The sequence below is a fragment of the Quercus suber genome, unplaced genomic scaffold, assembly GCF_002906115.3.
Source record: "Quercus suber isolate HL8 unplaced genomic scaffold, Cork oak 2.0 scaffold_980, whole genome shotgun sequence".
Classification (NCBI taxonomy): domain Eukaryota; kingdom Viridiplantae; phylum Streptophyta; class Magnoliopsida; order Fagales; family Fagaceae; genus Quercus; species Quercus suber.
Genome location: NW_027070395.1, coordinates 105,618 through 177,706, shown reverse-complemented (window position 1 = coordinate 177,706; position 72,089 = coordinate 105,618). Strand labels below are relative to the sequence as shown.

General features: G+C 32.7%; 4 protein-coding genes and 2 long non-coding RNA genes across 16 annotated transcripts; 5 read left to right on the top strand and 1 right to left on the bottom strand.

Annotated features, from left to right (window-relative positions):
- Positions 1-13,858: 13,858 nt before the first annotated feature.
- Positions 13,859-21,533, top strand: LOC136065454 (uncharacterized). 8 transcript variants are annotated; one of them, XR_010627074.1, is made up of 6 exons: positions 13,860-14,446; positions 17,730-18,134; positions 18,217-19,228; positions 19,334-20,053; positions 20,869-20,907; positions 21,060-21,533. It is a non-coding gene; the product is annotated as an uncharacterized LOC136065454 (long non-coding RNA). The 8 variants fall into 8 exon arrangements; XR_010627075.1 differs by having other exon boundaries at positions 18,217-19,444; positions 19,588-20,053; XR_010627079.1 differs by having other exon boundaries at positions 13,861-14,446; positions 18,217-20,053; positions 21,060-21,147; positions 21,280-21,533.
- On the top strand, positions 14,854-17,418 carry LOC111990181 (receptor-like protein EIX2; the record flags this gene model as incomplete). Its single annotated transcript, XM_024021971.2, has 1 exon — positions 14,854-17,418. A coding segment is annotated over one exon (2,475 nt), but the record flags the coding sequence as incomplete, so codon positions are not given.
- A 956-nt stretch (positions 21,534-22,489) lies between the features above and the next one.
- LOC136065455 (uncharacterized) lies at positions 22,490-23,184 on the top strand. The gene is made up of 2 exons (XR_010627080.1): positions 22,490-22,723; positions 22,858-23,184. It is a non-coding gene; the product is annotated as an uncharacterized LOC136065455 (long non-coding RNA).
- Positions 23,185-32,822: 9,638 nt separating this feature from the next.
- LOC111990185 (receptor-like protein EIX1) lies at positions 32,823-34,618 on the top strand. The gene has a single exon (XM_024021974.2). The coding sequence runs from the start codon at positions 32,898-32,900 to the stop codon at positions 34,413-34,415; it is 1,518 nt and encodes a 505-aa protein (XP_023877742.2). The 5' UTR covers positions 32,823-32,897; the 3' UTR covers positions 34,416-34,618.
- Positions 34,619-38,366: 3,748 nt separating this feature from the next.
- Positions 38,367-46,582, top strand: LOC111990175 (receptor-like protein EIX1). Its single transcript, XM_065768640.1, has 8 exons — positions 38,367-41,628; positions 42,214-42,410; positions 42,533-42,649; positions 43,763-44,013; positions 44,304-44,414; positions 44,558-45,034; positions 45,823-45,861; positions 46,014-46,582. Exons 1-2 carry the CDS (start codon positions 38,367-38,369, stop codon positions 42,294-42,296), a joined length of 3,345 nt encoding a protein of 1,114 aa, XP_065624712.1. The 3' UTR covers positions 42,297-42,410; positions 42,533-42,649; positions 43,763-44,013; positions 44,304-44,414; positions 44,558-45,034; positions 45,823-45,861; positions 46,014-46,582.
- A 17,528-nt stretch (positions 46,583-64,110) lies between these two features.
- Positions 64,111-68,088, bottom strand: LOC111990213 (uncharacterized). 4 transcript variants are annotated; one of them, XM_065768645.1, is made up of 3 exons: positions 67,969-68,087; positions 66,839-66,926; positions 64,111-66,724 (listed from the first exon to the last, which is right to left on the bottom strand). In XM_065768645.1, the coding sequence occupies exon 3, from the start codon at positions 66,643-66,645 to the stop codon at positions 64,396-64,398; it is 2,250 nt and encodes a 749-aa protein (XP_065624717.1). In that variant the 5' UTR covers positions 66,646-66,724; positions 66,839-66,926; positions 67,969-68,087; the 3' UTR covers positions 64,111-64,395. The 4 variants fall into 4 exon arrangements, with proteins under 4 accessions (XP_065624717.1, XP_065624716.1, XP_065624718.1 ...); XM_065768647.1 differs by lacking the exon at positions 66,839-66,926 and having other exon boundaries at positions 64,543-64,656; positions 64,731-66,724; positions 67,969-68,088; XM_065768644.1 differs by lacking the exon at positions 66,839-66,926 and having other exon boundaries at positions 67,969-68,088.
- Positions 68,089-72,089: the final 4,001 nt, after the last annotated feature.

Below are 72,089 nucleotides of genomic sequence, written 5' to 3'. Positions count from 1 at the left end.
ACTTGCACATTCATGAACTTTTGGTTGCACACTAGTATTGATTGGGAAAGATTTTGTATTAGAGCATCACACATTTTCAATTAATTTGAATGACAATTTCCATAATATATTATCAAATGGAGAAAAAACTAGAGTATATTCAACCTTGGTGTGCTTGGAAAGAAATTTGTTCCTAGTGAGATCTTTTCTAAGAAAATTGTGCCAAGCACGAGGAAGAATTCCAAGATAGAAACACTAACAAGACTTTCTTTTTAACTTTTAATACATTCTACCCATGACGCTCTAGTTTGTTACCTTATTCTACCTATGTGCAATATTGATGAAATTTCCAATGCTACTTATTTTAAAGTTTCATTTGGATATAATAATATCGTATTCAACTAAATTCAATCAGTTGATTAGGGCAATGCTTCCTTTTTTTTGAGTAACCTTTCTAAAATTAGTAACAAGCATAACAATTTGGACAGTGGACATTGCTTCATTTGACCTTAAAATGAATTTGATTCATAATTAAAATGCAAAGCCTATTTCAAGGCATATTCTTTTTGGTAAGCACGCACTACTTGTATATTATAAATGCTATCACCATTGACAAAGTTTGATGCTTTATTCTGCAACCCTCTTTTTCTAATGGAAATTGGAGGACCTTGCTTGTTGCCACTGCCAATGAGGCTACCATTATTTGATTCTGTGGCTGTTTTAACTTTTGATTTTGCTACTACTTAGCTGATAATTTTTTTTTTTTTTTTTGGTAGGTAAGAATAAAATTATTTTTGTTTATAATTTTTTAAAGGGCAGGGTTGTTTATTTTTTATAAAATTGGTTAATTGAGATTTTTTTCTTTAGTTTTACTATTGGTAATTTTGTTGTTGAGCTATTTTTGGGGCTTGTATATTTTGTTTTAGATTGTAGATCAATAAATTTTTTTTTGGGTCACTAAAATGAGGAAAATGCTAGAGCTACAAGTTATATATATATATATATATATATATAAATTACTGATGTGATAAATGGTTACTGGCAAATAAAATAATGGTGAGTGATGGGCCCATATGCTAACCAATATGAATTTGCTACCAAAACAGTTAGTAAAAATGTTGTAAAAAAGTTTGTGAGTATAGCATTACTCTTAAAAAAATCAATGACATTGTTTAAGGGAAACAAAATATAATTTTATAAAACAAAATTGCTAAAATTAGTACACACACATATATATACAAAATTGCCAATGGTGGTTCTGTCCTGCTTATGAGTAGCACTCCTTTTGCAGCTTCAACTCTAGCCTTTGTTGCCTAGAATTACAGTACAAATAAAACCCAAAATATATGGAAATTTATCATCATGGAGCCAATACTAAAAACTAACATTTTAAATGAGTAGTCACAACTCACAAGGAAGTAAAATTGAAATCTCAAATTCTGAGTTTTTCGGTGGCGCCATATGGAACTAAACCATCTTGAGAAAGCAATTTCTTGATAAGTTTGTTCACATATTTTTTAATATTTTGGAAGGTCTTAAAATGCTATGATTTCATTCAACAAATCAACTAAGTTGTAACGTATAACTTATGTGTCTAGTAGCTTATTTTGATTAGTGGTTGATTGATTAATAATAATAGGGATCTGTTGTGTTAATTCATCAAGTAGTTTAATGTGTGGCGCTTTGAGATCCCTTCCCCGCCTATAAAGTATCTCATGATATCAACTCAAAAATGAACATTGGCTTGATTGTTTGTTTCATCTCATGTTTGAAATATCAGAGATAGTCATGAAGGGATTCAACTATAATTTTTGCATTTTTAGAGAAAACAATAAAAATAAAAGATAAAAGTTGTTTTATAATTCCAAGGGCATCCATTAACCAAACTTTTTTTTTTTTTGGTAATTCCAATAAACTGAATTTGCATAATAATCTCATTAAAAATTTTGTCCCTTTTTCCACAATATTTCAAAGTAAAATCCAACTAAACCCCATATTATTATTATTATTATTATTGTAGGGTCAGTTTTTGTAGCCCAAGCCCAAAAGGTATGGATTAGGGGCCCAATGAACCCAAGACAATGAATTTGTAGAGTGTGGGTGAAAGAACTAGGTCGAATGTGAATTAGACAAGAATTACTTATAGTATTTAAGGTGAACTAACATAAAAACACACTTCAAAATATCAACAAATTGATGTCCGAAGAGGCTTGTTATTGAATGGAAGATGATTACAACTCTTAGAGCTACAGTAAAGTTGTTTTCTACTTTTTCTTTCTTCTTTCTTCCCCCCCCCCCCCTTCTTATCAGAGGCCTCTTCTCCTTATTTAGCACCCTCTCCCCTCATCTTCATCGTCTACTTGATCTTCATCTAAACATCCACTTGAGTACATGTCCCATCATGTATCCTCTTTAACTCTCTGTGAGTGGGGGTAGCTGATATTATACTATTCAGGGGTCTTTTCCACATTAATGCGGCCAGAAAAGCAGTTGCAATGCATTTAATGTGGCGGTTGCAGCTTGTCTTCTAGATATTTTTCCGTTCCTATCATCTCTATACGTGCCTGAAGCCTACCCTTATCATCGAAATCATTAGAAAGGTTACTTGATCCTCCCAAGTATCTGCTTGACCAAGGCTCTTTGTATCCGAGGAGAATGACCTCTTCGGAGCACTGGTGATCTCTTCGGATTGCACTCCTCATTCATTTCCAGGTATACCTCTTCTACATGGACTTTTTCTCAAATACTTTCGTCTCTTCGGATTGACGGTAGTCTTCAAATAGGGCCTTAGGCCCAATATATTTGGTTGGGCTTTTCACCCCCCACAATTATTATTATTATTATTATTAATGTTCTATCCTTTGAAGTAGTATCACTTTAAAAAATAAAAAATCACTATAATAAATACAGTCACTTTTTTTTTAGTAAAAAAATACACGGCCACTTAAAAGTTAGAATCAAAGTGGGACATATTTTGTATTAATGATCCTTGAATATTTGAAATTTTTTTTTTATAAAGTAATGAATGATGATGACAAATCAAAGCTCCGTGTAAAATAAGTTGCGGTGCACTTTTCTCAAGTTAGAAAAGTGCTGGTAGCTGAATTGGCACCTCCCCATGCACAAAGTGCTTGGAGGTCTAGGGGGGAAAGGGTTTGAGTTGTGGGGTTAGCAGCATATTGTAATTATCTCTCAAAAAAAGAAAATTGATATATGTATCCAAAAATGAACCTATTAATGTCCCACAAAATTGTCACATATACAAGACTCATCGAGTCAATGCTTTACGCCAAATCCCTAATGCGTGGTACAAATTTAAAGCATTAAAAACCGATTAAGCTCAAGACAACAAACAAAAAGTGAAAATCAAAGTGGGACATATTCTATATTAATGATCCTTGAATATTTCAAATTTTTTTTTGATAAAGTAATGAATGATGATGACAAATCAAAGCTCCGTGTAAAATAAGTTGCAGTGCACTTTTCTCAAGTTAGAAAAGTGTTTGAAGCTGACTTGGCACCTCCCTATGCACAAAGTGCTTGGGAGTCTAGGGGAGAAAGGGTTGAGCTGCGGGGTTAGCAGCATATTGTAATTATCTCTCAAAAAAAGAAAATTGATATATGTATCCAAAAATGAACCTATTAATGTCCCACAAAATTGTCACATATACAAGACTCACTGAGTCAATGCTTTACGCCAAATCCCTAACGCGTGGTACAAATTTAAAGCATTAAAAACCGATTAAGCTCAAGAATTCCAAGGCACAAACACTGACTGACAAGAAAATCAATGTCTCCATTTTTTTTTTTTTGACACACTTAAAAGTTATAGCTTTCATAAATTTTGTTTTACTTGTAGTTTTAGTTGATAAAATTCATAATGTTGTGCCTCTCATTCCATGAGCTCAGTTCATTACGCTTCCCATGCACAATAAAATTTTGACACCGTGTAGAAATATCATAGAGGTGGGACATCTTTCAGTCCACCAAACAGAAGTGAGACAAAAGGATGATTTAGATTTAGTGATTTACCCTAATTTGAAGGGTTCTTTTTGTGTTTTGTCAAATAATTAATAAGCATAACAATTTTCATAAAATGAGGCGGAGATCAAATGTAAAAATTAGGATAAACCACCACTAATTATATATTTTGCAATGGATTCCGGAAAACATTGTGTTTGATGTCAAAATTTTGATTCACATTCATGACACTTACGTAAAAGTTATTCTTAATAATCTCAACTTTGGTTTATAATTATATAGTCACTTCACATTTTCATACATAAAGCACATGACTTTCTAGTAACCAACTAAAGCTATATCAGAACGTCAAGAAACAAACCCAATGTAATCGGTAAGAAATTCTAGAGTCTCCTATTTAATCAAATGAACGTTGAATTGAATCACCCAAATTTTGATTAGTAAAGATGCTCGGTAGGGTCTAGCACGTTTTGACTTGACATGGATTATGGATGGCACTTTCCACAACATATTATTATTTATGGAGAAAATAAAAGCTCTAGAGTGATTTAACGTTAGCGCATAGGGGAAGAAATTTCGTTCGAGTAAGAAAATATATTTTCTAAGAAAGTTGTGTCCAGCACAAGAAAGCAAACACTGAGAAGAGAAGCAATGTCCCCACCTTTTTATTTTACTTAGATTTTGTTACTCACACATTCATAAACTTTTGATTTTAGTCAGATGATGCCTGTTTGGTTTAAAAAAAGTGGTGTATTTACTTTTCATTTTATTTATTTTATATTCAAATTTAAAAAAATATCTTGAATTTGAATATAGAAAAAAGTTTAACTGAATCAACTTTTCTTCACTTGTTTCTTAGATTAATCTTCTTATTTTTAATGATACCACTTGTTATGTTTGAGTAACACACTTTTTGATACATTAAACTCAACTTAGATCTACCCTATTATAAGTAAAGTGCGTTTTGTTAAAGAATAAGAGCCCAAAATATGCAAATATGCAAAGTCCACATCTACAAGACTTACAGTCAATGCTTGTCGCCAAATGTGTGGTAACATCAACAAACAAACCCACATTGTCTATATTAGTAGAAAATCAAGGTTTCTTTTTTCTTTTCTTTTTTTTTCTTTTTTTTTTTTTCCTTTAGTTTTTGACATTGCTCTGCATTTCAAGAGTCCGTATTAGTAAAGGCAATTTTTTTTTTTCTTTTAATGTCTTTTGCTTTTTGTTTCAATTTTTTTCCAAATAGTCTAAATTTTTTTTTTCAAATAAACTAGTTTTTAATTTTTTAAACATATTTAACATAAAAATTACTAAAAATTATATATCTTTTGATAAACACTGTAAAAATAAGCACGGACACCAAAGCTCTACACAATATGCATGACTTATGTTAGGAAATATTGACACCTTTCCAAAGACACCAATATTTAAGACAGAATCAATCCAATGTAAGTATGTAACTAATTTTTTTTTTTTGCAACTCCACCAATAATAAATAAGTAAATTTGTCTTTGATCGAGAGCTCCAGAATTATTCCAATCCCGAACATTTTTTTTTAGAAATTTAAAAAAAGAAAATTAGAAAAGAAAAAAAAAAAACAACTGAAACTTTTTATATTTTTTCATAAAAGTAGTATAAAAACTTTTTAAAGATGATCTATTAATAAATGGCGTAAGAGTACCCGTTAACTAAACCTTTTTGTAATTCTAATAAGCAATATTTACCTAATGATCTCATTAATAAAGCTTTTGTCATTTTTTTCACACAATATTTCAAAGTAAATCTAGCTAAACCTCACTTTATAATAATAATAATATTCTATCCATCAAAATATTATCACCTTAAAAAAATCACTAGAATAAATACCAGCTAATTAAAAGTTAAAAGTTAAAATCAAATGGACATATTCCATTTTAATGATCCTTGATTTTTTTTTTTTTTTTAAAAAAAAGATTTTTTGATAAAGTAATGAATGACAATAACCATTTAAAACTCCGTGTAAAAGAAGTTGTACCGCACTTTTCTCAAGTTAGAAAATTGATATATGTATCCAAAAATAAACCTATTACAATGTCCCACAAAATGGCCGCATCTACAAGACTTACACAGTCAATGCTTGGCACCAAACCCTTAATGCGTGATAGAAATTTAAAGCATAAGAAAACCGATTAAGTTCAAACGAACTCTTGCCTCCTCAGCAGTCAGCACAATACAATAAGACATTCCGTTTCCTATATTATTATTATTATTATAATAATCTAATTTTAGCATACAAGAGTGGTATTATTATCACCTTAAACTTTTTTTTTTAAATGAGAGATTATCACCATAAACTTTGTTTTTATACAATCAGTATTATGATACCCAGAGACATAAAAGTCAAGGTGGGACATACTCTATTTTAAAGATTGTTGAATTTTGATACAAATAATGAATGAGTATTGTTAACCCAAAAAAAAAAAAAGAGTATTTATTACCGTCTAAAATGAGTTGCACTTTTCATAAGGGTAGAAATTTGATATGATGTTTCTAAAAGTAAAAAAAATAAAAAAAATAAAAAAGAAAAAAAGAAAAAAAAATTGATATGTATCCAAATAGAGGGTCCCATCTACAAGTCCGTCAATCCCTAGTGTGTGGTTGTAATTGAAATAGAAAGCATCAAATAGACTCCTCGAGCACAATACAACAAGATGGATGGGTCCGCTTCCTATAAATAAGTCCTATGCCATTGGTACCAAACATAACAAAATCATAAATCAGTTTTATTATTATTTTTATAAAAGCACCATGATGAGAATAATAACAATAGATTATAAAACATGTAAATTAATATCTTTTGGTATGGATCACAGGATAAGAAAATTTAATGACAAACTGCCATTGTGAGAGGACTTACTTGTAAGTGTTTGACATCCCAACCAAAATCTATTATATGATTAGAATCCCAATTGATCATTCTTGAATTAAATTTTCTTGCGGGATTTTAATTATTTTAGGTAAGGTAGTTTCCACTTTCCAATTAAGTCTAATTAAAACATTCATGCATAAGGATTTTTTTTGTATTTAATAATTCAATTGTTACAACATGGGGAGGGTGTCCTCAATCCTCATAATGCATAAAGAAGAGTCAAAAAATGCCATTAAAGTAAAAGACTCTTGATCATATTTCTGTACATGTCACCACTGGAATTTTATTTTCATTATTTTTTCCTAATTGACAAATTAAATCCTGTTAGTTAAGCTATTAATATCTGTAATAGGAACTTTAAAATTAGTGGAACTAGATGTTTCATCATACATTATGCACTTCCTGTAAAATCTCTCCTTTTTTTTGTTGAGAAAGATGGACTTTTTTTTAGGGAAAGTCGAAATTGGTTAAACCACCAATAGTGCTTTATTCTACAATGAATTCAGTACAGGAGGACAATACTTTTTGAAATTCTTGTGCTGTGAGTATAGTTTGTGTTTAATCTTAGTAATGTTTTTGCTCAAATGACAAATATTTTAATTTTTCCCTTGGAAATTAAAAAAAAAAAAAAAGAAGTATTAATGCCCAAAAATTTTAAGGTTTTTGAACTCAATTTCTTGAATACAGAAATGTTATTTAGAATTTGAATAAATGTTTCGGATTTGTAATTAGTGTATAAATGAACAATTGAGAGAATGTGATCGTAATTCTCATTAATGCAGTGAAATAATACGTCTCTGTTTTATATACAAGAATTAGCTAACTAATTACAACGGCTACAATTTTCTACTAAGCCTAAGCTTATTGCTGGCAAAACCAGCAAATTAGTGAAAAAACAAGTTTCTAATATCTATTGGTATGGATCCTAAGCAAATTTAAAAACAAACTGCCATTGTGATTTGTGAGAGGACATACTTGTTCTGTGTTTGGCATATTAATTAAAATCTATTTCACAATTAGAATTCTAGTTTATTATTTCTTGAATTAAAAATTTTTGGCGGGATATTAATTGTTTTAGGTAAGGCGGTTCCCATTTGCTCCAAAGTTTCTCTATCTAAAAGATTCATGCATAAGATTTAGAACCACGTTTCTACATAGAACACCATTGGTATTTTATTTTTATTATTTTTCTTCCTAATCAACATATTCAGTCCAGTTGATTAAGTATTAATATATTAGTGGAATATGAAGTCTCCTCTGTTCGTGGTACATATTAGTGGCTTGAATTTAACCAACATAAAATTGTATGTCAACTGTTTTGAACCTCTCTTTTTTTCCTTTTTCTTTTTCTTTTCTTTTAAATGTGAATAAAAATATAAGATCACAAAAAATAGCTAATAACCATCTCCATCCATTATTATTATTATTATCATTATGTATTTTTATAAATATGATAGAATTTTCTTGTCAAAAAAAAAAAAAAAAACGATAGAATTTTAACTTATGCCTTTATATCATCAAGTTCTGATATCAATTAGTTTTTTATGTCCCGGCAGTGGAAAATTATTTGATTCTCAAAAAAAAAAAAAGTTTTTTTATGTACGTGGGGTTTGAAATTCGAATTCCAAATTTCTTACTTGATAATAAGAGACTTTATTAGTTAAACAAACCGAAACCCACTATTTTTATATAATTTTCGCTATTATATATATGTTCTATGGTTCCAAGTAGAACCTTCAATTAAATAAAAAATAAAAAACTATAGTAATACCTGGTGACTTAAAGTCAGAGTCGGACCTATTCCATTTCAATGATCCTTGGAATTTTTTAATTTTTTTAATTTTGATACACGTAATGAACGATGAATGATGATGGTCAATCAAAGTTCAGTCTAGAATACAATGCACAATTGGTCAAATTAGAAAATAGAAAATTGAAATGCATCCAAATGAACTAGAGTATATTCAACATTAGTGTGCCTAGATGACTTCCCAAATACAAACACTAACAATAAAATCAATGTGTGTCAAAATAATTTAGATTTTGACACTTGCATATTCCTAAACTTTTGGTTGCACACTAGTATTGATTGGGAAAGATTTTGTGCCAGAGCATCACTCATTTTCAATTAATTTGAATGACAATTTCCACAATATATTATCAAATGGAGAAAAAACTAGAGTATATTCAACCTTGGTGTGCTTGGAAAGAAATTTGTTCCTAGTGAGATCTTTTCTAAGAAAATTGTGCCAAGCACGAGGAAGACTTCCAAGATAGAAACACTAACAAGACTTTCTTTTTAACTTTTAATACATTCTACCCATGACGTTCTAGTTTGTTACCTTATTCTACCTATGTGCAATATTGATGAAATTTCCAATGCTACTTATTTTAAAGTTTCATTTGGATATAAAAATATCGTATTCAACTAAATTCAATTAGTTGATTAGGGCAATGCTTCATTTTTTTGAGTAACCTTTCTAAAATTAGTAACAAGCATAACAACTTGGACAGTGGACACTACTTCCTCTGACCTTAAAATGAATTTGATTCATAATTAAAATGCAAAGCCTATTTCTAGGCATATTCTTTTTGGTAAGCACGCACTACCTGTATATTATAAATGATATCACCATTGACAAAGTTTGATGCTTTATTCTGCAACCCTCTTTTTCTAATGGAAATTGGAGGACCTTGCTTGTTGCCACTGCCAATGAGGCTACCATTTAGTTGATCCTGTGGCGGTTTTAATCTCTGACTTTGCTTCTACTTAGCTGCTAAGTTTTTTTTTTTTTTTTTTTGGTGGGTAAGAACAAAATTATTTTGTTTATAATTTTTTAAAGGGCAGGGTTGTTTATTTTTTATAAAATTGGTTAATTGAGTTTTTTTTTTTTTTTTTTTATATATATATATATACATATAAATTACTGATATGATAAATGGTTACTGCCAAATAAAATAATGGTGAGTGATGGGCCCATATGCTAACCAATATGAATTTGCTACCAAAACAATTAGTAAAAATGTTTTAAAAAAGTTTGTGAGTATAGCATTACTCTTAAAAAAATCAATGATATTATTTAAGGGAAACAAAATATAATTTTATAAAACAAAATTGCTAAAATTAGTACACATATATATACAAAATTGCCAATGGTGGTTCTGTCCTGCTTATGAGTGGCACTCCTTTTGCAGCTTCAACTCTAGCCTTTGTTGCCTAGAATTACAGTACAAATAAAACCCAAAATATATGGAAATTTATCATCATGGAGCCAATACTAAAAACTAACATTTTAAATTAGTAGTCACAACTCACAAGGAAGTAAAATTGAAATCTCAAATTCTGAGTTTTTCTGTGGTGCCATATGGAACTAAACCATCTTGAGAAAGCAATTTCTTGATAAGTTTGTTCACATATTTTTTAATATTTTGGAAAGTCTTAAAATGCTATGATTTCATTCAACAAATCAACTAAGTTGTAACGTATAACTTATGTGTCTAGTAGCTTATTTTGATTAGTGGTTGATTGATTAATAATAATAGGGATCTATTGTGTTAATTCATCAAGTAGTTTAATGTGTGGCACTTTGAGATCCCTTCCCCGCCTATAAAGTATCTCATGATATCAACTTAAAAATGAACATTGGCTTGATTGTTTGTTTCATCTCATGTTTGAAATATCAGAGATAGTCATGAAGGGATTCACCTATCATTTTTGCATTTTTAGAGAAAACAATAAAAATAAAAGATAAAAGTTTTTTTATAATTCCAAGGGCATCCATTAACCAAACTTTTTTTTTTTTTTTTTGTAATTCCAATAAACTGTATTTGCATAATGATCTCATTAAAACTTTTGTCCCTTTTTCCACAATATTTCAAAGTAAAATCCAGCTAAACCCCATATTATTATTATTATTATTATTAATGTTCTATCCATCGAAGTAGTATCACTTTAAAAAATAAAAAAATCACTATAACAAATACTGTCACTTTTTTTTTTTGAGTAAAAAAATACACGGCCACTTAAAGTTAAAATCAAAATGGGACATATTCTATATTAATGATCCTTGAACTTTTGAATTTTTTTTTGATAAAGTAATGAATGATGATGACAAATTAAAGCTCCGTGTAAAATAAGTTGCAGTGCACTTTTCTCAAGTTAAAAAAGTGCTTGTAGCTGAATTGGCACCTCCCCATGTACAAATTGCTTGGGGGTCTAAAGGAGAAAGGGTTCGAACTACGGAGTTAGCAGCATATTGTAATTATCTCTCAAAGATAGAAAATTGATATATGTATCCAAAAATGAACCTATTAATGTCCTAGAAAATTGTTGCATATTCAAGACTCACCGAGTCAATGCTTTACGCCAAATCTCTAATGCGTGGTACAAATTTAAAGCATTAAAAACCGATCAAGCTCAAGACAACAAACAAAAAGTTAAAATCAAAGTGGGACATATTCTATATTAATGATCCTAGAATATTTGAAATTTTTTTTGATAAAGTAATGAATGATGATGACAAATCAAAGCTTTCTATAAAATAAGTTGCAGCGCACTTTTCTCAAGTTAGAAAAGTGCTTGTAGCTGAATTGGCACTCCCCATGCACAAAGTGCTTGGGGGTTTAGGGGGAAAAGGGTTCGAGTTGCGGGGTTAGCAGCATATTGTAATAATCTCTCAAAAAAAGAAAATTGATATATGTATCCAAAAATGAACCTATTAATGTCCCACCAAATTGTCACATATACAAGACTCACCGAGTCAATGCTTTACGCCAAATCCCTAACGCATGGTACAAATTTAGAGCATTAAAAACCGATTAAGCACAAGTCAACAAACAAAAAGTTAAAATCAAAGTGGGACATATTCTATATTAGTGATTCTTGAATATTTCAAAAATATTTTGATAGAGTAATGAATGATGATGATCAAAGTTCCGTGTAAAATAAGTTGCAATGCACTTTTCTCAAGTTAGAAAAGTGCATGTAGCTGAATTGGAACCTCCCCATACACAAAGTGCTTGGGGTTTATGGGGGGGAAAGGGTTCAAGTTTTGGGGTTAGCAATATATTGTGATTATCTCTCAAAAAAAGAAAATTGATATATGTATCCAAAAATGAACTTATTAATGGCCCACAAAATTGTCGCATATACAAGACTCACCGAGTCAATGCTTTACCCAAATCCCTAACGTGTGGTACAAATTTAAATCATTAAAAACCGATTAAGCTCAAATTAACAAACAAAAAGTTAAAATCAAGGTGGGACATATTCTATATTAATGATCCTTGAATATTTGAAATTTTTTTTGATAAATTAATGAATGATGATGACAAATCAAAGCTCCGTGTAAAAAAAGTTGTAGTGCACTTTTCTCAAGTTAGAAAAGTGCTTGTAGCTGAATTGACATCTCCCCATGCACAAAGTGCTTGGGGGTCTAAGGGGAAAAGGGTTCGAACTGCGGGGTTAGCAGCATATTGTAATTATCTCTCAGAAAAAGAAAATTGATATAAGTATCCAAAAATGAACTTATTAATGTCCCACAAAATTGTCACATATACAAGACTCACCGAGTCAATGCTTTACGCCAAATCCCTAACGTGTGGTGCAAATTTAAGGCGTTAAAAACTGATTAAGCTCAAGACAACAAACAAAAAGTTAAAATCAAAGTGGGACATATTCTATATTAATGATCCTTGAATATTTGAAATTTATTTTGATAAAGGAATGAATGATGGTAACAAATCAAAGCTCTGTGCAAAATAAGTTGTAGTGCACTTTTCTCAAGTTAGAAAAGTGCTTGTAGCTGAATTGACACCTCCCCATGCATAAAGTGCTTGGGGGTCTAGGGGGGAAAGGGTTCGAGTTGTGAGATTAGCAGCATACTATAATTATCTCTCAAAAAAAGAAAATTGATATATGTATCCGAAAATGAACCTATTAATGTCCCACAAAATTGTTGCATATACAAGACTGACCGAGTCAATGCTTTATGCCAAATCCCTAACGCGTGGTACAAATTTAAAGCATTAAAAACCGATTAAGCTCAAGTCAACAAACAAAAATTCCCGCCATCTCTAACAGCCTATTACCAAACATGTGGTAATGTCTGCAACTAATAAATAGTCCAAACGTTGCTTAATTTAGTTTGCAGTGAAACAATGTACACGACAAGTAGCATAACAATAGCTTAGTTTTATTTTCATATGAGTTTATTTAGATTTATTTTCATATGAATTTAATTTTCTTTTCCAATGTTCTCTACAACTTATAATGAATATTTGAAATTCAAGATATCAATTTCTTTTCCAACTAGAAGTTTCATCATATATATTTTTGGCATGAATTTCAAATAAACAATGTTGTCAATTGTGAATAAGACCACTAAAATAGCTAATAAATAGAATAACTAGGACACCACTTCATTTCGCCTAACATCAAAAAATTATGCAATCCTTTAAAAAAAATTTATTTTTTATTTTTATTTTTTGGAGATATATAAACTTCATTTTCGAGGGAATGTTGAAATTAAGTAAACCACAAATAGTGCCTTAAATGAATTTAGGACAAGAGGCCATTACTACCTAATATCAAAAAATTGGCTCATATCCATGACATGTACTCTTGATAATCTCAATTTTGGTCCTAAAATAATCACAATTTTGGTTAATAATCATTTCAACTCTTTACTAGTAAAGCATATGACTTTTCAATGGCTAGATAAAGAAATTTCACAATATCAAACAAACCCACTGTATGTGATAGGAAATTCTATTGTCTTGTTGATTTCTGTTGGCTAGTTTTGATTAGGAAATATTTTGTGCCAGAGCATCATACATTTTCAATTAATTTGGATGACAATTTCCACAATATATTATCAGATGGAGAAAAAACTAGAGTATATTCAATGTTACTGTGTAAAATGCATTGCACCTTCATAAAGATAGAAAATTCAGATGAATATACTCTCAAAAAAAGATAGAAAATTGAGATGTATCCAAATGAACCTAAGGGCCTACAAATAGAGGGTCCCATTTATAAGACTTAGTCAGTCAATTCCTAATGTGTGGTTGAAATTGAAAGTATTAAACAAACTCTTCGAGCACAGTACAATAAAATGGATAGATGGATGGGTTCGCATCCTATAAATAAGTACTATGCCATTGGTACCAAACATAACAAAATCATAAATCAGTTTTATTATTATTATTTTTATAAAAGCACGATGATGAGAATAATAATAGCAGCTACTTTAACCCTTCTCCTTTGTTTGCTCACTATTCATCCTCCAAACTTCTGCACTGCCCACTCTAACTCTGAGGTTCGTTGCATTGAAAGCGAGCGACACGCCCTTCTCAACTTCAAGCAACACCTTACAGATCCTTCTAACCGCCTTGCCTCTTGGGCTGCTGCATCTGACGTGGATTGCTGTCACTGGGTCGGTGTTGTCTGCGACAACCGCACCGGTCATGTCCTCCGACTCCATCTCAGAACCCATTTTCCTGTGTATGACGAGATTTATGATGAAGACCAACGGGAAGCTCAATATGAAGCTTATTCGAGGTCCAGATTTGGTGGTAAGATAAATCCTTCTCTGCTTGATTTGAAGCATTTGATTTACTTGGACCTCAGTTACAATGATTTTGGTGGTATTCAAATTCCCAAATTCCTCGGTTCAATGGGGAGCTTAAGATATCTTAATCTCTCCGGTGCGGGATTTGAGGGATTGATTCCTCATCAACTTGGGAATCTCTCTAATTTGCACTATCTCAATCTTGGAGATAATGGTTATTATAATAATAATTATTATTATTATAATTTATATGTGAAGAACCTTCAATGGCTCTCTGGTCTTCCTTTACTACAACACCTTGATTTGAGTTCTGCAGACCTTAGCAAAGCCTCTGATTGGCTACAGGAGATAAACAAACTCCCTTCCTTGTTAGAGATAAACAAACTCCCTTCCTTTACTACAACACCTTGATTTAACTTCTCATCTCTCACCACCCTTCATCTTTCATACAACAGTTTTGAAAACACTTCGATTCCGTTTTGGGTCTTTGGTCTTCATAATCTGGTTTCTCTTGCTCTATCTGACAATCAGTTTCAAGGTCCAATCCCTGTTCATCTCCAGAACTTGACTTCACTTAGGCACCTCGATCTGTCTTGGAATCAGTTTCAAGGTCCAATCCTTGTTCATCTCCAGAACTTGACTTCACTTAGGCACCTCGATCTGTCTTGGAATCAGTTTCAAGGTCCAATCCCTGTTCATCTCCAGAACTTGACTTCACTTAGGCACCTCGATCTATCTGACAACGCTTTCAACTCTTCAATTCCCAATTGGCTGTACAGTTTTAGTCATCTTGAGTTCCTCAACCTCGGCTCCAATATTTTGCAGGGTACAATCTCTAGTGCCATTGGAAACCTAACATCTGCCATTAGCATAGACTTGTCATCCAATGAACTTGAAGGAAAGGTACCAAGATCTTTGGGTAATCTCTGCAACTTAAGGGAAATTACATTGTCAGGCATCAAATGGAGTCAAGAGATATCTGAAATCTTTGAAAGTCTATTAGGATGTGCTTCAAATGGACTAGAGATCTTATATTTGTCTAATGCTCAACTGTCTGGGCAGTTAACTGCTGAACTTGGGCAATTTAAAAATCTGGTCAGTCTTTCTTTGAGGTATAATTCAATTTCAGGTCCAATTCCATTGTCTATAGGAAATCTTTCGTCCTTGAGATCCTTGGACCTTGAGAGTAATCAAATTAATGGAACTTTCACTCAAATTTTGGGACAACTTTCAAAATTAGAGTCTCTGAATATTGGTTTAAATATGTTGGAAGGTGTGGTTTTAGAAGTTCATTTTGCCAATTCAATGAGATTGAAAACACTTGTTGCGCCTCAGAACCGACTGACTTTAGAAGTAAGTGACAATTGGACCCCTCCTTTTCAACTCAACCATTTAGATTTGGTATCATGGAATTTAGGGCCAAAATTTCCTTTGTGGCTTTGTTCACAAAGGCAACTTTCGACCTTGGACATATCCAACACAAGGATTTTAGATGCAGTTCCTCCTTCCTTTTGGAACTTGACTTCTCAGCTTACTTATCTAAATATCTCTCATAATCAAATCTATGGAGAGATTCCACATATCCCAATGATTATGTCCAGTTATTCAATTCTTGATGTGAGTTCAAATAACTTCACAGGTCCATTACCTTGTATATCCTCTAATGTGACCTTTCTTGATCTGTCTAACAATTCACTATTCGGATCTATTTCTCACTTTTTGTGTTACAAGATGAATGAGCCCAAATATATGGAGTTCCTCAATCTTGGAAAAAATCTTTTATCAGGGAAATTAAGTAATTGTTGGATGATGTGGAAAAGATTGTATGCCTTAAATTTGGGAAAAAACAATTTCACTGGTAGTATTCCAACCTCCATTGGATCTTTGGTTCATCTTTCGTATTTGCATCTAAACAACAACAGATTCTCTAGAAAATTACCATCATTTTTGATAAATTGTAAAGAGTTGGTGACCATTGATATTGCTAAGAATGATTTTGTTGGAAGCATACCTTCTTGGATAGGACATAGACTTTCAAGCTTGGTGATTCTTAACCTTCACTCAAATAATTTTCAAGGTTACATCCCGGAAGAACTTTGTTCTCTAACTTCACTCCAAATCTTGGACTTTTCACATAATAAGCTATCTGGACGCATACCTAGATGTGTCCACAATTTTAGTGCCATGGCCACAAGTGAAAATTCAGATTATCCCTTTTCTTTATATAACTATTTTACAAGATATAATTCTGTGCCTTTTGAAAGTCAATCGGTTGTGATTAAGGGAAAAGATCTTGAGTATTCCACCACTCTTCAACTAGTAAAAATTATAGACCTTTCCAACAACAATTTATCAGGTGAGATCCCTGAAGAAGTGACTTGTCTCAAAGGATTACAATCATTGAATTTGTCATTTAATGTCTTGACTGGAAGAATTCCTGAGAAAATAGGTGATTTGGGATCAGTGGAGTCTATTGATTTCTCAAGCAACCAACTTTCTGGTCAAATTCCTCAAAGTATGTCAAATTTGACATTTTTGAGCTGGTTGAACTTGTCAAATAACAATTTAATTGGGAAAATCCCTTCAAGCACTCAACTACAAAGTCTTGATGCATCCAGTTTTTTTGGAAACAAACTTTGTGGACCTCCACTTATTGATAACTGTACTATAAAGGATGTACAACCTAACATTGAAAAGAAAGAATGCAAGGCTTTTAGTGGAGTTGATGTGGATTGGTTTTATGTGAGCATGGCACTTGGATTTGTTGTTGGTTTTTGGGTTGTATTGGGTCCTTTATTGTTGAACAAGCAGTGGAGATTTTTGTACTTTCAATTCCTAGATCACCTAGGGTACAAGCTTAGGGGTTTAGTGGCACAATCTTGGTAGCATTGTAAGTAAATGTTGTAAGATTCTTAATATTTAGTGCAAACATCATGTAATCATATTAATCAATAGTTTGATTATTTCTTTATCATCTTCAAGCTGATTAATTCTTGTATTTCTTGCTAAATTCACTCCATTGAAATTTATGAATATGATGTTTCTTCTTGTGAACATCAACGAAAATCCAAGTTGTAGTTTTATTATTCCTATAGACTAATGGTGTAAAATTACATTTTAGTTCATAAAAGTAATTGATTTGTTAAGAGTAATATTCAATACCTTGCAATGATGCCCATTTTTTCTTTAGAGTCTCTTAGTGATCACTCTGTAAAGTCTCAATAAACAAGACAACATATTTCTGCATATCTGGGCAAACTAAAAATGCTCTTTGTTACAAATTGAAGGCTATTTGGTGGATTCCTTGCAACTAGTATCAAAGAAGGAAGCATAGGCTATAGAGGAGTGCATCTCGAAAGTTTGTCTCTAGTGAAAAATTCAACCTTTGTTGTTCATTGGGAAATAGGTGATATGACACACAGTGTGCTAGTATGCAATAGTTTTTTCCTTCATAAAATTTCTATGTAGTTCCATGTCTTGTGACTAAACCTCTTAGATCACACTCATGGAAGGCATAGAGTCCAATCAGAGAGAAATATTTGAAATTGAAGAAAATTTGAGAGAGAGGGATTGGATGAGGTGAGGTTCATGGTGGATGTGAATCTTATGGGGATTTCTAAAATGATCAAAGCAGCTTTTATCACCATGAAGAATTAGAGGGATTGTGGGTCATGTCCTTCCATGCTGGTCAGGTACGACATCCCAAAATCTAAAAAGTGAATTAATAAATACATGTTATTGTTTTGTAATTTTGAATTATGTGTCTCAACATAGGTTGGTATATACAGTTGCTTGGCTTATTCAGTGTGTATCTTTGGGCTTCGTGGTTTGATAGAGGCGTTGCACTAAGAGGCTTTCTTCCTTTGACATCCAAGTCTCTTATATTACCTCCAGACATTGATACTCTTGATTTAGTTGAAAGGTATGGAAATTGAGTTGTCTATTTCCTTAATTATGCTGCATTTTTCTTTTAAGTTTTAGTAACATATTGGTGACACATAGTGTTGCAACTTGCAAGTAAAAGGCTTGGTTAGGAGCTTGTGTTTAGCTGTGACAAATCTTTTTTTATGACTCCCAGCTCTTTACTGTGAGTTGCTTTAAATGTAACAGACAGCTTTTAACATACAAGATTTATCGATTGCAAAAGTTCATATTTTGGGATTCATTGAGATAAACGATTCTCAACTCTCTATACTTTTTTCTTTGAGATTTGTTTCCCTTTCATGAAGTTATTGCACATTAGAAGAATCTAAATTGTAATCTTGTATATGCGTGTTTGTATCTATTTGGGTGGGTACCTAGATGTATACATGTATGTTGATAAAATTAGGTTTGCTGCAGAGGGATTTGGGTCTAGGTGAAATAGGATTTTGTTGAATTGGTGATTTAACCAATTAGGTATTGTAGAATTTGTGGGGTAAATTTAATTTTCTGTGGTGTTTTGTTGGGATTCTAATGTTGTTTGCAATGATTTATTAAAGATTTTTGTTTCAAATCTGTTTGGCATGTTAAAAAATAGTCAACTAAAAAAATAAACATAAAAAAAATTGTAAAGGGTTGGTGACCATTGATATTGCTAAGAATGATTTTGTTGGAAGCATACCTTCTTGGATAGGACATAGACTTTCAAGCTTGGTGATTCTTAACCTTCGCTCAATTAATTTTCAGGGTTACATCCCAGAAGAACTCTATTCTCTAACATCGCTCCAAATCTTGGACCTTTCACATAATAAGCTATTTGGAAGCATGCCTAGATGTGTCCACAATTTTAGTGCCATGGCCACAAGTACCAATTCAGATTATCCCATTTATTTATATCAAACATCAACAGGATATAATTCATATAATATTTTGCATTAACAATTAATGACAATTTCTGTATTTCTTCCAGTAAGGAGTTTTCTCTTGAACTAATAAGTTTGATGGCAATGCATTCCAAATTCTCACTATTAAAAATGTGGCTTCAGTGTTCACGCCACCAGGTTTTTGGTTGAACATTCAGGTAAATAAAAGATCACAATTCCTTCTTAAATTTTTGATTGGATCTTCTTTCTTCTTATCATTGGTAAGATGTTTCTCTAAACATGTAGGATCTATTTGCACAGTTATCATTTGACCCACCCTGTTGTTCTAATACTTGTGCAGAATGATCAATTTTTCGCTCAACACAATTTGAGTATGAGAAGCTTTATACTTTCTGTATCTTTAAGTGTAATTGTTAATTATATTTCACCACCAGAGGTTGCTTTCCTAAGAAGAATTACTACATGATTTAATTCAAAATGGCAGAACTGGTCTTTCAGTTCCTAGGACAAGATGAGACTGAGCCTTCAACCAACCAGACTTATGGTCTCTCTTAAAGAATCTTAAATTTGTCAAGACATTTGCCTCTGTAAATCTTGTTCTCAAGGCTTACTTATGGCATGTAGATGAAACTGATTATTTACCAGGTCATGAAGAAGAGCTAGAAGATTTTGCAAATGATGTTCCACTTAGCGTCAGTTACAGTTATGATCCAGTAACTCAGTTCTTGAATTACATTGACAATGGCAACTTCTCTATTAATGGTGTGCTAGCCGACATCCCACTTATACTCCATCAGAGGCTATAGGTAAAATTTTGTCTTTTTTTCCCCTGTTAAGAAAAGTGTTCACCTAAAATTATTCATACCTAAAAACTTTATTGTATTGGTTCATTCTAAATTTCTAGCTGTTTTGATTTCTATATATTCTCTTACAAATTTAAATTGTTCTGCCTACCTGAATCCCTTGACAGATGTTTGGATTTCTAAATATCAAATCAATAAAGCTTCTAATTGCGATTTCCTGGGTTTGGCTAAAAGGCCTCCTTGATAGATTTCTCCTTTACCCATTTCTTGACCTTTTAGCACATTCAATGTGATATGATTTACTCTTTGTCAGTGGAATCATGTGGATATCAGTGTGCATTTCCAGATAACCTTAACAACTTTCCTACATTTTGTTCTTAACTAGTGCTATTTCTAACTTCGTATAGATGCGTTCATGATTCATCCAGCTCTTCATGAGAAGTTAAATGTTTAATAAATTTGAACCCAAAAAAAAAAAAAAATTACTAAAACTAGAACTCATTGTTTTTTGGAAACATTTCAATTTCATTCTCAATCCTGGGACTATCTTTAATGCAGAGCTCCTTGATCAGGTCACTACAGAACCGAAAATGGATTTTGTTCTATCAGTACTTGCATATGATTTTGTATATCACATGCCACAATTGCATTCTAGGAACTGAAGGATTAAAATATCATTTCTTATAGCTGCATTTTATTTAACATTAATGGCGTGATAATTCTGACATAATTAGTTAAGTTTTCTCTATGATAGATTATTGCCTGCTCATTTTAATAATATTTTCTTCAAGATGCTGATTGCTCTTCTCACATTGCAGATTTTTTTGCTCATCTAGACCAAAATGCTTCAGCACAAGGTATATCCTATTGCATATTGCTTCAAATAAAAGTTGATTCTTTTCTCCTCATAACTGATTGATAAGGTTGTCTAACTGTATGTTTTTATGTAAATTTTACTTTTTTAGAATATTATTATTTACCTTTTTCTTTCACCTTCCTCTATCTCCAGTGAATCCTTTGGTTATCTCTAAATATGGAACAAGTGAAGATTACCCTGGTTGTACAGATTTAACACATATGAAAGCTATTTGAATCATGTAGGATTACTTGACTGTCTTGTTCGATTGGCAAAGGATGGGACTCAGTTTGCTTTACTTAATTTTTTTACAAGAATTCCTGCGCAATATAATTAGGTGAAATGGTAATTATATTGGTCAAATTTGGTCTAGGGGGCTCTGGTGTGCAGAATCATCTTCAGCTCTTTTGCACAGGACATTGCAGAGATCAAGGAACTCTTGAAGCAGAAAGGAGGTGACGTTGACTGTTGAAGAGATTTTCTATGACGTTTTTGAAGAGCCAGAGTTATTTTAAGACAGTTTCAATATATATCAAAACTTAAGGTACGAATTGGATGATAAATTGTGTGGATTTGAGGAGATACAATTTGCTTACTGCTATCTAAAATTTTGATTCTTATCTGAAACTAAGGATGCAAGATTTTCTAGGGTTAGCTTATGATGTCCTTTAAATACTGGAAAAAACGGCTCGCGATTTGGGCTTCAAACGAATAAGTTATGGCCTTTTTACGTTTGCTGATTTTGCTGATCCGCGATTTTCGATCAATCGAAAATTAGATTGGATCGATCGAACCAACCAGCTTGTAACTCATTTGTTTTTATCCTGAACTTGAAGTTTTTGTCTTGGGCTTCAATGTAGACCATTCTAAACTAATGAGACTTAGTTTTTGTCATGTTTTGTCATGGTTTGCCAACATTACAAACTCAAAACCTAACAGCTTCTAATTGCGATTTCCTGGGTTTGGCTAAAAGGCCTCCTTGATAGATTTCTCCTTTACCCATTTCTTGACCTTTTAGCACATTCAATGTCAGTGGAATCATGTGGATATCAGTGTGCATTTCCAGATAACCTTAACAACTTTCCTGCATTTTGTTCTTAAATGGTGCAATTTCTAACTTCATATAGATGCGTTCATGATTCATCCAGCTCTTCATGAGAAGTTAAATGTTTAATAAATTTGAACCCAAAAAAAAAAAAAAAATACTAAAACTAGAACTCATTATTTTTTGGAGAGATTTCAATTTCATTCTCAATCCTGGGACTATCTTTAATGCAGAGCTCCTTGATCAGGTTACTACAGAACCGAAAATGGATTTTGTTCTATTAGTACTTGCATATGATTAAGTATATCACATGCCACAATTGCATTCTAGGAATTGAAGGATTAAAATATCATTTCTTATAGCTGCATTTTATTTAACATTAATGGCGTGATAATTCTGACATAATTAGTTAAGTTTTCTCTATGATAGATTATTGCCTGCTCATTTTAATAATATTTTCTTCAAGATGCTGATTGCTCTTCTCACATTGCAGATTTCTTTGCTCATCTAGACCAAAATGCTTCAGCACAAGGTATATCCTATTGCATATTGCTTCGAATAAAAGCTGATTCTTTTCTCCTCATAACTGATTGATAGGGTTGTCTAACTGTATGTTTTTATGTAAATTTTACGTTTTTAGAATATTATTGTTTACCCTTTTCTTTCACCTTCCTCTCTCTCCGGTGAATCCTTTGGTTATCTCTAAATATGGAGCAAGTAAAGATTACCCTGGTTGTACAGATTTAACACATATGAAAGCTATTTGAATCATGTAGGCATACTTGACTGTCTTGTTCGATTGGCAAAGGATGGGACTCAGTTTGCTTTACTTAATTTTTTTTTGTAAGAATTCCTGTGCAATATAATTAGGTGGAATGGTAATTATATTGGTCAAATTTGGTCTAGGGGGCTCTGGTGTGCAGAATCATCTTCAGCTCTTTTGCACAGGACATTGCAGAGATCAAGGAACTCTTGAAGCAGAAAGGAGGTGACGTTGACTGTCAAAGAGATTTTCTATGACGTTTTTGAAGAGCCAGAGTTATTTTAAGACAGTTTCAATATATATCAAAACTTAAGGTGCGAATTGGATGATAAATTGTGTGGATTTGAGGAGATACAAATTTGCTTATTGCTATCTAAAATTTTGATTCTTATCTGAAACTAAGGATGCAAGATTTGTTGGATGAAGATATGCAGTTCTTAATTAAAGAGAACCTTATGACTGATTTAATTGACGAATTATTTGGTAGAATAGAATGATGAACATATGTAATTGGTATTAGTTGCCAACCACCTCTATGGTCATCATCAAAGGAGCCACCTGTCTTCACTAGCAGTCAGCAGTAAAAGCAAAGAACAGATTTCAATCAGGCAACTAATACCAAGTACAGATGAAGCAAGTCTTTTTTATCCATCTTTGTTTTGAATGTGTGATAGAATGTCACTGTCACAAAGTTTATGAATTTTGACACTTACACCATCTGTTCCATTTCTGGTCAAGGTTTGCTTGTTAAGTTTTTGACTTGTCAACAATTTTTTTTTATTTTGTTTGTGAACGAGTTGTGTGTAAAGATCTGGAGTCTAAATTAGTTTGTAGCAATGATCAACTCGTTGGCATATTTGATAAAAGCCTCTCATTTCAATGTTTCATTGATTTCAACCACAAAGGCACAAACTCATGCTCATTGCTGTGCCCATTCATGCGCCCAGACAGTTGCAGAGTTAATTACCAATTTGTTGCAGTCCGTTGCTTTGAGTCAGTTACCAATATGTTGTTGTTGTGATGTTTGATTGAGCAGTAACAATAGTTGTTAATGTGTTCCCACGCATGACTTAGTGGCAAAAAGCATTACCTTCTCTGTGTAGATATCAGTGTACAATTTTGCATTTCTTCATTGTCTGCATCACAGGTCAATAATCTTTAAAACCGCTAGGGAATACCCCAAGAGAGTTGAGTGTATTGGGAAAGGCGGTGTACAATTAGTCCTAAGTTTCTCCAAGTAAAATATACATGCACAACCATTAGTATTTTATTTGATATTTTCTTCCTAATTGACCAATTGAATTTAGTTAATTACGCTATTGATATATCCAATTGGAACTTTAAAATAAGTGGCATTGGAAGTTTCATCAACACTACATATTGGTGGGATGAATTTTACCCAAAATAATAATAATAATAATAATAATAATAAGCGTAAACTGTTTTTAACCAATTTTTTGAATAACCTCACTATAATTAATATCAAGCACAACGACTTGGACACTGCTTCTTTGACCGAATACCTTCAATCAACTATGAGTCACTTTCAGGCAAACTTTGGTAGTTCCAATTTGATGTTGTTTTACTCAACTGGATTAATGAAATTTTCAATAAATAAAAAAAAACCTCTATAGAGCTCCATTTTGTTTGTGTGCATGGTTTGTGTTTAATTATAGGTATATGGGCTTGATAGTTTCTGTTCAAACGACACATTTTTTTTAATTTTTCTTCAGAAATTATCAAAAGAAAATATTATGCTCGCACAAGAATTTAAAAGTTTTTAGCTTTTCTTGAATTTAGAAATGTTATTTGGATTTCGAATAAAATTTTCAGATTTTTAATTTAGTGTACGCTCTGCTGTGGATCAAATTTTAAGTTTATATGTAGTAGTAATAATCAATGATGAAGATTTTTAGATTTATCGGGATATTAATTTATTCTTGTTGTCCAATCTTTTCTACAACTTATAATGAAGATTTAAGTTCAAAAAATCAATCTCTTTTACTTTTCTTTATTCCCTTGGCATCTTGACTGATCTAAATCGTTTTCATACAAATCTGTTTTGCTGTAGGAAAATTACCAGCAAGCCAAGAGTACAAATTGTTGGCTTGAGTTTACCAAAAAAATTGTTGGCTTAAACAAGAACAAAAAATATTGTCAAATGTTTTAACCATGTTTTATGTGAGTAAACTCACTTTCACACATACTCTGCTTGTTTCAATTTAATTTTTTAATCCATAGGACAAGTGAAGTTATCGTATTGATAATTTCTTCAGCTCAATGACTGGAAAAAAATAAGTAAAATGACTCGTGATCACTAAAAAAAAAAATAAGTATATGATATAGATATATATTTTTTTTCATCTTCTTCCTTTCTCTATCTTGTCTCCTTCTTCCCTCTCATGAAACACACAAAATAGTAAAAGGCATTCTTGATAATAATCACAATTTTGGTTAATAATTGCTTCACCTTTTCAAACATTAAGTACATGACTATCTAGTAACTAACTAGAGGGATTTCACAAGGTCAAAAAACAAATCCAGTGTAGACGGTAAGAATTTCCAATGTCTCTTTTCATCAAATGAATGTTGAAATCTTTGCACAAATTTTGATTAGCAAAGATCATGGCCACGGCCTAACACGTTTGTTTGTTTGTTTTTTTTTTTTTTTTTGGGGTCGGTAATCGGCCTAACATGTTTTGACTTGACATGGATTGCACTTTTCATGACATATTAATATATGGAGGAAAAAATTATATATTGAGTGAAAAATTTTGTTAGAGTAAAAAACAACTTTAGCAGTTTAGAGAACAAAACAATATAATCATATGCTATACTTGGGATAGTAAGTCACACTTAGGAAAATTGGACCTTTTTTCCTTTGTATAAATAGGGGTGGCTCCAATTGGATGAGAGGCTAGCAATTTTCTCTCCTAAACATTATGGGAACGTAAAAGTTTTTCCTTCTAGACTTTTCACCTTCTAGACTTTTCACGCTTAAAAAACATGACTTTCCAGCTAATCATACTAGAGTTTTTACATTTTAGTAACCTTTAGCGATTTCACAACATCAAGAACAAATCCTAGTGTATAAAGTGTCAAATTCCATTGTCTCCTATTACATCAAACTAGTGTACAAGATAAGTACAACCCAAACTTTGGCTTGAAAAACCCCTCTCACACACAGAAGAGTTGTTAGCAGTACTTATTGTTTCCTTACTTGCTATATTTTGACAGGATAATGCTCTTATATTAAAAGATTCATAATCCTCCCTACATGCATTCCTTTTCAAATCATACGCAGAATGTTTCTCACGGTTAGATAGCATGGAGAATGCATCCTCCACAAGTTTCAGAGCCAATTCAGTGCCAGGAAACTTTGTCTTAATAGGTTGTAACAATGTGTGGAGACTTTGGTAACAAGATTTAACAGCATGAAATGTAGACGAAGGTGTAAGCTGAAGAACCCAGTAGTAATCAATTCCATAACCAGGAAACTTGATATTGGACGCAGATAGAATGTCACAGACAGCCAACATTGCACCAATGTTATCAATTGCTAGAAAAAGCTTTTGTGCCATGAGTAAGTTATCCCTGGCACCAGTAAAGTCATTACTAAGAATTTTTTGTTAAGCATCTCGCTGTTCTAGAATAGCCTTCTTCTTATTTTGATTAATGTCTGGCATCCTCTATATTTTGTCAAATTCAGTATTCAACTCCAAATGATCCCAAATTTAGTGATTCCAAATGAGCGGAGTATCAAAACTGCAATCAAAGTGATAGGCGGGATTGGCATCAACAATGAGGAAAATGTGTAACTTAAATTGTGGAAAATTGTCACTCACTAGAATTGGAAGAGGTTCTTAAGGAAATATTTACCAACATAAAGCAAACAAATTTAAACATCATTGTTTTTGGGCAGCCTATGGGAAACATCATCATTGTTTCCATGTGTATGATAAGAATCATCTTTGCAAAACCTCTATATCATGACTGATAATTTTTAAAATGATTACTCAAATCTTAATTTGGGTCCAGCAATACAGTTAGGTGCTTGTGGAGAAACACCCTAACAGAGGCATTACCAAAAAAAATGTTTTTTCATCTTCTTCCTTTCTCTATCTTGTCTCCTTCTTCCCTCTAATGAAACACACAAAATAGTAAAAGGCATTCTTGATAATAATCACAATTTTGGTTAATAATTGCTTCACCTCTTCACACATTAAGTACATGACTTTCTAGTAACCAACTAGAGGGATTTCACAAGGTCAAAAAACAAATCCAGTGTAGACGGTAAGAATTTCCAATGTCTCTCTTCATCAAATGAATGTTGAAATCTTTGCACAAATTTTGATTAGCAAAGATTGTGGCCAGGGCCTAACACTTTTTTTTTTTTTTTTTGGGTAATCGGCCTAACTTGTTTTGACTTGACATGGATTGCACTTTTCATGACATATTAATATATGGAAAAGTTATATATGGAGTGAATTTAACTTCAGTGCGCAAGGGAAGAAATTTTGTTAGAGTAAAAAATAACTTTAGCAGTTTAGAGAACAAAACAATATAATCATATGTTCTGTGTATACTTGGGAGAGTAAGTCACAGTTAGGAAAATTGGACCTTTTTTCCTTTGTATAATTATAAATTTGTTTTTTTGTGGGGAGGGGGGGGGGGTGTTTCCAATAGGATGAGAGGCTAACAATTTTCTATCCTAAACATTATAGGAACATAAAAGTTTTCCCTTCTAGACTTTTCATGCTTAAAGAATATGACTTTCCAGCTAATCATACTAGAGTTTTTACGTTTTAGTACCTACAGTGATTTCACAATATCAAGAACAAACTCTAGTGTATACAGCATCAAATTCCATGGTCTCCTATTACCTCAAACTAGTGTATAAGATAAGTATAACCCGTGCATATGTATGGTACAATTAAAAAAAAAAATTACAATTACACACATATATGAGTTCAAATTATACTCTCTCTCTCTCTCTCTCTCTCTCTCTCTCTCTCTCTCTCTCTTATTTTTTATTTTAATTTCTTTTGGATATATACATGAGTTTACTCTTTCTTTCTTTTTCTTTTTGTGTTTATTGAGTTTTTGATGATTTATTTATATTAGACCCTTCGTCTTATGCACCTCATTAACTCACCTAGAACAAAAATTAAAAAAACTTAAATAGGACATGTGTCGCAAAATTAGACAACAATTGGAATCCAATTTCTTTTGGATATACACATGAGTTTACCCTTTCTTTTTGTTTGTTTATTAAGTTTTTGATGATTTATTTTGTTAAGACATATGTGAATCATGTTAGGAACATATGTCAATATAGAATTGACTAATCCTTTGAAAAAACGCACTTTACTTATAATTAGGTAGATCTAAGATGTGTTTAATACTTCAAAGAACAAGGTTTCAAGTTCAAGTGTTAAAGCTATGTAAGTGATCTAGGGCTGTAAACGAGCCGAGCTTTGTCGAGTAGTGCATGTTCAAGCTTGGCTCGTTAAGAAAAATCAAAAGCTCGAGCTTGGCTTGAGCTTGTAACAAGACTAAAAATAGTGTTTGAGCTTGAACTCGTAGGAAAGTCAAAAAGCTTAAGCTTGGCTTGATTAATTAGTCAAGCCAAACTCAAGCTTAATATCAAGCTTAAACTCGAGCTCATGTCAAGTTTTTGAGCTTGAGATCTAAAAAAATTAAATTATTAAATGCTTAAATCTTCAAAATTAAGAAAAAAGAAAAAGAAAATAGTATACTCATTTTATCATGCATCTAGGCTTACTTATGATTAGAGCTATTATTCAAATTAATAATTTACATAATTAAATTCATTCATTCATTATTCCTTATCTACAGCTTCAGCAATTGTTCAAAATACAATTTTTACATTCATGTTAGAAGGTGAAGGACTAGAAAAATGCATATTTGTAACTGTTATGAATGAGAAAATACTAACATGTTTCATAACTTTACTTTAGATGATTGATAGGGAAGGATCATATGTGGCCTACTTAATTATTTATTTATTTTTAAATGTATCTATAGTTTAAAGTGGTTCTTGATCATTTTAAAGGGATGGAAAAAATTAAGGTAATATAAGTAGTGGTCTCATGTTGGCCATGTCATTATTAAGATATGTGCAATAAGTATATTTAGCTAACACATATAAACTTATAAATGAGTCTATGCTTGAATTGTTGTGTATCAAGTCTAATAGCTCACGAGCTTGTTCGTGAACAAATTTTTTTGCTTGGACTCGGCTTGTTTATTAAATGAGCCTAAAACTAAGACTCAAACTTGGCTTATTTATAAACAAACAAATATGAACAAGTTTTTTTATCGAGCCAAGCCCGAGTTGTTCATGATTGGCTTGGTTCATTTACAAATTTACAATAAGTTTGTCCAAGAATCAAGTGAAGAAGTGCTAGATTTTAAAACTCGACAACTAGCTCAACAGATAGCATCTATTGAGGTTTAAAAGACAGCTTTTGCCCGATGCTCGACAGTTGCTCAATAGATAAGAAAATCAGATTTTCAGATTTGATTTCACTCTAATCCGTGGATACATGTTTAGGCTTTCTTTTTTCACAACCCTAAACATATATAAGGATTATTTTAAGGTCCGTCACAGTTGATGCAAGTGAGTGCAACTTGATGCAAAGGTTTTTCACAAACATATTGTGACCGGAGACATATATCCTAGCTCATCTTTATCTTCAAGAAACTGTTGCATTTGTACGTCGTAGAGTTTTGTAACCAAGGAGTTTCATGATTTTCATTGTGTTGATAAACTGAAGAACTTTGCAGCCAACATTCTTCTCAAGTTGATGGTTAGTCACGTACTTGGATCTGTGCATTGATTGGTTAGTCACATACTAGGAACCGTGCATTAAAAGAAGAGATTGTCACTACAAAACAAGTCCAATTGGGTATTGGGGTAAGGATTCAACTATAAGTTGGTATAAAGTACTGGGAATCCTTTACTTGTAACTGCTTGTTGTGATAATAGTGGATTCTCGGGAGTGATGACCTTAAAATCACCCGATGAGGTTTTTGCCTTAGAGGTTTTCCCCATTTATAAACAAATCATCGTGTCAACTTTATTTTCCGCTGCATATTAACTTAGTTGGTGATTTGTTTGTGCTACCACGCTTATTACATGTTAATCGGATTAATTAATTAACTTGGCTAATTAATTGGTTAATTCATCACAATGGGTCAATACATTCTTGGCCTATCAAGTGGTATCAAAGTAAGCACACTCTTATTAGGTTTTAATCTCTGCTATGTGATCCATTGACCCCTATTTGTCATGGATAGAGGATGGTCTCTTATTATACCTCCTTTATTTGATGGCACTAACTATGCATACTGGAAAGTATGCATGAGAACTTTTTTGTAGTCATTAGATGAAAAAGTGTGGCAAGATATGGAGATAGGTTGGACCAAGCCAAAGAAAGCGCCGGCTTAAGATCAAGGCGGCTAATTTTAACAACAGAGCATTGAATGTTTTATTCAGTGCGGTCACGAATGAGGAGTTCAAGAAGATATCTTCTACTGAAACTGCAAAGGAAACATGGGCCATCCTCCAGACAACTTATGAAGGAACTAAGGCTGTCAAGGATTCAAAGCTTTAGGGGCTGACCACGAGCTTTGAAGAGATTAAGATGGAGGAGGATGAGTCATTCGATGAGTTCTATGCCAAGCTCAAGGACATAGTGAACTCAGCCTTTAATCTTAGGGAAACCATTCCTGAACCCAAGATTGTTAGAAAGGTGCTCAGATCTCTACCTGAGAGACTTCATGCCAAGATCACTGTGATTGAGGAATCAAAGGATATTGACAAAATTCCTTTGACATAGCTGATTGGCAATCTGTAGACCTATGAGTTGGGTTTAACAAGGATTGGGAAATCTAGTAAGGGCAAGAGCATGGCATTGAAGGCTAAGAGCAGTGACACTGATGAATCTTCAGACGATGAAGATTCAAAAATGAAATTTTATATCACCAAGCAATTCAAAAAGAGTATGAAGAATGCCAATGCAAAATGATTTGACAAAGACCGCAAGCAGTCCAATTCGTCTCAATTCAAGACCAAGACAAAGGAAAGAAGGATGCTAGGGAAGGCGGTCAGGACACTGTTCCCTTAGGACCAAAGTGCTCTGGGTGTCAAGGTTTCGGTCACATGAAACAAGAGTGCCCTATGTATCTCAAGACAATTGGGAAGAGCAAGGCACTTGTTGTCAACTGTTTTCGACCTTTTTTTATTTTTTATTTTTTTTTAAGTGAATTAGATCACAAAATATAGCTAATAAATCTCTCCATCCATCCATCCATCATTATCATTATCATTATAATTATTATGATAGAATTTTAACTTATGTTATTATATCATCAAATTAAGATATTAATTGGTTTTTTATATAGGCTGGGATTTGAATCCTAAATTTCTTACTTGACAACAAAAGATTTTACTAATTGAACTAACTGAAACTCACTATTTTTGTATAATTTTAACATATTATATATATGTTCTATCGTTTAGAACCTTCAATTAAAAACTATAGTAATAGCCGGCAACTTAAAGTTAGAGTCGAACCTATTCTACTTCAATGATTCTGTGAATTCTCCTTTTTAATTTTGATAGACGTAATGAACGATGAATGATGATGACCAATCAAAATTTAGACTAAAATACAATGCACTCTTGGTCAAGTTAGAAAATAGAAAATAGAAATGCATCCATGATTTACTACCATGCAATTTGGTAGTATTTACGTAACAATATCACAATCAATTTTTTTAAAGTATGATCAAGGACTGTTTCTTGAGATTAAAAAACATTGGTCCTTTTCCTTTGTGTTGCTTACTATACCAACTATTGATCCTAAGTTCTATATTGGAGAAACTGAAGTTTTCTTTGCTTCGAAAGCGAGCGACAAACACTTCTTAAGTTCAAGCAAGCATCCAGTGACTTAAAAACAAAATCAGAGTTGGATCTATTCCATTTTAAAGATTCTTCATTTTTTTTTATAATTGATACACGTAATGAATGACAATGACTAACGAAAGTTCGGTCTAAAATATATTGCACTTTTAGTCAAGTTTATCCAAAAAAAAGAATTTGTCTTTCAGTTAAAAAGTTCAAAATTTATATGTGTCCAAATGATACTAACAACCCACAAAATGCAAGTCCAGTCTACTAGACTCACCACCATTTACATGGAAAAATCACAATCATTTTTTAAAGAATGTGTTAGAATTAAAGGCATATACAAGGTAGATACTAGAACATAAATAATCAATAAATCTATAAGGTTTAAAGCATTCACAGCAAGATTGCTAAATTTTTTTTTTTTTTTTTACCACCTAAAAGGTAATTTTAACTATTTTACAATATCAATTTAAATTCGTCAGCATTCCAATTCTTATTTTTCACATATTCAACGGTTGGATTTTCAAAATATTAATTCAATAACAAGTTATTGAATATTATAACATTACTTAGAGTTAAATCAGGTGTAACTTGAACCCAACCCTATATATATATATATATATATATACAGAGTCATGCTAACGAGTGCCTTTAGGGTAATGGTTAATAATCCATTTTAGAAAAGTTTTGAAATCACTTTTATGAGAAATGAAAAAAAAACTGTCAAAACATTAATTACTTTTTTTTTTTTCTCATAAGCAATATTACACCATTAAATAACTTATTATTGAATTAATATTTTGAAAATCCAACCGTTGAATTATATGTTCTATATGTTCTTAACATGTATGCCAATTTTCATATCAATCGGATGTTATTTATCATTTGATACAAATAATGAATGAGTATTGTTAACCAAAAAAAAAGAAAAAGAAAAAAAAAAAGAGGATTTATTACCGTCTAAAATGGGTTGCACTTTTCATAAGGATGGAAATTTGATATGATGTTTCTAAAAAATAAAAAATAAAAAAATAAAAAGAAAAAAGAAAAAAGAAAATTGATATGTATCCATTGGTACCAAACATCCCTAATGTGCGGTTGAAATTGAAGGCATCAGACAAAATCCTTGAGCACAATACAACAAGATGGATGGGTCCGCTTCCTATAAATAAGTCCTATGCCATTGGTACCAAACATAACAAAATCATAAATCAGTTTTATTATTATTATTTTTATAAAAGCACGATGATGAGAATAATAATAGCAGCTACTTTAACCCTTCTCCTTTGTTTGCTCACTATTCATCCTCCAAACTTCTGCACTGCCCACTCTAACTCTGAGCTTCGTTGCATTGAAAGCGACCGACACGCCCTTCTCAACTTCAAGCAACACCTTACAGATCCTTCTAACCGCCTTGCCTCTTGGGCTGCTGCATCTGACGTGGATTGCTGTCACTGGGTCGGTGTTGTCTGCGACAACCGCACCGGTCATGTCCTCCGACTCCATCTCAGAACCCATTTTCCTGTGTATGACGAGATTACAAGGCTTTATGATGAAGACCAACGGGAAGCTCAATATGAAGCTTATTCGAGGTCCAGATTTGGTGGTAAGATAAATCCTTCTCTGCTTGATTTGAAGCATTTGATTTACTTGGACCTCAGTTACAATGATTTTGGTGGTATTCAAATTCCCAAATTCCTCGGTTCAATGGGGAGCTTAAGATATCTTAATCTCTCCCATGCGGGATTTGTGGGATTGATTCCTCATCAACTTGGGAATCTCTCTAATTTGCAATATCTCAATCTTGGAGATAATTTTCATGAAAATAATAATAATAATAATTATTATTATTATTTATTATATGTGAAGAACCTTCAATGGCTCTCTGGTCTTCCTTTACTACAACACCTTGATTTGAGTTCTGCAGACCTTAGCAAAGCCTCTGATTTGCTACAGGAGATAAACAAACTCCCTTCCTTGTTAGAGTTGCGATTGTCAGGTTGCCTCCTTTCTGTTTTCATCCCACCACCGATACCCAGTAGTATTAACTTCTCATCTCTCACCACCCTTGATCTTTCATACAACAGTTTTGAAAACACTTCGATTCCGTTTTGGGTCTTTGGTCTTCATAATCTGGTTTCTCTTGATCTATCTTGGATTCAGTTTCAAGGTCCAATCCTTGTTCATCTCCAGAACTTGACTTCACTTAGGCACCTCGATCTATCTTACAACGCTTTCAACTCTTCAATTCCCAATTGGCTATACAGTTTTAGTCATCTTGAGTACCTCAACCTCGGCATCAATAATTTGCAGGGTACAATCTCTAGTGCCATTGGAAACCTAACATCTGCCATTAGCATAGACTTGTCATCCAATGAACTTGAAGGAAAGGTACCAAGATCTTTGGGTAATCTCTGTAACTTAAGGAAAATTAATTTGGCAGGCAACAAATTGAGTCAAGAGATATCTGAAATCTTTGAAAGTCTATTAGGATGTGCTTCAAATGGACTAGAGAGCTTAGATTTGTCTAATGCTCAACTGTCTGGGCAGTTAACTGCTGAACTTGGGCAATTTAAAAATCTGGTCAGTCTTTCTTTGAGGTATAATTCAATTTCAGGTCCAATTCCATGGTCTATAGGAAATCTTTCCTCTTTAAGATTCTTGGACCTTGTGAATAATCAAATTAATGGTACTCTCCCTCAAAGTTTTGGACTGCTCTCCAAATTAGAGTCTTTGGATATCGATTCAAATATGTTCAAATGAACTAGAGTATATTCAACATTAGTGTGCCTAGATGACTTCCCAGATACAAACACTAACAATAAAATCAATGTGTGTCAAAATAATTTAGATTTTGACACTTGCACATTCATGAACTTTTGGTTGCACACTAGTATTGATTGGGAGAGATTTTGTATCAGAGCATCACACATTTTCAATTAATTTGAATGACAATTTCCATAATATATTATCAAATGGAGGAAAAACTAGAGTATATTCAACCTTGGTGTGCTTGGAAAGAAATTTGTTCCTAGTGAGATCTTTTCTAAGAAAATTGTGCCAAGCACGAGGAAGAATTCCAAGATAGAAACACTAACAAGACTTTCTTTTTAACTTTTAATACATTCTACCCATGACGCTCTAGTTTGTTACCTTATTCTACCTATGTGCAATATTGATGAAATTTCCAATGCTACTTATTTTAAAGTTTCATTTGGATATAATAATATCGTATTCAACTAAATTCAATCAGTTGATTAGGGCAATGCTTCCTTTTTTTTTTTTTTTTTTTTTTTTTTGTAATTCCAATAAACTGTATTTGCATAATGATCTCATTAAAACTTTTGTCCCTTTTTCCACAATATTTCAAAGTAAAATCCAGCTAAACCCCATATTATTATTATTATTATTATTAATGTTCTATCCATCGAAGTAGTATCACTTTAAAAAATAAAAAAATCACTATAACAAATACTGTCACTTTTTTTTTTTGAGTAAAAAAATACACGGCCACTTAAAGTTAAAATCAAAATGGGACATATTCTATATTAATGATCCTTGAACTTTTGAAATTTTTTTTGATAAAGTAATGAATGATGATGACAAATTAAAGCTCCGTGTAAAATAAGTTGCAGTGCACTTTTCTCAAGTTAAAAAAGTGCTTGTAGCTGAATTGGCACCTCCCCATGTACAAATTGCTTGGGGGTCTAAAGGAGAAAGGGTTCGAACTACGGAGTTAGCAGCATATTGTAATTATCTCTCAAAGATAGAAAATTGATATATGTATCCAAAAATGAACCTATTAATGTCCTAGAAAATTGTTGCATATTCAAGACTCACCGAGTCAATGCTTTACGCCAAATCTCTAATGCGTGGTACAAATTTAAAGCATTAAAAACCGATCAAGCTCAAGACAACAAACAAAAAGTTAAAATCAAAGTGGGACATATTCTATATTAATGATCCTAGAATATTTGAAATTTTTTTTGATAAAGTAATGAATGATGATGACAAATCAAAGCTTTCTATAAAATAAGTTGCAGCGCACTTTTCTCAAGTTAGAAAAGTGCTTGTAGCTGAATTGGCACTCCCCATGCACAAAGTGCTTGGGGGTTTAGGGGGAAAAGGGTTCGAGTTGCGGGGTTAGCAGCATATTGTAATAATCTCTCAAAAAAAGAAAATTGATATATGTATCCAAAAATGAACCTATTAATGTCCCACCAAATTGTCACATATACAAGACTCACCGAGTCAATGCTTTACGCCAAATCCCTAACGCATGGTACAAATTTAGAGCATTAAAAACCGATTAAGCACAAGTCAACAAACAAAAAGTTAAAATCAAAGTGGGACATATTCTATATTAGTGATTCTTGAATATTTCAAAAATATTTTGATAGAGTAATGAATGATGATGATCAAAGTTCCGTGTAAAATAAGTTGCAATGCACTTTTCTCAAGTTAGAAAAGTGCATGTAGCTGAATTGGAACCTCCCCATACACAAAGTGCTTGGGGTTTATGGGGGGGAAAGGGTTCAAGTTTTGGGGTTAGCAATATATTGTGATTATCTCTCAAAAAAAGAAAATTGATATATGTATCCAAAAATGAACTTATTAATGGCCCACAAAATTGTCGCATATACAAGACTCACCGAGTCAATGCTTTACCCAAATCCCTAACGTGTGGTACAAATTTAAATCATTAAAAACCGATTAAGCTCAAATTAACAAACAAAAAGTTAAAATCAAGGTGGGACATATTCTATATTAATGATCCTTGAATATTTGAAATTTTTTTTGATAAATTAATGAATGATGATGACAAATCAAAGCTCCGTGTAAAAAAAGTTGTAGTGCACTTTTCTCAAGTTAGAAAAGTGCTTGTAGCTGAATTGACATCTCCCCATGCACAAAGTGCTTGGGGGTCTAAGGGGAAAAGGGTTCGAACTGCGGGGTTAGCAGCATATTGTAATTATCTCTCAGAAAAAGAAAATTGATATAAGTATCCAAAAATGAACTTATTAATGTCCCACAAAATTGTCACATATACAAGACTCACCGAGTCAATGCTTTACGCCAAATCCCTAACGTGTGGTGCAAATTTAAGGCGTTAAAAACTGATTAAGCTCAAGACAACAAACAAAAAGTTAAAATCAAAGTGGGACATATTCTATATTAATGATCCTTGAATATTTGAAATTTATTTTGATAAAGGAATGAATGATGGTAACAAATCAAAGCTCTGTGCAAAATAAGTTGTAGTGCACTTTTCTCAAGTTAGAAAAGTGCTTGTAGCTGAATTGACACCTCCCCATGCATAAAGTGCTTGGGGGTCTAGGGGGGAAAGGGTTCGAGTTGTGAGATTAGCAGCATACTATAATTATCTCTCAAAAAAAGAAAATTGATATATGTATCCGAAAATGAACCTATTAATGTCCCACAAAATTGTTGCATATACAAGACTGACCGAGTCAATGCTTTATGCCAAATCCCTAACGCGTGGTACAAATTTAAAGCATTAAAAACCGATTAAGCTCAAGTCAACAAACAAAAATTCCCGCCATCTCTAACAGCCTATTACCAAACATGTGGTAATGTCTGCAACTAATAAATAGTCCAAACGTTGCTTAATTTAGTTTGCAGTGAAACAATGTACACGACAAGTAGCATAACAATAGCTTAGTTTTATTTTCATATGAGTTTATTTAGATTTATTTTCATATGAATTTAATTTTCTTTTCCAATGTTCTCTACAACTTATAATGAATATTTGAAATTCAAGATATCAATTTCTTTTCCAACTAGAAGTTTCATCATATATATTTTTGGCATGAATTTCAAATAAACAATGTTGTCAATTGTGAATAAGACCACTAAAATAGCTAATAAATAGAATAACTAGGACACCACTTCATTTCGCCTAACATCAAAAAATTATGCAATCCTTTAAAAAAAATTTATTTTTTATTTTTATTTTTTGGAGATATATAAACTTCATTTTCGAGGGAATGTTGAAATTAAGTAAACCACAAATAGTGCCTTAAATGAATTTAGGACAAGAGGCCATTACTACCTAATATCAAAAAATTGGCTCATATCCATGACATGTACTCTTGATAATCTCAATTTTGGTCCTAAAATAATCACAATTTTGGTTAATAATCATTTCAACTCTTTACTAGTAAAGCATATGACTTTTCAATGGCTAGATAAAGAAATTTCACAATATCAAACAAACCCACTGTATGTGATAGGAAATTCTATTGTCTTGTTGATTTCTGTTGGCTAGTTTTGATTAGGAAATATTTTGTGCCAGAGCATCATACATTTTCAATTAATTTGGATGACAATTTCCACAATATATTATCAGATGGAGAAAAAACTAGAGTATATTCAATGTTACTGTGTAAAATGCATTGCACCTTCATAAAGATAGAAAATTCAGATGAATATACTCTCAAAAAAAGATAGAAAATTGAGATGTATCCAAATGAACCTAAGGGCCTACAAATAGAGGGTCCCATTTATAAGACTTAGTCAGTCAATTCCTAATGTGTGGTTGAAATTGAAAGTATTAAACAAACTCTTCGAGCACAGTACAATAAAATGGATAGATGGATGGGTTCGCATCCTATAAATAAGTACTATGCCATTGGTACCAAACATAACAAAATCATAAATCAGTTTTATTATTATTATTTTTATAAAAGCACGATGATGAGAATAATAATAGCAGCTACTTTAACCCTTCTCCTTTGTTTGCTCACTATTCATCCTCCAAACTTCTGCACTGCCCACTCTAACTCTGAGGTTCGTTGCATTGAAAGCGACCGACACGCCCTTCTCAACTTCAAGCAACACCTTACAGATCCTTCTAACCGCCTTGCCTCTTGGGCATCCGCATCTGACGTGGATTGCTGTCACTGGGTCGGTGTTCTCTGCGACAACCGCACCGGTCATGTCCTCCAACTCCATCTCAGAAGCTATTATCCTTTGGGTGAAGAGCTTTTAATATCTTATGCTTATGTTGATTTCCAACAGGAAGCTCATGAGAGGTCCAGATTTGGTGGTAAGATAAATCCTTCTCTGCTTGATTTGAAGCATTTGATATACTTGGACCTCAGTTACAATGATTTTGGTGGTATTCAAATTCCCAAATTCCTCGGTTCAATGGGGAGCTTAAGATATCTTAATCTCTCCCATGCGGGATTCGTGGGATTGATTCCTCATCAACTTGGGAATCTCTCTAATTTGCAATATCTCAATCTTGGAGATAATTATAATAATAATTATTATTATTATTATTCTTTATATGTCAAGAACCTTCAATGGCTCTCTGGTCTTCCTCTACTACAACACCTTGATTTGAGTTCTGCAAACCTTAGCAAAGCCTCTGATTGGCTACAGGAGATAAACAAACTCCCTTCCTTGTTAGAGTTGCGATTGTCAGATTGTGCACTTTCTGGTTTCATCCCATCACCGATACCCAGTAGTATTAACTTCTCATCTCTCACCACCCTTGATCTTTCAGACAACAGTTTTGAAAACACTTCGATTCCGTTTTGGGTCTTTGGTCTTCATAATCTGGTTTCTCTTGATCTTTCTGACAATCAGTTTCAAGGTCCAATCCCTGTTCATCTCCAGAACTTGACTTCACTTAGGCACCTCGATCTATCTTACAATCAGTTTCAAGGTCCAATCCCTGTTCATGTCCAGAACTTGACTTCACTTAGCCACCTCGATCTATCTCACAATCAGTTTCAAGGTCCAATCCCTGTTCATCTCCAGAACTTGACTTCACTAAGGCACCTGGATCTATCTGACAACACTTTCAACTCTTCAATTCCTGATTGGCTGTACACTTTTAGTCATCTTGAGTTCCTCAACCTCGGGTCCAATTATTTGCAGGGTACAATCTCTAGTTCCATTGGAAACCTAACATCTGCCATTAGCATAGACTTGTCATACAATGAACTTGAAGGAAAGGTACCAAGATCTTTGGGTAATCTCTGCAACTTAAGGGCAATTATATTGTCTGGCAACAAATGGAGTCAAGAGATATCTGAAATCTTTGAAAGTCTATTAGGATGTGCTTCAAATGGACTAGAGATCTTAGATTTGTCTAATGCTCAACTGTCTGGGCAGTTAACTGCTGAACTTGGGCAATTTAAAAATCTGGTCAGTCTTTCTTTGGCGTATAATTCAATTTCAGGTCCAATTCCATTCTCTATAGGAAATCTTTCCTCTTTGAGATCCTTGTACCTTGAGAGTAATCAAATTAATGGTACTTTCACTCAAATTTTGGGACAACTTTCAAAATTAGAGTCTCTGAATATTGGTTTAAATATGTTGGAGGGTGTGGTTTTAGAAGTTCATTTTGTCAATTCAATGAGATTGAAAACACTTGTTGCGTCTCAAAACCGACTGACTTTAGAAGTAAGTGACAATTGGACCCCTCCTTTTCAACTCAACCATTTAGATTTGGGATCATGGAATTTAGGGCCGAAATTTCCTTTGTGGCTTTGTTCACAGAGGCAACTTTTGACCTTGGGCATATCCAACACAAGGATTTTAGATGCAGTTCCTCCTTCCTTTTGGAACTTGACTTCTCAGCTTACTTATCTAAATATCTCTCATAATCAGATCTATGGAGAGATTCCACATATCCCATTGATTTTGTCCTCTTCTGAAATAATAATTGATATGAGTTCAAATCGCTTCAAAGGTCTGTTACCTTGTATATCCCCTAATGTGACCTTTCTTGATCTTTCTAACAATTCACTATCAGGATCTATTTCTCACTTTTTGTGTTACAAGATGAATGAGCCCAAAAATATGCAGTTCCTCAATCTTGGAAAAAATCTTTTATCAGGGAAATTAAGTAATTGTTGGATGATGTGGAAAAACTTGTATGCCTTAAATTTGGGAAAAAACAATTTCACTGGTAGTATTCCAACCTCCATTGGATCTTTGGTTCGTCTTTCATATTTGCACCTAGACAACAACAAATTCTCAAGAAAATTACCATCCTCTTTGAAAAATTGTAAACAGTTGGTGACCATTAATGTTGCTAAGAATGATTTTGTTGGAAGCATACCTTCTTGGATGGGACATAGACTTTCAAGCTTGGTGATTCTTAAACTTCACTCAAATAATTTTCACGGTTACATCCCAGAAGAACTATGTTCTCTAACTTCACTCCAAATCTTGGACCTTTCACATAATAAGCTATTTGGAAGCATACCTAAGTGTGTCCACAATTTTAGTGCCATGGCCACAAGTAACAGTTCAGATCATCCCTTTTTTTTATTGTCCTGGTCAACAGAATATTTTTCTGCGCCTTTTGAAAGTCAATTGGTTGTGATTAAGGGAAAACATCTTGAGTATTCCACCACTCTTCAACTGGTAAAAATTATAGACCTTTCCAACAACAATTTATCAAGAGAAATCCCTGAAGAAGTGATGCATCTCAAAGGATTACAGTCATTAAATTTGTCATTTAATATCTTGACGGGAAGGATTCCTAAGAATATAGGTGATATGGGATCAGTGGAGTCTATTGATTTCTCAAGTAACCAACTTTCTGGTCAAATTCCTCAAAGTATGTCAAGTTTGACATTTTTGAGTCGGTTGAACTTGTCAAACAACAATTTGATTGGGAGAATCCCGTCAAGCACTCAGCTACAAAGTCTCAATGCATTCAATTTTTTTGGAAACAAACTTTGTGGACCTCCACTTACTGATAACTGTACTATAAAGGACGTACAACCAAACATTGAAAATAAAGAACGCAAAGTTTTTAGTGGACTTGTGGTAGATTGGTTTTATGTGTTCATGGCACTTGGGTTTGTTGTTGGATTTTGGGTTGTATTGGGTCCTTTACTGTTGAACAGGCAATGGAGGGTTCTGTACTTTCAATTCCTGGATCACCAAGGGTACAAGCTTAGGGGTGTAGTGACACAAACTTGGCAGTGTTGTAAGTAATTGTTGTAAGATTCTTAATATTTAGTGCAAATGTCACGTAATCATATTAATCAATAGTTTGATGATTTCTTTATGATCTTGAAGCTCATAACTTCTTGTATTACTTGCTATATTCACTCCATTAACATTTATGAATATGAAGTTTCTTCTTATGCACGTCAATGTCAGTCCAATTTGTAGTTTTATTATTCCTATAAAAGCAATTGATATGTTAAAAGTAAATATTCAATACCTTGCAACGATGCCCATTTTCTCTTTAGAATCTCTTAGTGATCACTTTGTAAAGTGTCAATGAAAAAGACAACATGTTTCTGCATATCTAGGCAAACTATTTGGTGGGTTCCTTGCAACTAGTGTCTAAGAAGGAAGTGTAGGCTCCACTATAGAGGAGTGCGTCTCAAAAGTCTACTTTGTCCTTGGTAAAAAATTCAACGTTCAATGTTTATTGGGAAATAGGCGATGGTCCACATGGTGTGCTAGTATGCTATAGGTTTTTTGCTTCAGAATTTTTTTTTTTTTGTTTTTGAGAATCAGAAATTTTTTGTTTTGTTCCATGTCTTGTAACTACACCTTGAAGATCATGGTCAAGGAAGGAAAAGAGTCCAATCAGAGAGAACTATTTGCAATAAAAAAAATTGGAGAAAGAGAGGGGTTGGATGAGGTGAGGTTCATGGTGGATGTGAATCTTATGGGGATTTCTAATATGCTCAAAGAAGCTTTTCCCACTATGAAGAATTGGAGGGATTGTGGGTCATGTCCTCCCAGGCCAGTCAGGTAGGACATCCCAAAATCTAACTCAATTCTAAAAAGTGAATTAATAAATACATGTTATTGTTTTGTAATTTTGAATTTATGTCTCTACATAGGTTGGTAAATACAGTTACATGACTTTTCAGTGTGTATCTTTGGGCTTTGTGGTTTGATAGAGGCGTTGCAATAGGAGGTTTCTTTCCTTTGACGTTCAAGTCTCTTATATTCCCTCCAGACATTGATACCCCTGATTTAGTAGAAAGGTATGGAAATTGAGTTGTCTATGTCCTTAATTACACTGCATTTTTTTAAATTTATTCTTAGCAACATATTGGTGACACATTGTATTGCAACTTGCAAGTGACAGGCTTGATTAGGAGCTTGTGTTTAGTCGTGACAAATATATTTTTATGACTCCCAACTCTTTACTGTGAGTTTGCTTTAAATGTAACAGACGGCTTTTAACATACTGGATTCATTGATTGCAAAAGTTCATATTTTGTGGTACATTGAAATAAGCGTTCCCAACTCTTTACACTTTTTGCTTTGAGATTTGTTTCCCTTTCATGATGTCCCTTCATTGCACATTAGAAAAATCTGAATCCTAATCTCGAATATTTGGGTTGGTACCTAGATGTGTTTGTGTATGTTTATAAAATTAGGTTTGCTGACGAGGGATTTGTGTCTAGTTAAAATGAGATTTTGTTGAATTGGTGATTAACCTAATTGGGGTATGAAGAAGTTATGGGGTAAAGTTAATTCTCTGTGGTGTTTTGTGTATGTTCTAACATTGTTTGCAATGATTTATCAATTGCAATTACAGGTAGCACTCTCTCTCTCGTGTAAGCAATGTTTTGTGTATGTGTATGTTCAGGAACTACTAGAGGGGTTTTTGTTGTTTTGAGATTTTCATCAATTTAATGTGCTCATTTTTATTAATGATCTCATCATGTAAGCTATGATTTTGTTTGGGTTGCTCTTGATACCTTTTAAGTGTGATTTTATTATTATCTGAAGATATGTATATTATGGCAATATATTTGTACGATCGTTTTATTTTAGAAACAGAAACAATGAAAATGATGCTGAGATTGTATTTGCATTTGGTAGGGTGATTTTTGAAAGCCTCTCCTTCAACTTTTCTTGAATCAAAATTTTAGACCCCTTTCATTGAACTTTTAGTAGGTCTTGTTTTTTGCAACACATTACTTAACCCAAAAGCTAAAGGAAATTGGTTTAGGCAATTGGACCAATAATGTTGTATCAATTTTTTCTTTGTTTCTTGTCCATGTGGGACTTCCACTCACATTTGTATAGGCAACAATTTTTGTTGCTTCATCCTCTGTGAGCTAACTAATATATGATTTCCCTTATAGGCTTATCGCTAATCCATGGAACTGATCATATATTTTGGCATTGCTGGTTTGAGTACCCAATGTGGTCTTACGGTGGGACATGCAATTAACAAAGGATGGAATTGGGATTTGTGCGCCAGGTGTCCGGCTGAACAACTCTACTGATATTGCAGGTATATCGAAAACAGGAAAAAGGTTACCTAATTAATGGCGTCCCTACCAAAGAATGAATTTTTGTGGATATAACCTTCAAGGAGCAAGAACTGTTGCCTGTAAGTAAAAGTTGTTTCAAACATTGTTTCTTTGTATTTGCTATTGGCAACTTGGATGTCTTGTGAACCAGATATGATGATTTGATAGCACATTTTCATTACTTATGGTTAAAGATTATAATTATCCAACGCTATTCTTAAGGAAGCATGGAAATTTGAGACTGAATGTGCCTTTTCAACATTAAAATATTATTTCCAATGACTCCCACAGTGGCTATCATGCTGTGTGCTGCATATTTCATATAATATTTTGCATTAACAATTAATGATAATTTCTGTATTTCTTCCAGTAAAAAGTTTTCTCTCGAACTAATAAGTTTGATGGCAATGCGTTCCAAATTCTCACTATTAAAAATGTGGCTTCAGTGTTCACGCCACCAGGTTTCTGGTTGAACATTCAGGTAAATAAAAGATCACAATTTCTTCTTAAATTTTTGATTGGATCTTCTTTCTTCTTATCTTTGGTAAGACGTTTCTCTAAACATGTAGGATCTATTTGCACAGTTATCATTTGACCCACCCTGTTGTTCTAGTACTTGTGCAGAATGATCAATTCTTCGCTCAACACAATTTGAGTATGAAAAGCTTTATACTTTCTGTATCTAAAAGTGTAATTGTTAATTATATTTCACCACCAGAGGTTGCTTTCCTAAGAAGAATTACTGCATGATTTAATTCAAATGGCAAAACTGGTCTTTCGGTTCCTAGGACAAGATGAGGTTGAGCCCTTAACCAACCAGACTTATGGTCTCTATTAAAGAATCTTAAATTTGTCAAGATATTTGCCTCTGTAAATCTTGTTCTCAAGGCTTACTTATGGCATGTAGATGAAACTGATTATTTACTAGGTCATGAAGAAGAACTAGAAGATTTTGCATCAGATTTTGCAAATGATGTTCCACTTAGCGTCAATTATAGTTATGATCCAGTAACTCAGTTCTTGAATTATATTGACAATGGCAACTTCTCTGTTAATGGTGTGCTAGCCGACGTCCCACTTATACTCCATTAGAGGCTATAGGTAAAAATTTGTCTTTTTTTCCCCTGTTAAGAAAAGTGTTCACCTAAAATTTTTTATACCTAAAAACCTTATTGAATCGGTTCATTCAAAATTTCTAGCTGTTTTGATTTCTGTACATTCTCTTACAAACTTAAATTGTTCTGCCTACCTGAATCCCCTGACAGATGTATTGGATTTCTAACTATCAAATCAATAAAGCTTCTAATTGCGATTTTCTGAATTTGGCTAAAAGGTCTCCTTGATAGATTTCTCCTTTACCCATTTCTTGACCTTTTAGCACATTCAATGTCAGTGGAATCATGTGGCTATCAGTGTGCATTTCCAGATAACCTTAACAACTTTCCTGCATTTTGTCCTTAACTGGTGCTATTTCTAACTTCGTATAGATGCATTCATGATTCATCCTACTCTTCATGAGAAGTTAAATGTTTAATAAATTTGAACAAAAAATATATACTAATACTCGAACTCATATTTTTTGGAGACATTTCAATTTCATTCTCAATCCTAGGACTATCTTTAATGCAGAGCTCCTTGATCAGGTTACTACAGAACCGAAAATGGATTTTGTTCTATTAGTACTTGCATATGACTTTGTATATCACATGCCACAATTGAATTCTAGGAACTGAAGGATTAAAATATCATTTCTTATAGCTGCATTTTATTTAACATTAATGGCGTGATAATTCTGACATAATTAGTTAAGTTTTCTCTATGATAGATTATTGCCTGCTCATTTTAATAATATTTTCTTCAAGATGCTAATCGCTCTTCTCATTTTGCAGATTTCTTTGCTCATCTAGACCAAAATGCTTCAGCACAAGGTATATCCTATTGCATATTGCTTTGAATAAAAGCTGATTCTTTTCTCCTCATAACTGATTTATAAGGTTGTCTAACTGTATGTTTTTATGTAAATTTTACTTTTTTAGAATATTATTGTTTACCTTTTTCTTTCACCTTCCTCTATCTCTAGTGAATCCTTTGGTTATCTCTAAATATGGAGCAAGTGAAGATTACCCTGGTTGGACAGATTTAATACATACAAAAGCTATTTGAATCATGTAGGCATGCTTGACTGTCTTGTTCGATTGGCAAAGGATGGGACTCAGTTTGCTTTACTTAACTTTTTTGTCAGAATTCCTGTGCAATATAATTAGGTGGAATGGTAATTATATTGGTCAAATTTGGTCCAGGGGGCTCTGGTGTGCAGAATCATCTTCAGCTCTTTTGCACAGGACATTGCAGAGATCAAGGAACTCTTGAAGCAGAAAGGAGGTGACGTTGACTGTTGAAGAGATTTTCTATGACGTTTTTGAAGAGCCAGAGTTATTTTAAGACAGTTTCAATATATATCAAAACTTAAGGTACGAATTGGATGATAAATTGTGTGGATTTGAGGAGATACAATTTGCTTACTGCTATCTAAAATTTTGATTCTTATCTGAAACTAAGGATGCAAGATTTGTTGGATGAAGATATGTAGAAAGGAATATAACTTGGATATGCAGTTCTTAATTAAAGAGAACCTTATGACTGATTTAATTGACTTGAATTATTTGGTAGAGTAGAATGATGAACATATGTAATTGGTATTAGTTGCCAACCACCTCTATGGTCATCATCAAAGGAGCCGCCTATGTTCACTAGCAGTCAGCAGTAAAAGCACAGATTTCAATCAGGCAACCTCGATGGTTCATCTTATTTGTTTTTTTCTTCTACAAGATACCTAGGGTACATCTTATCCTAATGCCTTGCTTTCAAAACCAAAAATGAAAAATACATGAAGACCAACACAAAATAAGTTGTAAATGAAAATAAGGGGGGGAAAAAAAGAGAGACTACCTGTCAACAATAACTAAACAATTATTTTAGGTTTTTTTTTTTTTAATAAGTAAGACTTGTTAATTTCATCTTTCTCGAATTCCTATATGCATGCTAGCATAGAACCAACATAGAAGCAAGTCTTTTTGATCCATCTTTATTTTGAATGTGTGATAGAATTTCACTGTCACAAAAGTTTATGAATTTTGACACTTATACCATCTATTCCATTTCTGGTCAAGGTTTGCTTGTTAAGTTTTTGACTTGTCAACAATTTTTTTCATTTTGTTTGTGAACGAGTTGTGTGTAAAGATCTAGACTCTAAATTAGTTTGTAGCAATGATCAACTCGTTGGCATATTTGATAAAGGCCTCTCATTTCAATGTTTCATTGATTTCAACCACAAAGGCACAAACTCATGTTCACTGCTGTGCCCATTCGTGTGTCAAGACAGTTGCAGAGTTAAGTACCAATTTTTTGCAGTCCGTTGCTTTGAGTCAGTTACCAATATGTGGTTGTTGTGATGTTTGATTGAGCAGTAACAATAGTTGTTAATGTGTTTCCACGCATGACTTAGTGGCAAAAAGCATTACCTTCTCTGTGTAGATATCAGTGTATGTCAGCATGTGAATGTACTGAATCAGAGGTGCTTCAACTCATAGAGCTCCAATTCATTTAAAAAAAAAAAAAAAAAATCCTCTATAGAGCTCCATTTTGTTTTTATTTTTATAAGTTTTATAATTTTTTGGGTATAATTTTGCTTTTCTTCATTGTCTGCATCACAGGTCAATAATCTTTAAAATCGCTAGGGAATACCCCAAGAGAGTTGAGTGTATTGGGAAAGGCGGTGTACAATTAGTCCTAAGTTTCTCCAAGTATAAAATGCATGCAAAACCATTAGTATTTTATTTGATATTTTCTTCCTAATTGACCAATTGAATTTAGTTAATTACGCTATTGATATATCCAATTGGAACTTTAAAATAAGTGGCATTGGAAGTTTCATCAACACTACATATTGGTGGGATGAATTTTACCCAAAATAATAATAATAATAATAATAATAATAATAATTAGCGTAAACTGTTTTTAACCATTTTTTTGAATAACCTCACTAAAATTAATAACAAGCACAACGACTTGGACACTACTTCTTTGACCGAATACCTTCTCTCAACTATGGGTCACTTTCAGGAAAACTTTGGTAGTTCCAATTTGATGTTATTTAACTCAACTGGATTAATGAAATTTTCAACCGAAAAAAAAAAAAAAAAACCTCTATAGAGCTCCATTTTGTTTGTGTGCATGGTTTGTGTTTAATTATAGGTATATGGGCCTGATAGTTCCTGTTCAAAAGACACATATTTTAATTTTTCTTCAGAAATTATCAAAAGAAAATATTATGCTCGCACAAGAATTTAAAAGTTTTTAGCTTTTCTTGAATTTAGAAATGTTATTTGGATTTTGAATAAAATTTTCAGATTTTTAATTTAGTGTATGCTTTGTTGTGGATCAAATTTTAAGTTTACTAGCCGCGAACTCACGCGTTGCGCATGATAATTATTTTTATGATGGTTTTATTAAAAAAAATTACAATTTAAACTAATCTAATAATGAGTAATGTATTTCATAATTATATTTTTATTTATTATAGGAACAATCATAAATGTAATATAGGAACAATCCAAAACACCAAAAAAACGTAAACTAAAAAAATTAATAAAACTTAACAATGATTAGTTGAACCAATATTAGGGTAAAATTTTGTTTTTGATAATCTATTAAGGTTATTTTCTTTGTAGAAATTATAATTTTGTCCACCCAAAACATATTATCAAATAAACAATTATTAGCAAAATCTAAGAATTAAATTTCTATACATGCATTGTTATAAAATAATAATAATTAAAATAAAATTGCAAAAGTTAAAATTTGTCACCCATCTGATTATTTTCGTTTGGCTAACCTTTGCTTTTCTTTAAATAAATGACATTATAAAGTACTTCTAATACAACTATTAAGAGTACTTTGTCCATCACAAAGGATTAGAAAATAAACAAAAATTAGTAAAGTCTCATAGTTTAACATCTAAATTGAGCACTATAAAAAATCATACTATGTAACAAAATAAATACCAAATTATCCAAATCATGTTATGTAATAGAATAATATTATATTTTGATATGCTATGTTTAATTCTTTAGAACGCAATAAGATAACATTTAACAATCAAAGAGAATAAAATAAAATAAAATAAAAAAAACAACAACAACAATTTAAAAAACAAAACTAAATTGCATTAACCCAAAATAAAGTTTTAAAGAATATAAAAAATTATCAACCTAAAGTAGAGATGCAAGAAAAAAAAAATAAAAAAAAAAATCCACCAAAAAATTTAGAGAGAGAGAGAGAGAGGGAACCCTTTTTTTTTTTTTTTTTTTTTTTTTAAGGGAAAACTATGCATAGAATAGAAGAAATAGTGACGAATTTATAGTAATAGGATGATAATAAAAAGAGACAAAAATAAAGGAAAATGAAGAAAAAAAGGAAGAATGATATTAATGTAGAGGGTAGTGGAGAGATGAAAATGTAAGGGAGGGAGAAAGATTGAAGAATTAGTGGGGAAATGAAATAGTAATGGAGAGAGAAGGTTGGAGAAGTGTAAATATTAAAAACAATTATAGGAAAATTGAAAAAAAAAAAAAACCCTAAAGCTTGAAATGCTTCAATGTTGTTGGTTTTTTTTTTTTTTTTTTTTTTAAAGCTGAAAAGGCTCACACAAAATTCTAAAGCTAAACTGAAAAAGCTTTGGGCTTGATAATGGAACTAAATAAATAAGAGGTGGGCTAGATTAATTATACAGATTTATTATAGGGTGATAATGAAAGTAAATAAATAAGTAGTAGGTTGGATTTATTATAGGGTGATAGTGGAAGTAAATAAATAAGTAGTGGGCTGCATTTATAGGGCTGAAAATTGTAAAAACCATTTTAAAATTGTAGGAAAATTATATTTTAAAAAAGAAAAGAAAAAAAGAATGACGTGGTAGTTGATGTGGCGCAACGTGAGAGCAACAACATTAAACGCTACGCTTCAACTTTAGGGTTATTTTTTTTATTTTTTTTTTATTTTTTCCTTTAAGCTGAAAAGGCTCACACAAAATCCTAAAACTAAACTGAAAAGTTTTGAGTTGGGCTTGATAGTAGAACTAAATAAATAAGAGGTGAGCTGGATTAATTATACATATTTATTATAGGGTGATAATGGAAGTAAATAAATAAGTAGTGAACTAGATTTATTATAAGGTGATAGTGGAAGTAAATAAATAAGTAGTAGGCTACATTTATAGGGTTGAAAATTGTAAAAACCATTTTAAAATTGTATGAAAATTATATTTTAAAAAAGAAAAGAAAAAAAAGAATGATGTGGCAGCTGATGTGGCGCAATGTGAGAGCAGCAGCATTAAACGCTACGCTTCAGCTTTTAGTAATATATAGATATAGATAGATATAGATATGTAGTAGTAATAATCAATGATGAAGATTTTTAGATTTATCGGTATATTAATTTATTTTTCTTTTCCAATCTTTTCTACAACTTATAATGAAGATTTAAGTTCAAAAAGTCAATCTCTTTTACTTTTCTTTACTCCCTTGGCATCTTGACTGATCTAAATCGTTTTCATACAAATCTGTTTCGCTGTAGGAAAATTACCAGCAAGCCAATAGTACAAATTGTTGGCTTAAAAAAGAACAAAAATTATTGTCAAATGTTTTAACCATGTCTTATGTAAGTAAACTATGACAAAATGCAAAAGACCCTCCAACTTAGGGTCACTTTCACACATACTCCGGTTGTTTCAATTTAATTTTTTAATCCATAGGACAAGTGAAGTTATCATATTGATAATTTCTTCAGCTCAATGACTGAAAAAATATGAGTAAAATGACTTGTGATAACTAAAAAATAATTAAGTAAAATATAATATAGATATTTTTTTTTCATCTTCTTCCTTTCTCTGTCTTGTCTCCTTCTTCCCTCTCATGAAACACACAAAATAGTAAAAGGCATTCTTGATAATAATCACAATTTTGGTTTATAATTGCTTCACCTCTTCACACATTAAGTTCATGACTTTCTAGTAACCAACTAGAGGGATTTCACAAGGTCAAAAAACAAATCCAGTGTAGACGGTAAGAATTTCCAATGTCTCTTTTCATCAAATGAATGTTGAAATCTTTGCACAAATTTTGATTAGCAAAGATCGTGGCCAGGGCCTAACACTTTTTTTTTTTTTTTTGGGTGGGTAATCAGCCTAACTTGTTTTGACTTGACATGGATTGCACTTTCCACGACATATTAATATATGGAGAAAAAAGTTATATATTGTTGAGAATTTAACTTCAGTGCACAAGGAAGAAATTTTGTTGGAGTAAAAACAACTTAGCAGTTAAGAGAAACAAAACAATATAATCATATGTTCTGTGTATACTTGGGATAGTAAGTTACACTTAAGAGAAATTGGACCCCTTTTTCCTTTGTATATAAGAGGAGGGGGGGGGGGGGGGTTTCCAATAGGATNGGGGGGGGGGGGGGTTTCCAATAGGATGAGAGGCTAGCAATTTTCTCTCCTAAACATTATGGGAACATAAAAGTTTTCCCTTCTAGACTTTTCACGCTTAAAGAACATGACTTTCTAGCTAATCATACTAGAGTTTTTACGTTTTAGTACCTACAACGATTTCACAACATCAAGAACAAACCCTAGTGTATACAGCGTCAAATTCGATTGTCTCCTATTACATCAAACTAGTGTATAGATAAGTATAACCCGTGCATATGTATGGTACAATTAAAAAAAAAAAAATTGCAATTACACACATACATGGGTTCAAATTATACTCTCTCTCTCTCTCATTTTTTTATTTTAATTTTTTTTGGATATACACATGAGTTTGCCCTTTCTTTTTTTTGTTTATGCACCTCATTAACTCACTTAAAACAAAAAATTAAAAAAAAAAAACTTAAATAGGGCATGTGATGCAAAATTAGACAACAATTAAAATCCAATTTCTTTTGGATATACACATGAAGGAACAAGGTTTCAAGTTCAAGTGTTAAAGCCTTGTAAGTCTATCCAAGAATCAAGTGAAGAAGTGCTAGATTTTAAAACTCGATAGCTAGCTCGACAAATAGCATCTATCAAGGTTAAAAAGGCAGATTTTGCCCGATGATCGACAGCTGTTCGATAGATACTCTATCTATCGAGATTTAAGAAAATCAGATTTTCAGATTTGATTTCAACCCAATCCTTGGATACATGTTTAGGCTTTCTTTTCTCACAACTCTAAACATATATAAAGATTATTTTAAGCGCCGTCACAGTTGATGCAAGTCAGTGCAACTTGATGAAAAGGTTTTTCACAAGCATATGGTGACCGAAGACATATGCCTTAGTTCATTTTTCTCTTCAAGAAGCTGTTGCGTTTGTATGCCATAGGGTTTTGTAACTAAGGAGGTTCATAATCTTCATCGTGTTAATGAACTGAAAAACTTTGCAGTCAACATCCTTCTCAAGTTGGTGATTAGTCACGTACTTCGATCCTAATCAATGGCAAGCTTTTCTCTTTTATCCATTCCTTCACACAAATTGACATATTTTCAAAAGTAAAAGTGAAAAGATAATGTTGCCCATAATTTAATCATTAATTGGCTTTGCAGCCTTTGCTTTATTATTAGTAGATAAGTGAAACAAGACCATGCTCGATCATTTTCTTCTTTTTCATTTTTTTTCTTGACAGTTGATTAGCTGCACATGTATTGTCTATTATGGCGGCTGTTGAAATCCGAGTTTTATCTATGGAAAAAGTAGCTAGGTCGTTTTCAATAAATGGAAGTCATCATTCTCCTCTAATCTACATTTTTCTGATATCAGTGTCATACTTACTGACAATATCTAATGCTATATTTGAATATCCTTCACTTGACCATACGGCGTTAAAGGAACATACGGCGTAGCCTTCTGAACATACACAGTGGCGAGTCTACTTCTTCTTCTTCTTCTTCTTCATTTTTTTTTTTTTTTTTTTGTGGGTATAATTGTAGTGTTCAGATCATTAAAAAAGTGTAAACTAACCGTAAGTTGTGACATCCATTAAAAAGTTCAACAATATAATATATATATATATATATATAAATTAACAAGCAATATAAACAAAAAGAGTATAAAAATAATATTAAATAAAAATAAAAACATTTATAAAAAAACAACTTATCTATTTTAATTATAATTTATTCAGAAAATATAACATCTAATTTAATCAAATTTTACTTTGCACTAGGTTAATTATTTAAAAAGATGGTGAATTTTGTAAGCATAATTAATGGACTGGGGCCGGGGAATAAAAAAGATAGAAAAGAAGAACAGAGAGGGTCTAAGAACGGAAAGAACAGAGAGAAACAAATAGAAATATATTACCACAACCCCCCCCACCCCCCCCCCCCCCCCCCCCCTCTTCTTTTTGTTGGAGGAATCTATTAGAGAAACTAAACCACTAAAAGAGGCTCAATACAGAGTCTGTTTAGGTACAACCCATTAGCATCAGCATTGAGAAAATCTACAATGTCCATTGGCGGACTACTAAATAAACAAAAACATTAATTTGGATATGGGACCCAATCTTGCTCAGACATCTATGCATCTATTAGATTCCCAAAGCAATGCTTAATTCGAACTTGGGAGAGTTGTGAGATATTACCTTTATTTCTAGCAATTGATCTCTTAACAGTAATATACAATACAATGCAACGATGCTCACTTTCTCTTAAGAATCTCCTAGGATCACTCTGTATAGTCTCAATGAATGACGACAAGTTTGTGCCTATATCTACAATCAAATTAGAGATTCATGGGTTGACGGGGTAGGTGAATCTTTTTTGGGAATTTAATATGGTTTAGGCTGAGGTAGTATGGCCCCCTTCTCTTATCTCATTTCCTATACCAGGTTGGTGAGGTTCACAACCTAAAATCTTCCTCAATTTATTTCTAGATAGATATGATAGAAAATTAGTCTATGGCATCCATTCCAGGATAATTTCTCTTTATTATCAAATCAAGATATCAATTATTTTTTGGCAAATTGGACCTCTTATTTGATGATAAGAGATTTTACACATTGAGCTAACTGAAACTCACCAGTCTACCTCAATTCTAAAAAGTGAATTAATAAAATTAGATGTTGGTAGGGGCATTGCAACAAGAGATTATTTTTTAGGACAACTATTTGTGTATCTAGTAATTTTTGATAACTTTTTTTTTTTTTAATTCGATACTTACAACAGGAGAATGGAGATTTGAACTCTAACTGTTTCTATTAGAAACACAAATAAACTAATTTTTGGTAGTTTATTTGTATAGGGTTTATCATAAGGAATAATTTTTGGTAACCTTTATACTGAATGTGACAAAAAGTTAAAAGTTAGTTAGTTTTTTTTTTTTTCAAAGTAGTTTAGTTAAAAATATTAGACAAAAAGTTAAAAGTTTTTGGCAAATATACACAGGTCATATACTCTCGCAGTCACTGACACTTGATAAAATTATTACTATGCTCCTAAATTCGACTCTTTTGGCTGAATATTGCAAAAAATTGAGTTTATTTGTGATATGGGTACTAATAGAAGTTATTTGGGAAAATGAGGAAAGAAGCAAATTTTGGCAACACTGTTTCCGAAATTCTAACAAAAAGTATGAGAGAGGAGAGATAAATGATGTGATGGTTGGAGTGAGAAAAAATTTGAATTTTAGTAATGAGGTTACCAAAATTCTTGCTGCCCAAGATCTACTGCCCAGATGAAGTGCCCGAAGGAGAAGTGATCGAAAGGGAAAAAACCAATTGCGGCAACCAAGTTGCCGAAATTGCGAGTGAGGAGAGAGAAAAAAAGGAATTGTGGCAACCAAGTTGTCGAAATTGTAGAGGAGGGAATTTAATAGTAATTTTGGCAATGAAGTTGCCATAAATGAGGGGGAAAAAAAAGTTTGTGGCAACCAAGTTGCCGAAATTGGAGAAAAGAAGAAGATTTGGGCTGAAAATTGGAGGAAAAAAAAAAAAAGGAATTTTGGCAGCCCATAAAAAGGAGAACAAATGATTTGTGGCAATGGAATTGCCGATAATGGGAGAAAAAAAAAAGAATTGTGGCAATGGAGTTGCCGAAAATTGGAGGAGAGAGAGAGAGAGAGAGAGAGAGAATTGTCTAGATAAAAAAAAAAAAATGTTGGAGTCCTATTCTAAAAAGTACACATATTCTTATTATTTTCGTATGTCAGTAGTTTTTTTGACCGAAGCAGTTTGGTTTGTGTGTATGTCATGTTCTTTCATTTCATCTTGTAAAAGTATTCTTTGCATAATTTGCCCTATGAAACAAATAATTATAGATTCAAGTACATTAATTCTTATTCTCAACAAAAAAAAAGTACATAGATTCTTATTCTGTGCTAGATTCCTGTCAATGCATGCCCCGAAGAGAGAAAATTATGGAAGAAAAAGATGATTGATGTGCACATTGTAAAAAAAAAAAAAAAAAAAATAGAGATTCTTTGCAGTGAATATATGTTTATAGTTAAATAATTTGTTTGTATCAGAGTGTCCCATCTTGGTTTGTGTTGTGTCGTATTTGGTCAATTGGCGTATCTAGTTATACAGTTTAAAATCTAAGAATTTAACTTATATGAAACTTGTATCCTATTTAAACAGTACTAATATTACTAAAGTTTCCACAGTTCATATTTTCTACTTTTTTTCCCCTAAAAATTCTATTAACCTTCTTCTCCACTCTTATTCCCCTCATAATTCTATCAACCATTTTCAATTCATGTTTGCCATGCATTCTACAAACAACTATAAGGAACAACACTAGCAAATATTTATCCATTCTTTATCTCTTACAAGGTGAGTTATATCTCTTAAGTAGTTACTTTTCTTTTTATAATATTCATGTTGATATCTTTTAGGGGCATAGCTAAGCATGAAAATCTTGTTTTTGTTAAATTATTTGTTTATGGAAATCTTAATTTTGTTAAATTATTTGTTTATGAAAATCTTGTTTTTGTATTATGTGTTTTGTAACATGAACTGATTTGTATGATATGTTTAAATTATTTGTCCATGAATTCTTGCCTAAAATTTCATATAGCAAAAATATATTTCAAAATTGACATAAATTTTCCTTAAAAAAATACTTACTTTGTTAGCCTATAATAAATATGTATGCTATTAGAAAACCCAAAAAAAAAAAAAAAAGGTTAGTATATGCTCATAAATAAAACATCTAAGTTTAAGGTATAATAATAATAATGAAAATTGTACGATATTAGAAATATTTATCTATTATCGTATGGATGCATGAGAATATTATAAAATTTGTCTTGTTTTAAAAAAAAGCAAAATGAAAAGCTACATAAAATAATTAACTTAACCATAACAGGTCCTTCTAAATGTTAATATTATGCTAAGTTACTTAAGAAAAGGGAAACAAAAAATAATTTTAACTACAATGATGGACAATAATAAATTACTAGTGAACCAATCCTCTTTAATAGAATTCTCTCAGCTCTAGCTATTTAAATATGGAATATTTTTAATAGATTACCTTATTGTATTGCATTTTAATGGTTGTGTAGTGCTAATATATTAATACTATTGTTATGTTTTAGAAATAAAACCTCACTGTAGCAAGTTGCTAAAATTTTTAATATTTACCAAGGAAGTGACTTTGGCTTAAAAAAGCCCTCTCACACACGGAAGAGTTGTTAGCAGTACTTATTGTTTCCTTACTTGCTATATTTTGACAGGATAATGATCTTATATTAAAAGATTCATAATCCTCCCTACATGCATTCCTTTTCAAATCATACGCAGAACGTTTCTCACTTTTAGATAGCATGGAGAATGCATCCTCCACAAGTTTCAAAGCCAATTCAGTGCCAGGAAACTTTGTCTTGATAGGTTGTAACAATGTGTGGAGACTTTGGTAACAATATTTAACAGCATGAAATGTAGACGAAGGCGTAAGCTGAAGAACCCAGTAGTAATCAATTCCATAATCAGGAATCTTGATATTGGACGCAGATAGAATGTCACAGACAGCCAACATTGTGCCAATGTTATTAAAATAAAAAAAAAAAAAAAATAAATCTTCCAAGTATAGGAGAAAATCAAAGATATAGGATATATAACAATGTAATAGAACATAAAATTCTTTAAATCTGTATTTCATGTATGCATGTGCTAAAGCTGTTGAGGCAAACCCATGCAATACAGAAGGGGTAAAGATTAGAAAATTGTCTTTAATAAAAGGCAAATATTTTGAGTCACCCTGCTTAAGTGTAAATCAAATATGCTACTAATCTATTAAGCATGTATTCAAAACACAAAATACCTTAACCTCATGGAGGTCATCATTGACAAAGTTTAGCAACCGATCGTTTAGCATGTGGTCTACCTGACAAAGCCAGTTAAAGATAGTCAGTGAAGCATCATCAGTCAAACAATTCCCTATAAACAAGATGGTTGAAGATAGCAATTGCATAGTTTTCTCTATTTCTAATATCCTTAGTAAATGCAACTCCATATAAGCAATGTATATTGCTTCACAAGAAGTATCAAGGGAAGAATAAATACACAAGATGGTTGAAGCTAACAGGTACAGTGAAGAAAAGTGCTGTTTGTCAATTACTTTTTCTCTGATTAACCTACCTTTACAAGAAATATTGATTCCATAAAACAAGGCATATAATGTTCAGTAATTAATGATATATGGAAGATGGTAGAAGCTAGAAACAATGAAACAGCATCAATATTGTTTCCCAAATGTTTTCCAAATGGTCAGTAAGCAACACAAAATTACAGTACAGAACTGGGGTAAGAAGAGAAACAATAACAACAATACTAACAAAATCACAAGAATTACTACCTGTGATCGAAGAGTTTCCTTGTATGTCCCAATTTCTCTAAAAGCAAATGTGAATTTGGTCATAACAGGGCCTAAGAAAAAAAAAAACAAATTAACACCAAATAAACAAACATATTGAGCTTTGACAGATAGAAGTATCCGTTACCCCAGTCAAATATTTCAAAGAGAGCTCATTTGGTTGGCACATATGTAAAAAAAAATATTTCAATAATTTTACTTGTAAAAATTTGTAATCTTTATTATTTTATTTTATAAATAAAATAGAAGTAGTATAGTAATTTCATTATACCATATGTGTTTGCAAACTTGAAATTGCATGATATAGTGACTAATACCAATACACATACTTCATGCCTACTCAAAAAAAAAAAAAAAAAAAAAAAATTAAGTTGTTGTCTATAATCAAATTCTAGTTCAATTAAAAAAACATTTGGCATAAATTTGAAGTGCAATTAGTATCTAATCTAGAATCTAATAGATTTTTAATTCAACTTCCATATATAATCCAAATCACTTTACATATATATTTTAGTGAAAAAAAAAAAAAAANTTTTTTTTTTTAAATAATATTTTTGATTGTGTGTTATTAAATTTATTTTTTCTTTTGTTGGACTTTTTTTCAATTGTTGCAAAAGCAACTAAATTTGAGCAAGAATTCTATATTTCAAATCAATTGTTTCTCATATAAATCTTAGAAAAATGATATCAAAAGTTTTTTTTTTTTGAGAAGGGATATCAAAAGTTCATTATACCTTTTTTTTTTTAATATACAAGATAGAAATTCTACTCTAACCTAATCTAAATATATATGTGTGCGAAGCTCCTTCCTAAAGACTTGAACCCCGGCCCTTACCCCCACACCCCACAAACACTTATACTTATGGAGTGACCATCGTATCAAGGGTGTGCATTGATAAAGTAGATTATACTTAATAACTAATGCATCACTAAAAGTAATTAATATAACAAAATAAATGGTATTTATCCTATTAGTGATCGTTTTAATTACATAGAATAAAGACTATAATGTTGGTTCCACACATATGTATAATGGAAATCTAAATGATTAAGATTAATTTTAGTGAATTCACAAATATTTAATTTTAGATGGTTTGTATATCAATTGTTGTCAAAAAAAGAAAAAAAGAAAAAAAAGGTAAATCCATTTAATATAAATAATTAATGCATAATTATAGATTATTAATATATGCATTTACTCTATTGACAAATTCAACGAACTAATACTTTAATATAGATGAAAATTTCGTTGAGCTGAAAGCCTAAATATATAAAGAGAATATAAAGAGAATCTTAAGGAATACACCATATAACAAAACCTCATACCCTCTCACATAACTTCTCTATTTTTGGCCAAACTTTATATATATATATATATATATATATATAAAGTTTTGGCAAAAAAGAAGGGTACATAATAAGCTACCATAGAAGAATCGAAATTTTTTTTGTCTAGCTTGGGCTAGTGTAGCTCATTCACTAGCCTAAAAGTACAAACCACGTACATAAGTCTTATTATACTCAATCTCTAACCTATTTAACCTACAACAATGCAATGCAACAATAGTGCATGCCAAATTTATATAGGTTGAACATCTCTAACGTTGATTAAAGGGTAATATATATCTTTTGCTGCGATCATCTTAAGTAAAAAACTAAAAATACCAAATCAAATCAAATTTTTGTATACATGTTTTAAGGGGGTGATAGGTCACGGGTTTGAGTCTAGGAATGAGCTTTAAAAAAAAAAATTTGAAGGGTAAAGCTGCCTTCCAACCACCCCTCCCAAACCTCGCAAAAGTGAGGGCAAGTTTTTTGCGATCTTGACCTTTTAACCATGTTTTGATGGGAGAAAACAAATCAAAGGGACATACCTCCCATAGCAACAAAAAGAGGATCATAATGCCCTCCTCCAAAATTTTCTAAGGAACTTGCAAAAGCAACGTCCACATCATACCCCTCTGAAAGTCCTTCTCTGAAAATTAAAGAAAGTTAAAAGCACATAAGATGGTTTAAAAAGAGGAAAATTTACAATCAACTTCCTTGTGTTTGGTCCTATAGAAATTTAGTCCACAAATTTTCCGTTGTTACATTTAGCCCGCTAAGGTTTTGACTAAAATGAAATCATAAGAGTTCCATCCAAAGTATCCTTAAACGATTTCATTTTAATCCAATTGAAAAAGCTTATGAAAAATTTAAAATCATTTAATTTGAACCAAATCTTAACAATTTCAACAAATGTAGCAATTGAAAATTTGCGGATTAAATTGTGATCAAGCCAAACCACAATTGTGGAATATATAATGTATGTATGTATGAGCTTACGTATATTTTCGACATCCTTTGTAAAACTTAGCACATTTTGTCCTCAATGATTCGGTATTTTCTTCCAAGCCTTGTAACTGCATTATACGAAAACAATAATTTCTAATCAAATGCTAATTAAGGACAAACTCACAATGCTGAATATGTTTGATGTAGTTAATGCTAATTGAATAAAAAATCATGGTTGATTAATATTAGTGCATAGATTAACAGCAATAATGATTTAGTAATTAGTATATTAAAATTTGAACAAGGAAAAAAAAAAAAAAAACCTGTTGGCGGAACATAGGAGAATCGTCGAGTTTTGAGAAATGCATTTTGGAAAATCTGTGGCTGCTAATCTCTTAATCTCTTTTTGAGTTTTGTAGAGCAATGAATTAGCAGAAAATGTAATCGTTTTCCAATCGAGAATGAAAGAGAAAGAGAGAAACAAATTTTCTCGGCCTTTAGTTTGGGAAGAATAAGATTAAAATTAATTTAAGTTAATAAAATGATGATAATGGTAATTAGTTTATGGACTTATGGTTAATAATAAAAGGAGATGGAGGAGACGCGCATTTGGAGGAGGCTATATTTGCTGTTTTTAACTCTTTAAACGAGTTTTTTTTTTTTTTTTTTGGTCTGTTACAAAACTTTTAAACTAAATAATAGCGACGTTTCATCCCTGTCCACTCGATCCATTTCTCTTACCCACCTTTTTTCTCTCTCTCTCTCTCTCTCTCTCCTCCCTGTCTCTCTCTCTCTCTCTCTCTCTCTCTCTCTCTCTCTCTCTTTATTAAATAATTAACTCACACACGCTACTAAAAATGTGACCTATAGCCACTTTTTTTAGCCGCGTTATTAAAAAACATGGCTACAAAAAAATCAAAATCAAAATCAAAATCAAAATCAAATTTTGCTGTCTATATAGATACCAAATTTAATTTGATTTTTTTTAAAAAAAAAAAAATCTAATAATTGGAGATGAGGTTTGAACTCTAGATGTTCGTGTTGGAAAAACTAAGAAATACCTACTAGAGTTACAAGACTCTTAACAATTTTTTAAGAATTATATCTTAATTATTTAGTAATATTTTATCGTTTATTACCACCTAAGTTAGGGTGTGCATCAAATCCATCAACCCGATAAAACGGACTCAACCAGACATTTTGGGTTGGTTTTGGTGGGTTAGGTTGGGTTGAAATTTTATTAGATCGAATATAAATTAAGCATATTATATGAAAATGTAATAATTTATTGAAAATTTTGTTTAATAATTGATGGAAGCCGAAATTTTTACAAGGTAAAAAATATTTATACACAATCCATTGACCCATGTAGGTTGGGTTTGGTTGATTTCTACATGTGTAATGGGTTGGGCTGTGAATTTTTCAACTCGACAAAGTTAGGTAGGGTTGAAAAAATTCTCCAACTTGACCCATATGCACATACACCATCAATAAACCTATGACAAAGACTATATCAGTCACACACTCTTTCTTTGAACAAAACTTAGTTACAATTATTGTACCTTAATTTTCTCAAGTAAATTCAGAATTAAACTACAAATTACATCCTTAAAGTTTATGGTAATTATGATTTTTTGCCCATTTTTATTTAAAAATTAGATTTTGATCCCTAATGTTAACTTGATTAAAGCACTTCCATCCATTTAGAATCTCCTGAGCGAACAAAGTGTGACTCCTAAATTATTGAAGGTTCTCACTTATCTTTTGGGGATTCATATTATTTGAAAACTTTTCATTTTATAAAAATCAAATTGTGTACAAGATACAAACTATCATGTTATTTAAAATTTTTAAATAAAGTGCCAATTTATATAACTTTGAATATGTAAAAGATCCATTTTCATATCTTATACTTATATTTAAAAATTGAAAATTTGAAAAATGCCAAGGCTACTTCAAATCTTACCAAAAAGAAAATGTAATTAATTAATATTGAAATTACTCTTTTTATTTATTTATTTATTTATTTTTGTAATTGGGGACACATTTGTAAGTTTTAAATGTTTAAATTTGTAATATTTCTAACAAAACTCTCTCATAAGTTACACATGATATTGTGCCACTTTGATAAAATGACAATGACATGTGGCCCTAGAGATAGTCACAAGAAAGAAAGAAAACCATAAGAACATGAATGTGAATTGCTATTCCCCAAGGCTGCAAGACTGCCCACTTTGAAGGGGATAAGGAGATGCCAAAGTTGTTATTGACTTTATTGACATTTTCGACTTACACCTTGGCTTGGATTTTCATTTGGTTGTAATTGATATCGGACCTCTTCTTTGCAAGTTTATTGTTGTTTCATTTTCCTTTAGCCTCGTATCCTTTAATGGGTTAGATCATAATTTCTTGTTAAGGATCTCAATCCATTAACTCTATCCTTTCTTGGGCTCTTGTAGATGCTAACGGGCATGTTGCCCTATTTTTTTATTTATATATGAAATAAAAATCCTACTCTAACCTAGTATATATGTCAATACATGTATGAAGCTCTTTTTTAAATACTTGAACTCTAGCTTTGTTAATAAAAATATCATTATTTACCCCAAAAAAAAAAAGGCAGAAATACCATTTTCGTCCCTACATTTTCACACGATTCCCACTTTGGTCCCTAACTTTTTTTTTCACCGATTTTAGTCCCTATTCTGGAAAATGCGTCTCGTTTTTGTCCATACCGTTACATCAGAGACGGAAATTGCACAGCTGACAAACGGAATAAATTAAAAATATTAAAATAATACCCACAAATGCCACGTCATTTTTTAAAAATAAAAAATTAATTTGTAAATTTTAACTAAATGAAAAAAAAGGAAAAAACTGAAATAAAAATAAAAACTAAGAAAATTCAAAAACCCAAAAATAAAAACAGATCTTCCTTCAACCAATTCTTTTAAACGTGACAACTAACTAAATTTTTTAATATTTATTGTTATTTAGAAAAAAAATTCTCTTCCTTATATCTTTCAACTCTCAAGGTAAGGTTACAGTGAGTGCTGAAGTAACAGTTCCAGTTGGCAGAATAGAGCTGCATAGCCTTCAGTCTTGAACAATGGAAATGGTGTTGTTGTACACTTGTATTGTATTGTACCCAGTGGCAGTGGTAGTGGCAGTGGTTAACCATAACAAAAAGCAACCAAGCTTTCTTTGTGGGTAGGAGGATATGGTTCAGCAACTGACTATTCAAGCCCATACACCTCAAGAATTGGCCATTTTGTTCACTAGCAAAACAAAATAACCCCAACTTCGGATTTTCCCTGGGTAGCTTTGGTTCTTAACTTCTCATGTGGATTGTGAAAATTTTGGAGATATATTTCTGCAAAACCTTCTCTCTTTTTTTTCTTTTTTTTCTCCTCTTGTTTTAAAGGAAAGAAAAGTTAATTCTAGGTTCTCTATAAAGCTACAAAGTTTGCCAGTCGTTTGGAATTTTCTAATTATGATTTTTTTTTTTTTTTAGGAAACTTAATTAATGAATTGATAGCAGTGCCATTGCCACTAACCACAAAATGCTTATAGCAATAAAACATTTGACCATTAATTAGATTTAATTAAAAAATTCAAAACACTTTATTTCCTCTTTTTTAATACCTTAACAATTATTAGGTTATTAAGAGGGTGTAACAATTTCAAAGCTTTTTTTTTTTTTTTTGAGAAAAAAATTTCAAAGCATTTTATAACTCCAATTCAGCTTGGTTGGGACTGAGTGGGTTAGTGGGCGAATACTTGTGTAAATATATATATATATACACACATGCACACAATAATCCCAAATGAGCATTCCATTACAGTGTGTATCTGTTCAAGTATTCATGCCTCTTAAAACAAAGTTGTGATCTGGGTTGCATATGTGCTGGTGGAGCTTGGAAACCTGACAAGTGTCGTCTGGGATTTGGTTGTAATAGAAATTAAGAATTATTCATAGGTTGAGTGCATAAGCAAAGCCTTGAAACACATCTCTTTGGCATTCATGCTGTCCTGACATTTGTGTTGGTTTATAATTCATAGTTCCATACATCAGAGAGAAATCTGTCCACCTAGAATAACCTATTTCAAAATAAAAATATGTACCGCATTCTTTAATGAGTGACACTGTTTCTAGTTTAATCCTTTATCAACAGAGACTACACTGAACTAAACACAAAAGGTAGAGAATACACATATTTTTAGAACTCATGTTCAGTATTATATGGTGCAACACCATGAGGTTTCTCTTGGCATCATATTCTTCGTTTGGGAGGTAAAGCATTTGGTTCCAAGTGCCAAGAGCTTTCTGGAATGTCATATTTGCCAATTCCAGGAACTCTAAAAGCAAGAATTCGATGAGAGAAACCAAGCATCTTTGATTGGGAAACTGAATGAGTGACATCAAACCCATCAATTTGTAGCCTATGGAAGAAAGTCAGGCAACCCTTCACCTCCTCCAGCCTGGCAATTGTTATCTCATCCCTTTCATGTAAGTCTGACAGAATTTCAACAACCTGACATTGGTAATTTTCATAATCAGAACACTTCCATTTGCTATTCCAATTCTTGTACATAACCCAAATCTCACCTTTTAGCGGGTAAATATCGTAGATTGGCTCAGCAGTGCTTTTTTGGCAGATAACATTATAGGAGAACTGTGACATTTCAAGGTTGACACTAGCTCCACTAACCTTAAATTTCCCACAAACTATGGGTAGGTTTTCTTTCTTCCAATCAATCTCATGGTCAAGAATGGGTAGAGGTTCTAGGAAAGTCACACATACTTGGCTTTCAGAAATTATATCATCTATTCTGGTGTACTGCCGTGGCAAAAAATCTTTTCCACTGTTCACAGCCCATACCTGACCTGTGGCAAAATCATTTAATGACCAACTGGGCTTCAAAAGTTTATCTCGTGGAGATGATTTTGGGGAAGGAAGTCCTCCCAATGGAATAGAGCTAGGAAAACTACTAGCATTCCCATTCTTTGGTGCCTTTTGGGAGTCAATAATCTCCTGAAACATACTATCAGGCAAGGCCAATTGATAAAGCTCAAACATCCCATGAACAATTTTATCAATTTCTCCACCCTTAAACCTATATGCCGGGATATTATGAGAGAATATATACAGATTATCCGGGGAGATATGGAAAGTGACAGGACTCCCTCCAATTTTTTGTCTCTCAAAGATGCTTTTGAAACCATCTACTTTCACCAAACATGCACCATCTGCACCTAAATATTTTGAAAAATCTGAGAGAATTTCAACTAACTCAAATTTACATCCTTTTACAAAACTAAGATCATGGGCCCATTCATGAAGGTTCCAATCCTTATACAGTGCCCAAATCTCACCTCGTTTCGGGAAAATTTCAAATTGTTCATCCGTGACGCCACGAATCCATGAGCATTTGTAGGATGAGACCATCGGCCAGCTCTCTCCATCATTCATCTCTGGATTCAAATCAAATGACCCACAAGCAACAGGTAAGCCAGCGTCACACCATCTTCTCTCACCAACACTAATAGGGATTGGCTTTAACCATGTAACAAGAGCTGATCGTGCTGATTTGCAAGCAACTCGAGCATACCGAAAAGTATGAGGTAGATTTGCTCTATATTGAGCACCCCAGATCTGACCTACCTTGAAATGCTCAGGTGTTCTGTCATTCTCAAAGGTATAGTAGTCCTGACAAGGCCTTTTCTGCGCCAAAGGTTTTGAAGAACAAGAAAAATTCTCCCCCAAACTGATGGGCTGTGATGTTGACAAATTTATATCGTCTATAGACAAATCTGTGTCCCCTCTAATGTTCCCTCTAGAATTCAAATCCTCAGAAACCTTACTGGATGATTGTTGACAAATAATTCTATCATGTTGCTGCTCAACATCAAGAAAATTTTGAAGTTTGAATCCCAAAGTTCCAATGTCTTCTGAAAATATCATAGTTTTTCTACAGCTGCCACCCAAACTTTGGCTTGAAAAACCACTCTGACACACAGAAGAGTTTTGAGCATTGATCATTGCTTCTGTACTTGCAATATTTTGACAGGATAATTCTCTTTTATTAAAAGATTGATTATCCCCCCAAAAAGCTTTTCTTTTCAAATCATATGCAGAACGTTTCTCATGGTCAGATAGAATGAAGAATGCATCTGCTACAAGTTTCAGAGCCAATTCAGTGCCAGGAAATGTTTTCTTGATAGGTTGCAACAATGTGAGGAGCAATTGGTAACGAGATTTAATAGCATCCATTGTAGAATAAGGTGTAAGCTGAAGAACCCAGTAGTAATCAATTCCATAACCAGGAACCGTCATATTGGAAGCAGATAGCATGTCACAGACAGCCATCATTGAGCTAAGGTTATCAATTGCTGGAAAAAGCCGTTGTGCCTTAAGTAAGTTAAACCTGGCACCAGTGTAGTCATTACTACTAATAATTTTTTGTTCAGCATTTTGCTGTTCTAGAAGAGCCTTCACTCTATTTTCGTTCATGTCTGGCATCCTCTAAATATCCTCAAATTCAGTAACCAACTCCAAATGATCCCAAATTTAGTGATTCCAAATCAGCCAAGTATCGAAACTGCAATCAAAGCGATAGATGAAATTGACATCAACAATGAGGAAAATGTATAACTTACAATGTGGAAAATTATCACTAGCAAGAGTTGGAAGAGGTTCTTAAGGCAATATTTACCAACAAAAACATCATTGTTCATGGGCAGCCTAAGGGAAACATCATCATTGTTTCCATGTGTACAAGAAGAATCATCTTTGTAAAACCTCTATCATGACAGATAATTATAAAATGATTACAATAAGAATCACCCTAACTAAGACATTACCAAAACAAATGCATTATTGCAAACTTATAAAAGCTACAAAAATATTCCAACCCACTAGGCTCTAAGAAATTTAACACAAAATTTAAAATAAAACCACCTAAGATTGCCTCTCAGCAAACCCACAACAAAGGCTTCCTTTGTGTGTGTGTGTGTGTGTGTGAGTGTGTGTGTATCCACTGCCCATATTTGTATCATTCAGTTAACCTCAACTCATGTTTTTGTATGGTGACCAGTACCCAGAGATTAAAACCAAAAGCTGAATGCTCTAAGTTGATATGAGAAGCATTCAGTCAAAACCATTAATTTCTAGCTACTTTTACCATGCTAAACTATACAAGAGTAACCATGCTTTATGAGGAAATTAGCAAAATAAAATTTCAATTATGGATTAGCAGATTTGACATATGAGGCCACTGAAACAGAAAACTGAATAAACACTGGTTCATAATACAATACTTGTTTTAGATAGGCATTTTCACGAACATTGTATGTGAAACAATATCATAAACTAATTTTATAGATCACTCCCATAAAAAAAAAAAATATTATAGATCAGTCACACAATTCAAAGTCTCTATTTACATACCCATAACAACAATCCTCAACCCATTCAAGCAAAATACCATAACAACAAAAAAAAAAAAAATGTAACTTTCTAAAGATATAATAATCAAGTACACATTTTCATTCATGAAATAGCATATATAGTTCCATCACATACTTTATGATACATCATAATCACAGAATGAGCTAAGTTAACATGATATATAATGTCCCACCAGTTACTCACATTTTCCTTCTACTTTACCACCATTCTCCCACCAACCAAAAGGGAACACAAGAAATAAATAAATAAAATAAGTATGAACAAAAACCTTAACTGAAGCACAATGAATGAAAAAGAACCCAGAAAGTTTTTTCTAAGACAAAAGACCAATGTCTGTTGCAATTCAAAATAGAAATAAAAGAAGAGAACCTTAACCTTTCATCTTCTTCCTTTATCTTTCAACTCTCAAGGTTACAGTGAGTGTTGAAGTACAATTCCCAGTTGGCAGAATGGAGTTGCTTTTAGCCTTTACCATGGAAATGCTGCGTTGTAGTTTGTGTCCAGTGGGCCAGTGGCAGTGGCAGTGGCTAACCAAGGGGCGACGCTATGAACCATAATAATAAGCAACCAAGCTTTCTTTGTGGGCAGGATATGGTCCGGCCCAACTATCCAAGCCCGTTTACCTCAGGACTTGGCCCATTTTGTTCACTAGGAAAAAACAAAATAAGCCCAGCTTCGGATTCTCCTTTGGTTCACCATCTCTTCTTATCCATTTTTTTTTGGCGGAAATACCATTTTCGTCCCTACATTTTCACACGATTTCCATTTTAGTCCCTAACTTTTTTTTTCATCGATTTTAGTCCCTATTCTAGAAAACGCGTCTCGTTTTTGTCCCTACCGTCAGTGTCTTAACGGCAAAGTCCTAGGTGGCAGACGGAAGCTGACGTGGCGCTAATGTGACAATTAAAATATTATTAAAAAATATTATTTAGCTTTTTTTTAATGCCATGTCAGTATTTTAATTTTTTTAAACAATTATGTCAGAAAATTTTAAAAATTAAATTAAATTAAAAAAATCATAAATTTAATTTAATTAAAAATTTTAATTAAAAAAAATTTCTTAATGTTCTTAGTGTTCTTCATTTTATAACTTTATTCTTCATTTTACAACTTATTCTTCATATTCTTCCCAAATCAATCCCAGCAGCCAAGAATTCAAACCCAAATCCCTAGGACATAAATGAAATCAAGAAGAAAAAATTAAATTAAATGCTAACAGGAAGAATAAAGAAATCAAGAACTCAAATCTCCAGTAAATCAAGAACTCAAACTCAGCAACCCAAGAACTCAAACCCAAATCTTCAGCAAATTAAACCCACAAACCCAGTAAAGAAACCAATCTCCAACAAACCCATAAACCTCTAATCACACCCAGATCCCAAAACCACCACCACCACTACCACAATCAAACCCAGATCCCAAAACCACCGCCACCACCACCGACCAACAGATCCATTTTCAAAACCCCAAAAAATTCAAAACCCCAGAAAATTCAAAGCCCAGAAGGAGAACAAGAACAAATCCAGAAAATTCATACCCACGCAAACCACTAAGATCCATACGCTTCAGTACCAAACCTCCATACCCAGAAAATTCATACCCACGCAAAGCCCAAAAAATTCACTACCAAACCTCCATACCCAACAACCCAAGAACTCAAACCCACCATCGAATCCGAGCCACAAACCCACCAGCTAAACCAACCCAACAACCATCGAAGCCAACCCAGCCACCATCGAATCCAACCCAGCCAACCCATCAAATCCAACCGACCCAGAGCGAGCCAAGACCACCCATGGCGAGCCACGACCACCCCACCCACGGCGACCCACGACGAGCCACGACCACCTCACTCACGGAGAGCCACGACTACCCATGAGCCACGACTACCAAAATCAAACCCAGATCCCAAAACCACCGCCACCACCACCGACCAACAGACCCCGCCGATCAAACCCATTTCCCAAAACAGCAAACACTATGACTCCGCCGAGAGGGAAAGAATCGGAAATGGAAGAAGAATGGGGGATTTTTTGAGACCCAACAATTCGGGGTAGCGACGGAGAATGGGTTTGAGTTGGAGGAGCAGTAGCGGCGGAGGAGTTGGCCACGAAGGAGTCGCCGATGTCGATGTCGATGTTGATGTCGATGCCACCGTGCCGCCGCTCTCATCCAAGACGATCTCCCTTGCATGGACAATGCTTATCTCCGCCGTGGAAAGCCCACCAACCACAAGGCATTCGGCGAAGCCGTCGCTATTCTCACCAGCGATGGCCTCTTAGCCTTAGCTTGGATTTGGGTTTTCTGAAGATGGAAGAAATGTCAGTTGCTGGTTTGTGTTTGGATTGAAAACTAGCATCTCGAGTGTCTAAAACTCGAGTTCCAAGAAAAAAATCAAGTTTTTAAGGCTTGAATGTAAAAAAAAAATCCAAGAGAAAATCGAGTTTTAAAAACTCGAGTTCCGAAAACGTCACTATAGGGCTTAAAAACGTCACTATAGGACTTAAAAATGGAGTTATAAAAAAATTTAGCAGAAAAACGCCGCTATAGGGCTTTAAAATGTCAGTATAGGGCATAAAAACGCCACTATAGGGCTACCCGAACCTAGTATTGAACACTTCTGAAAAAATTTTGCAGAAAAACGCTGCTATAGGGTTTTAAAACGTCACTATAGGACTTAAAAACGTCACTATAGAGGCGATAAAACTAAAAAATTTTTTGCATAAAACTCGAGTTTCTAAAACTCGAGATTTATGTAAATGGATCTCGATTTTCTAAAACTCGAGATGTCTACTTTCCCTTATAGTTTCAAGCGTTGCCTAACTAACTATATATAAATCATTTTCACATTTATTTTGCCCATTCCCCCTAAGGAAGAAGAGGAAAGGTTAGGTTCTCTTCTTTTATTTCTATTTTGAATTGCAACAGACATTGGTCTATTATCTTGGAAAAAAAAACTTTCTGGGTTCTTTCTCATTGTGTTTCAGTTAAGGTCTTTGTTCTTTATTATATTTATTTCCTGTGTTCCCTTTTGGTTGTTGGAAGAATGATGGTAAAGTAGAAGGAAAATGTGAGTTACTAGTGGGACAAGATATTTATCATGTTAGCTGACTCTGTGACTATTATGTATCGTAAAGTATGCGATGGAACTATATATGCTATTTCATGAATGAAAATGTGTACTAGATTGTTACATCTCAAAAAAGTTTCATTTTTTTTTCTTGTCATTTTAGTTACTGGTAAATGGTGTTTCTACAACCTAGGATCTTTTGTTTGTTGCCCATATCAACCTTTTTGTTACTGTTAGTATTGGTGGATTAATTCTGGAAGTTGGAAGTTATGGGGTGATGCAAACACAGTACCTACATACAGGTGTTGTTTTTTGTGGGTATGGTAGTTTTCGCTTGAATGGGTTGTGCATTGTTGTTATGGGTATGGAAATAGAGACTTTGAATTGTGAGACTGATCTATAAAATTAGCTTATGATATTGTTTCATATAAAATGTTCGTGAAAATGCCTAGCTAAACCAATTTCTGAACCAGTGTTTATGCAATTACTGCTTTAGTGGCCTCAAAAGTCAAATCTGCTAATTCCTTATAAATCATGGTTACTCTTGTGTAGTTTAACATGGATAATGTAGCTACAAATTAATGGTTTTGGCTAAATGCTTCTCAAATCAGCTTAGAGCATTCAGATTAATCTCTAGGTACTGATCACTATACAAAAACTTGAATTGAAATTACCTGATGGCAGCAACTATGGGAAGTGAATTATGGTCTAGTGCATGATATTGAGCCTATTCTTGATGCGATTGAGCTTAGTGTTGTACCTTTCCTTGATAGTCTGTTGTGCTGGCGACATCCTGCCCTCAAAGAAAATTTGATTTCTTAGAGTCATAGTGACTCAATTACCATTACTTTCCAAGACATGGTGTCTCTTGGTTTGCCACTGGATACTACTGCGGTATTTCCATAGTACACAACCAAATCAACTCCATCCTGCCAGCTGGGTACTGTGTAATTCCGCATTCACCGTAACCATGGTCTTTTATCATTTTTTTTAAATAAGTAACAGAGGTCTTTCATCATACTAATCAGAAAAAGGAAGAAATTGGTCTTTTATCATGGGAAAAATTTCTGGGTTCTTTTTCATTGTGTTTCAGTTTAGGGTAATTGTTCTCAGATGAAGTATTAGAATGGAAAACAATATATATAAGAATTGATACCAAAAATTCATTGGATAATCTATAAGCTTTGTGCCAGCGCACTCTTTTTTATTTGTCTAGGTGTTAGGGTTCCTCAGATTGTTCATCCAATATAGAGTTCCTTCTTACTCTTAGACTAGCCTTTTGATTTTTGTACTTTTGCTTTCATTGTTCCTTTGTGTTCATCATCATGAACTAAATGATTTTATTATTTTTGCTCAATATAACCACACTTATTACCTGTCAAAAAAAAAAAAAAATGATATCATCATCCATTTAGATAATGAAGAT

Coding starts and splice junctions, on each gene's coding strand:
- LOC111990185 (XM_024021974.2), top strand. CDS start 32,898: ATGATGAGAATAATAATAGCAGCTACTTTAACCCTTCTCCTTTGTTTG.
- LOC111990175 (XM_065768640.1), top strand. CDS start 38,367: ATGATGAGAATAATAATAGCAGCTACTTTAACCCTTCTCCTTTGTTTG. Junction 41,629..42,213: donor GACACAAACTTGGCAGTGTT/GTAAGTAATTGT, acceptor TACACCTTGAAG/ATCATGGTCAAGGAAGGAAA.
- LOC111990213 (XM_065768644.1), bottom strand. CDS start 66,645: ATGCCAGACATGAACGAAAATAGAGTGAAGGCTCTTCTAGAACAGCAA.